We start from the raw sequence: 72,089 nt of genomic DNA, 5'->3' as shown, positions 1-72,089 counted from the left end.
CATAAGCTAGACTAATAAAAGTATGCGGGCAATTTGGTCACTACAACTTTGTTATGACTAACTTTACTTTTTTGCAGTGGGTTGACTAACTTTACTTATCTTCCAATGTTTTGAAAACATTCTCCCGAGATGCGTATTGCAGCTGCATCAATTGCAAGCTTTCATTCAACCTTATGTTTCCTTTTTCACTCTGAAGGAGCTTATCAGCCTGTATAATAACTCTTATTAGGCATCACATAATTGCAGAAGATACAAAACCTGCATATGTATTGCTAAATAGAACAAAATTTTAAAACTAGCAATAGTAGCCCAATATGCAGTCAAAACAGATATACCATTTGTTTAAGCTTGAAACTCTCTGCTAAATCTGTCTGCTTTCAGACAGGACTATGTTCAATGCCTTGGACTCTGCTAGCAAAGTTTAGTGAGCATAATGTTTCACCTAAATCTGCTGAACTTGGGCTAATATGTGCAAACATGAGTGTCTTGCAATCTCCTATTGTGAATGAAAATTATCAGTGAAGGGTAATGCGTCAAATTTTCTTCTGGCAATAAAAATAACGGTATAAACTAGCTGTTGTTTTTGAACCTTGTAATGACCCGCCTCCTACTGACTAGGTTGCGAGGCCGATCGTTACGTAATGCTGTGCTAAATTACTATTGCGGAAAATCTAGATTGATTAAAATTTTTACAAAACTAATTACTGTAAACTGAACTTAATATTCTAGGTGTACCTAGGAGTCGTACACATGCTAGGGAGGACAATCTATGCCTCTCGAATGTCCTGCTAGCTGTAATCAGGCATTTCAATCGATCCATGAATCGATTGGGCTGTCAGATCGATCGCGTGATCGATCCAGCTTGATACTGGCACAGAAGAAGGCTCTGGATCGGTCGGCTGACCGATCCACAAGCTTCATCGCTTCTGTATGCAGCTGGATCGGTCTACCGACCGATCCAGGAGTGCACTGATCGGTCGGTAGACCGATCCAGTGGCTCACTGATCGGTCGGCTGACCGATCAGTAAGTTGCTGCACCCTCTGTTCGCATTTGGATCGGTCGGCTGACCGATCCATAAACTCTCTGTTCGTGACTGGATCGGTCAGCTGACCGAACCAGTGGCACACCCCAGTTTTGATCAATCCGTGGATTGATCTGGGTTTCTAATTTCGCACTGAAACTCTGATTTCAGCACTTGTTCGTGCCAAAATCTCACATTTCACTTATACAATCCATAGAATATATTCTAATGACATCAAGCTAGCATTCTAAACTGGATATAAAGCATGGTTTACTAGTTCGTAGCATTTAACAATTAAAAGTGCATGAAAATAGAAATACTAAAGGTTCAATTGTTTAAGCTTGCTAGATCCCCTAAGGATCTTTTATTCCAGTTCCTGCCACACACACCATCTTTGCATTGAACTCCAGCTTCCTCTGCTAATCCATTTTCCCTTTACCTTTATCTGCAGTATAAGGAAAGTAGAATCTGTAAGCTTAAAGCTTAGTAAGAAACCAACTACCTCACTAAAACATGCAACGATGCAAACATGCTTTTAAAGAATGCTATTTGAAAACATGTACTGGCATGACATACTATGGTTGCAAGCATAAACTGAAATAACTGAACATGTAAGCTGAAACATGGCATAACAGGCTAATCACATAGAACAATAATAGAGAACTAAGCTAACTGAAGCTAACCTGAAGCTAAAATCAAACTCAACTAACATAACTGATTTTATGAGTTTTGAAAACTAATAACATAGTAGATCAAAATAATAATCATGTGCTGTTGGGCCCGGCAACTATACTTACTGTGCGCGCATCCCTAACTAAACCCGGGTTTGCAAGTCCCGAATCTAGTAGGGTTTACTAGGTTATCTGAACCTAGGGACGACTGTGGGAGTCCAACCCAATGGATATCTAATCCGGTACAGTGCCAACTGAAAAGTAAAATATTGAATATAGCTAAACTGTTCTAATTTGCTGTTTCTAGGTTATCTGAACCTAGAGCTAGGTTGTCTGAACTCAGAGGCGACTGTGGGAGCCCACCCATTGGACCGTAGTAGCATATAAGTTAGAATAAACTGATTTACAGATTTAGATGCTTCTAATGCATTCAACTGAGCTGTTAAAATGCCTAGTTTGCATTTTTACTTAGCTAGCTATTTTATCGAACACTTAGTGTGCCCCAACTCTCCTCTCTATTAGGGAGACCACTTCTAGGCACCTGACAACGTCTAGAAACCCCCACTGAAGAGGGATTACGTGTCCGGCCCATCTAGAAGTGTTCACTAAATCCCTAAACCTGCGAGGAGGGTCAATTTCACGCTATGCGTTGATAAAAATCTGCATATAGCTAAACTAATGCGTAGAAAACCCAAACGGAGCTACTTATACTGCAGGTGAGGGGTTTCTTACCTCGTACGCTAATTTCCTTACAATTCTATTCGCTAGAATTCCGGTGGAGACGACTTCTCGACGATCTTCTCGCGTCTAAGCGTTCCCCTCGCGAAGGAGAGCGTCCTCGTGCCGGAGTTATCGCCGGAAGATGTCCTTGGGGCCCTAGGGAGAGAACCCTAGGTCTTCCTTGTGGTTGGTGCCGAGAGAAGGAGAGAAGAAGGGTGTTCGGTGTGAGGGTTTGGAGGGGAGGAGTTTGCCGAACCAAATTCTAAAATAAACCAAACCCAACCTAACTCTTCTATTTATATTAAGTGGATAATTGAACCCAATTCTAATATAAATATAATTGATTCCTTTTTCTTTCAGCACAGCCCTTCTGGGTTCACCGGTTACTAAGGCTAACTAAAAGTTATCGGATCCGAGAGGTTCCGGGTTCGATTCCCGCCTAAGATATTTTGCGGTTCTAATTATTTTTGCTGCTTCCGCTACTCGGAAAATTCCGAAAAAATATCTAAAAATTCCAAAAAAATCATAGAATATTTATAATACAGTTTCAAGAATTTTTGGGCATTACAATCCCCCATATCTTATAAAAAGTTCATCCTCGAACTTAAAATAATTCTGGGTACTTCTGTCTCATGCTGGCTTCTGTCTCCTAAGTTGCCTCTTCTGCTGTGTGACTGTGCCAAATGACTTTGACTAATGGTACTTCCTTGTTCCGCAATTTCTTAACTGCTCGGTCTATTATCTGAATAGGCCGACTATCATAGCTGAGGTCTTCGCGGATCTGTACCGACTGGGGCTCAATCACCTCGGTGGCATCTGGGGTATGCTTCTTCAGCATAGAGACATGAAATACGTTGTGGACAGCCGACATTTCCTGGGGTAGCTCTAGCTCATATGCTACCTTGCCCACTCTTCTGCTGATAAGGTATGGTCCCACATATCTGGGACTTAGCTTGCCCTTCTTTCCAAAACGCATTACTCCCTTCATGGGAGCTACTCTGAGGAACACTGAATCCCCGACTGAAAACTCTAAGGGTCTGCGCCGTGTATCAGCATAGCTCTTCTGGCGGCTCTGAGCTGTCTCTATCCTCTGGCGGATCTGCTGTATAGCTGCTGTGGTATCTGCTACTAGATCTGTCTGAAGCTCTAGTTCTTTCTGTTCACCACTCTCATACCAGCAGATTGGAGATCTACACCTCCGCCCGTAGAGAGCCTCGTAAGGTGCCATACCGATAGTGGCCTGATAGCTGTTGTTGTATGCAAACTCTGCTAAGCTCAGATATTTGCACCAACTTCCCTTGAAGTCTAGGGCACATGCTCAGAGCATATCTTCGAGTACCTGATTTAGTCGCTCCGTCTGACCATCTGTTTGAGGATGGAAAGCTGTGCTAAATTTTAACTTCGTGCCCAAAGCTGACTGTACACACTCCCAGAAGTGTGATGTGAGCCTACTGTCTCTTTCTGAAATAATGGTTCGTGGGACTCCATGCAGCCTGACGATCTCCTTGAGGTACAACTGAGCTAACTGCTCCATGGAATAGGATATTCTGATAGCTAGGAAGTGGGCTGATTTAGCCAACCTGTCGACTATCACCCAGATGGTGTCGAAACCATTCGTGGTTCTGGGTAGTCCCACTATAAAATCCATAGAAATGTCTTCCCACTTCCATTCTGGAATCTGAATGGGCTGCAAAACTCCTCCTGGTCTCTGATGACAGGTTAGACAGGTGCTGACATATCGAGCGATGTTCCTCTTCATCCCAGGCCACCAAAAACGTTTCTTCAAGTCCTGGTACATTTTGGTGGAGCCGGGATGCATCGCATAGGGAGTCTTGTGAGCCTCATCTAGGATTTTCCTCTGTAGTTCCTCCTGATCTGGAACACATAGCCTGTCACCGAAATACAACACCCCGCTATCTGATATTCTGAACTCTCCACCTTCTGATTCTGCTATACCTTGCTTGATTCTTTGAATTTAAGGATCCTGCTCCTGAGCTGTCTGGATGCCCCCAAGCAAGGTAGACTCTAATGTCATAGTAGAGAGCTGTCCGACTATGAGTTCGAGACCGAAATCTGAGATCTCCTTCTGTAGGGGCGGTGACATGGCTGCTAAAGATAATAGGGTAACGCTGGACTTTCTGCTGAGGGCGTCTGCTACCCTATTTGCTTTTCCTGGATGGTAGAGGATATCTATGTCATAGTCTTTGACCAGTTCTAGCCATCTGCGTTGTCGCATATTCAGATCCTTCTGAGTGAAGAAATACTTCAGACTCTGATGATCTGTATACACCCTGCACTCAGCTCCATACAAGTAATGTCTCCAAATCTTGAGAGTGAACACTACTGCTGCAAGCTCAAGGTCATGGGTAGGATAATTCCTCTCATAATCCTTGAGTTGTCTGGAGGCATAGGCGATCACCTTGCCATCTTGCATCAGCACTGCTCCTAGTCCCAACTTCGAGGCATCACTATATATGTCAAAGCTATCTGCGTTCTCTGGCAGAGTCAGAATAGGTGCACTGGTCAATCTCCTTTGCTATTCTCGCAGTCCTCTGTCCACTGAAATTTTCTGTTCTTTCTGGTAAGAGCTGTCAGTGGGGAGGCTATCCTGGAGAAGTCCTCTACGAATTTCCTGTAGTAACCTGCTAATCCCAGAAAGCTTCTGATCTCACTAGCGTTCTTGGGTCTTTTCCAATTGCTCACAGCTTCTATCTTACTGGGGTCTACCATGATACCATCCTTTGAGATGATGTGACCCAGGAAGGACACCTGATCTAGCCAAAATTCACATTTCGTGAACTTGGCGTACAGCTGATTCTGCTGAAGGGTCTGCAATACTGTCCTCAGGTGCTCTGCATGTTCTTCCTGAGTTCTGGAATAGATAAGGATGTCGTCGATGAACACGATAACAAACTTATCTAAATATTCCCTGAATACCCTGTTCATGAGGTCCATGAAAGTAGCTGGAGCATTTGTCACGCCAAAGGGCATGACTACGAACTCATAATGTCCGTATCTGGTCCTGAATGCTGTCTTGGGTATATCCCCTTCTTTAACCTTCACCTGATGATAACCTGATCTGAGGTCTATTTTAGAGAACACTGCTGCTCCCTTTAGCTGATCGAACAGGTCATCTATTCTGGGAAGAGGATACCTGTTCTTGATTGTGACCTGGTTCAGTGCCCGGTAATCTATACACAGGCGCATGCTTCCGTCCTTCTTCACGAACAATACAGGCGCTCCCCATGGTGAGTGACTAGGGCGTATGAAGCCTTTGTCAAGTAGCTCCCGTAATTGCTCATGAAGTTCCTTCAGTTCGACTAGAGCCATGCGGTAGGGTGCTTTGGAAATAGGGTTGGTACCGGGAATGAGCTCTATCTCAAATTCAATCTCCCTGTCTGGTGCTAATCCTAGTAACTCTTCAGGGAAGACTGCTGGGTAGTCACTTACGACTCGGACCTCTGCTAGCTGTTGGTCCTTGTCCTGACTACATGTGCTAAAAATCCCGTACACCCTGAATCCATTAATCTCTGTGCCTTCATAGCTGAGAGAAACCTCTTGGCCTTTCTTTTGGGTTCTCCGACGAATTCGAACTGTGCTTTTGCTTCAGGTTGGAATATGACTTTCTACTTACGGCACTCGATGGAAGCACCATATCTGATCAAGAAGTCCATTCCAAAAATGACGTCGTAGTCAGTCATATTTAGCACGATCAGATCACAGAAGAGTTCTCTGTCTGCTATAATGACTGACACTGCTCTGAGCCAGTGTGTGGATGTCATAATTTCTCCTGAAGGTAATGTCGTCAGAAACTGACTACTGAGTACCTCTGGAGGTATTGCTAACTTGTTTGTGAATGTCCTGGCTATATAAGAATGGGTTGCCCCAGTATCGAATAAGACAGTTGCTATTTGCTGAAAAATACTAATCTGACCTGTAACAACTGTCGAGGCATTTGCTACGTCCTCTCTGGTGAGTGAGTAGATCCTCGCATTGGTCGTAGCTAGAGGGGCTTCTAATCTGCCTGGATGATATGTGGACCATCTAAAGCGGCCTGCATCTGATGTAACTGAGCTGGCTGGCGTCCGTACTGAATCGGCTGTGGCTGAGGAAGACTGGTCTTGTTTGGGCACTGCTTAGCCATGTGCCCTTCTTGTCCACATTCAAAGCATCCTCGTGTGCCCTTACGACAAACTCCAGGATGGAACTTCCCACAAGTAGCACACTTTGGATAACTGGGCTGCTTGCTGGCTGGTCCCCCTTTTGGGTAACTCCCTGGTTTGCTCTTGTTATTGGGGTTCCCTTTCCAGTTAGAGCCATGAGAGCTGTGGCCCTGCTGCTTCTGGGTACCTGAGCCTCCTTGACCCTTATGTTCTGAAGGGATTTGCTTCTGCTGCTTGATACTATTCTGGTAGTGCTCAGTGGTCAAGGCGCTGCTGACTAGTTCTTCGGTGGTTTGCGGCCTGTGGATGCCGCCAGCCACGTTCATTGCTATTTCCGGCCTCAGCATCTTGAGCATCAACCGGACTCGTTCTTTTTCTGTGCTGACTAGTTCTGGGCATAGACAAGCCAACCTGTTGAATTTCTTCACGGCTTCCTCCACTGAAAGGTTGCCCTGACGAAACTCTGTGAACTCGTCGTAGTGGCGGTTCGTAACCCGCATGTGAAAGAATTCCTCAAAGAACTCATTCTCGAAGTCAGCCCATAACATCTGGTTCACTGGGCGCTTCGCTCTGATTCTCTCCCACCACATGCGTGCATCCCCTCTCAGGCAGAAGGAGGCACACTTCACCTTCTCGTGTTCTAGCCAGTCCAGAAGCTCCATCGTACTCTCCAGTGTTTTGAACCAGGCTTGTTCATCCCATGGTTCACTAGTGCCTGAGAAGTTCTCTGGCTTAACTCTCTGCCACTGGATCAGATAAGCTTCTCTCCTTGCCTCTTCTGCTGGGGCTGCTAGTGCTGGTGCTGCAGGCTGGATTGGTGGAACTTCTAAGACCACTGGAGTCGTCAGATTTGGTTCCGGGGTGACTGTGGGGGTATTCTGCTGATTAGCCCTGAGGGTGGCTATCTCCTGTTGCTGTTCAGCTAGCTGCTGCTGTAACTGAGCCACTAACGCTGTAAGGACTGGGGGAGGCACGAAATTTCCTGCCTCATGCTGGGGCTCAGTAGCTGGTGTCCTTCTAGAAGGGCGTCCTCGTGCCATTTCTAAAGACATAGAGGACATAACATGTATAACTAATACAATTATAATTGTATAACTATTGCTATCATGTTATCTACTATCACATACTAACATGCATCAGTTATCTATAAACATGAACTATAACAAGAAAGCAAGGAACATAAATAAAGTAGCGGTATTCTTACTTGGAAGCTGCAGGTTCAATGCTGATGTGTGTGTAGGAAGTATGGAACACTGCTCTGATACCACTCTGTAATGACCCGCCTCCTACTGAATAGGCTGCGAGGCCGATCGTTACGTAATGCTGTGCTAAATTACTATTGCGGAAAATCTGGATTGATTAAAATTTTTACTAAACTAATTACTGTAAACTAAACTTAATATTCTAGGTGTACCTAGGAGTCGTACACATGCTAGGGAGGATAATCTATGCCTCTCAGATGTCCTGTTAGCTGTAATCAGGCATTTCAATCGATCCATGAATCGATTGGGCTGTCGGATCGATCTCGTGATCGATCCAGCTTGATACTGGCACGAAAGAAGGCTCTGGATCGGTCGGCTGACCGATCCACAAGCTTCATCGCTTCTGTATGCAGCTGGATCGGTCTACCGACCGATCCAGGAGTGCACTGATCGGTCTACCGACTGATCCAGGAGTGCACTGATCGGTCGGTAGACCGATCCAGTGGCTCACTGATCGGTCGACTGACCGATCAGTGAGTTGCTGCACCCTCTGTTCGCATTTGGACCGGTCGGCTGACCGATCCATAAACTCTCTGTTCGCGACTGGATCGGTCAGCTGACCGATCCAGTGGCACAACCCAGTTCTGATCGATCCGTGGATCGATCTGGGTTTCTGATTTCGCACTGAAACTCTGATTTCAGCACTTGTTCGTGCCAAAATCTCACATTTCACTTATACAATCCATAGAATATATTCTAATGACATCAAGCTAGCATTCTAAACTGGATATAAAGCATGGTTTACTAGTTCGTAGCATTTAACAATTAAAAGTGCGTGAAAATAGAAATACTAAAGGTTCAATTGTTTAAGCTTGCTAGATCCCTTAAGGATCTTTTATTCCAGTTCCTGCCACACACACCATCTTTGCATTGAACTCCAGCTTCCTCTGCTAATCCATTTTCCCTTTACCTTTATCTGCAGTATAAGGAAAGTAGAATCTGTAAGCTTAAAGCTTAGTAAGAAACCAACTACCTCACTAAAACATGCAACGATGCAAACATGCTTTTAAAGAATGCTATTTGAAAACATGTACTGGCATGGCATACTATGGTTGCAAGCATAAACTGAAATAACTGAACATGTAAGCTGAAACATGGCATAGCAGGCTCATCACATAGAACAATAATAGAGAACTAAGCTAACTGAAGCTAACCTGAAGCTGAAATCAAACTCAACTAACATAACTGATTTTATGAGTTTTGAAAACTAATAGCATAGTAGATCAAAATAATAATCATGTGCTGTTGGGCCCGGCAACTGTACTTACTGTGCGCGCATCCCTAACTAAACCCGGGTTTGCAAGTCCCGAATCTAGTAGGGTTTACTAGGTTATCTGAACCTAGGGACGACTGTGGGAGTCCAACCCAATGGATATCTAATCCGGTACAGTGCCAACTGAAAAGTAAAATACTGAATATAGCTAAACTGTTCTAATTTGCTGTTTCTAGGTTATCTGAACCTAGAGCTAGGTTGTCTGAACCCAGAAGCGACTGTGGGAGCCCACCCATTGGACCGTAGTAGCATATAAGTTAGAATAAACTGATTTACATATTTAGATGCTTCTAATGCATTCAACTGAGCTGTTAAAATGCCTAGTTTGCATTTTTACTTAACTAGCTATTTTATCGAACACTTAGTGTGCCCCAACTCTCCTCTCTATTAGGGAGACCACTTCTAGGCACCCGACAACATCTAGAAACCCCTACTGAAGAGGGTTTACGTGTCTGACCCATCTAGAAGTGCTCACTAAATCCCTAAACCTGCGAGGAGGGTCAATTTCACGCTATGCGTTGATAAAAATCTGCATATAGCTAAACTAATGCGTAGAAAACCCAAACGGAGCTACTTATACTGTAGGTGAGGGGTTTCTTACCTCGTACGCTAATTTCCTTACAATTCTATTCGCTAGAATTCCGGTGGAGACGACTTCTCGACGATCTTCTCGCGTCTAAGCGTTCCCCTCGCGAAGGAGAGCGTCCTCGTGCCGGAGTTATCGCCGGAAGATGTCCTTGGGGCCCTAGGGAGAAAACCCTAGGTCTTCCTTGTGGTTGGCGCCGAGAGAAGGAGAGAAGAAGGGTGTTCGGCGTGAGGGTTTGGAGGGGAGGAGTTTGCCGAACCAAATTCTAAAATAAACCAAACCCAACCTAACTCTTCTATTTATATTAAGTGGATAATTGAACCCAACTCTAATATAAATATAATTGATTCCTCTTTCTTTCAGCACGGCCCTGCTGGGTTTACCGGTTACTAAGGCTAACTAAAAGTTATTGGATCCGAGAGGTTCCGGGTTCGATTCCCGCCTAAGTTATTTTGCGGTTCTAATTATTTTTGCTGCTTCCGCTACTCGGAAAATTCCGGAAAAATATCTAAAAATTTCAGAAAAATCATAGAATATTTATAATGCAGTTTCGAGAATTTTCGGGCGTTACAAACCTAAACAACAAGATCATCATAGCTAGATGTTTACTATTCTTAAGGTTTTTTTCTCACCTAAAGAGCTTTGGAGCAAATGAACCGAAACAGTAGATGAACTAATGTGATCAAAGCTCTAATCATTATTCAGCTAGAAGCAAATGCAGAAAAGGCCCCTAGTGCTCTAAATCAGTATTATTACGTTTACAGTGATGGAGGCAATCTATCAATCTTAAAAATTGTTGGTAGTTGATATGTTTCTGCTAAGGATCAAAAAATGGTATGAGAATAAGAGTAGGAAGTAAGAATTGGTCACATATTATAGAAAGGGACATGTACAGAGATCAAAAAGCCCAACAAACATGTATAAATAATTGACTGTTTTATCATTGCAACTGGAAATCTAAGGCTAACTTACCATTGTTACGAAATCAACTCCACCAATGCAACACTGATCTTCTCTTAAGAAGGCTGACATGTGTGACATTTCCAAGTTTTCTCCTCTAGAATCTAAAATGAAGGAAAATAAAATTCTACATAACAAGATGAGGATGAGATTAAGGTTTCATACTACAAGTTGAAATCTAAGACCAACCTGATGAGAAATTAGCTGGCTCTGGAGATGAATTCCTTCTACAAGAAGTGCAGAATAACCAATCAGGGAAATCATTTACAGAGACATCAAGCAAGAAAGTGAAGAACCGAGGCACTAGAGAAATAACACTTCCAGTGGCTATCATCTCTTTTGCTTTTCTAAGGACCTCTTCACTACAATCGCAAGCATAGACTATAATATTCTTCTTTGCACTGAACAACAATATTATTATTGGTACAAGTGCATAAACTTAAACAAACAGAAAGGAGACTAAAGTCAAATGCTATAGATAATGATTACTATTCCAATGATTCAAGTCATGCGTGCAAATTAGATTATGAACTTTCATTAATGGGTCTTAACTGGGATAATGCTATCTATTAATACAGAACAAAAAACACCTGACAAAAATTTGCAAATAATTAAATATTAAAAAGTGAACATGAAATATTGATAAAATATGTAGTGCTAAGCACAGAATTTACATTCTCATAATTGAGAATAGATGGTATTTAAAGTTTGAGGACCCATTAGCATAACATGAAATGACATAATACAGCTAACTCATTCCAGAAACATGCCAAAAATAGAATAAGCTGGTTGAGCAATTTATAATATGTCATAACTTGTGTTTTGTCATCATAAAAAAGAAGGTTTCCATATTTATAACAAATCAATGAACACACAAGGAACAGTGGTGAATTTAATGACAGTGTGTGAAAGTAAATGGATGCCTAAAAATGTTGAACTCTTCCCAAACAATACACCCACTTCTTGCAATGGAGTGAAATTTCAGACTCATAAATATTTAGTTGAGTTGCTAAGATTGTCTACAAATTACTAAAATGAGTCAAGATGAAGTCATTTGAACTATGACTTAGCATAAACACTATGCATCATGTAAATTAAGGTTGAAATCATGTCATTCGGCTACCAGACCATTCCTCAGGCTAGTAATGGCTTTCCCTATTTGGGATTTGAGGTCCAAATCCGCAAAGAATGCTTACAAGTTACATCTACTATTATATTAATCAAAAAATAAAAGGGAAGAAGGAGAATGTTTTAGGTAATGTGAACAAAGAGAATCATTTTCCTAAACCAAAAGGCTCCATTCTGATTTAATATAGTTTGCACCATTTTCCTGAATCAAAGTAGTTTAGCTCAGCATGGTTCCCATCTAAGTTCAAGACCAAACTCTAGTCCAACCTGAGTTCAGGAGTCAAACATCTCAATCCTTTTTCTCATTTTGGATTTATTTCTATTTCTCTAAAAGACATAAAAGAAACCTAATTTGTAAAGAAAAATATGGTAAAGATAAAGAATCATCACCGTAAGATAGGAAGGACAGTGCTCCCATTTCCACATCCCACCTCAAGGACCTTGACGGGATCACTAATGTGAATAAGCTCCAGAAATTCTTTCAGCAAATACCTTCTTTCCTTAAATCGCAAGCAAAGAACATACAAATAATCCAAACACAAAATGTCAGTCTTGTTCGGTACCATTTATTTCCAGCAACACATGAATTTCTAAGTCATCATCATTAACAGATACAATTCAGCAATATCCCGAGATAAAGAACATTAACGTGTCTTAATCAACCCAATGGACGGGAATTTCCCTTGAGAGGAACCAAGGATACAGAACCATGAAACCCTTGGTCATTTCAGTGGTGAAACCGTCGTCGAACAAAAAAAACTTCAATTTTTTTATGCCCTAGCACAGAATTAATAATCAAGACCTTGAAGAACTTCCCGGCGGAATGGCGACGATGGAAGCTAATTTTAAGCTTTTTCAACATCATAACCAAGTAATAATTTAATAAACACCAAGACGAAATAAGTAGTAAACCCTAAATGGAAAAAGCAAGTTCTTCCTTCCGCATGTGAAAACAATAGGTCACAACCTGCAAAGCTAATGCAAGATGGATCCAAGGAGAAATTAAACTAAATGCAGGAGAGAAATCGTACAGATCTGGAAGTAGGAAAGAGAAATTACTAGACAGAGCAACAAGATCAGAAAGGCAGCTCGATCTCAGGCACCGTTGGACCAACAAGATAATGAAAAAAAAAACTCAAACACAGTAACCTTAAGCAAGAATCTGAAGATAAAAATAGCAAATCCAGAATCGTAGGTCCTTGGATCTCGACGGAAAACGCAAGAGAGGTACATTGTGGCGAAGAAATCGCCTAGATCCCGGGTCGAGGAAGGAAGTTTACCTCATTGACAGGAAGATCCGACAGTGACTGGATCTCGGGAACTCTTAGATCTGTCTCTGCAGAGAGCTTGGAGAGGAGAAGAGGGAGGTGAGGCTGAGTGAAGAGTGAAGTGTTGGAGGGAAGAGTGAAGTGTATACGGTGGACGTCACTCTAGGTTTAGGTTTGGAGGGAAGAGTGAAGTGTTGCAAATTTTGGCTAAGTATTGGTGGAAAAATTAAATTATTTTATTTTTGTTCATTAACACCGGGTTTTAAAAACCACTGTTAAAATTGGTGTCTATTAACGAAAAAAGGCGCTCATAGACATCGCCTAAAAATTTGATGTCTATGAGCGAAAATCTACGCTCATAGACACCAGTTTTTGGAAAAACCGATGTAAAATACTCAAAGACATCAGTTTTTGTTTAAAATTGTTGTTGTTCCACCGATGTTTATGAGGGTTTTTCTTGTAGTGTCGTCTGGTGCTACCATCGTATCTGGCAGGCATTCATGATGTATTCCATGTGTCCATGCTGAGGAGATACGTACCTGACCCAGCACATGTTCTATTAGATATATCAGTTCCCATTCAGCCTGATCTTACCTATGAGGAGGTTCCGGTACGGATTTTGGACCATAAAGAGCGTCAGCTGCGAAACAAGACTATCCAACTCGTTAAAGTCAGATGGTAGTATCATTCTGACGAGGAGGCTACCTATGAGCTCGAGGATACAATCCGAGCTTGATACCCCCATCTTTTTACTTGAGGTATGTGGTTTAAATTTTCATTCAGTATTTATACTATTTAGCTATTGCTAGTACATACTGATGATAAATAACAAAATTAGGGGACCAAATTTTTATTAGTGAGGGAGAATATAAAATACCGTAACCAAAATAATAATAAATAATAAGGTTATTAGATGAATAATCTTAATGTAATGTTTAGAAATTTTCTAAAAAATTTTCGGAGCACGTATGACAAGTTTAAGGGGATGAATTTATAGGCTTAGGAAAAAGCCTATTTGGAATAGCTATTTAGTGGGAGTTGATTGAGGAATAAAATTAGGTTTTGATTTCCCTAAACTTAAGTTAAAATTATATAAACTTTCCTATGAACAGTGCCCTAACCCTTTTTATTCCCACCGCCCAATTCTCCTCTTCGTCACCGACGCCGTCTCCCCACTCGCGACGCCGACCCTTTTCCTCTTGCCGATTCATTTCTTCTCCTCGATTTCTGCCCTAGCCGAATCCTTTCCTCCTCACCGCTGACCCTCCTCCCTCTCCCTCTCGCATCGACTCCTTCTCCTCTTTTGATTCACCGTGGACCTCTTTCCCCCTCCTCTTTGTCATCAATGCAGGTCCGGTCGTCGCCACATCAACCGTCCGTAAGCCACCACCCGAGGGACATCTCGTCGGTACCCTTTTCCTTATTCATCCGTCGGCTAGGAGAGAGATCACCACTGCCGAGCCGGTGTCGCAATCTCATCTCCCTCTTCCTCTCGACCTGCGGCATCGGCCAACCACTGGACATCAACAACTTCATCGATTTACCACCCCGATCGATTAGCGCAGCGCCTCCGTGAGTGACAGATTACCCAACGTAGTCGTACCCTTCTCTGATCACCAAAACTAGATCTGTTGCTAATCCTCTCCTCCCCTTCATCGTCGGCACAAAACTATGCCATTATCAACGCAAGGGTTGAGCAGTCAGCCTTCCCTCGGTTCTGATGCATCGCCTCCCCTTCATCTAGTTGACATGAGTAGCCGACCACCATCATCGTTACTCTCGCTCCGGTCACCAACAGAAGGTAGCCAGAGTGTCTTGTTGTCGACTATCACATTGGAGGTAACCCCTCATTACTAGCAGATAATTTGAGTGTAGATTTATGGTTGATTGTGATTTAGGTTTGTTGAATTGGAAGATCCACAGTTTAACCTAACTCCGACTACTGATTTGTGACAACAAACATCTCCAATCATATTTGGGTAAGTTGTGGAGGCAATTTTGTATATGTACTAGATTTGATTCTAGTTGTGGAATGGTTAGAGTGGTTTAATTTTATTTAATTGTGATATGTGGCTTGAGTGGATTTGGGGTTATGATTGATTATCATGTGGATTGATTGTTATTGGGATGAATGGTTTTGGTTGAATGGGGGATTGATTCATTACTAGAATTGGATGAGTTTTGGATTGATTGTGCTTGAAATAAATCCTATGTGGAGGTGCATAAATTATGTGGGGTTAATTCATGATGTTTAGTAGATGATATGATGGACTGTAGAAATTGATTGAGTTGTATTTGATGGATTAATGAAATATATATTATGAATGGAAAGGTTAAAGGATTCATGGATGATTCGATTAGGGTTTCCCTAATTAGTTTGGTTTGGGATTTAGCTAGTTGTTGCATATGTAATTAGCTAAATTGTAATTATGTGATTTGCAGGATATTGATTTGAGACGAGCGTCTCGACGTGGGATCTATCTAATACGATCTTCATTTTGAAGCGGGTACCTTTGACTTATCTCTTTTGATATTATCATTCTGATATGCGTAATAGGTTATAGCTAATAGTAATGGTTATGTTTATATTTGCTTGGTATGTCACTACTTGATACCCGTTGTATGCTCATATTGTTATCTGTAAAACATTTATGTTTATGCCTCTTGATTCTTGCCATGTGTACTTATGTTCATAGAAGTAGTGACATACAATGCATTATCGGGTATAGGCATAGCTACTAGATATACGTGGCATGTGTACCTAGATTTATTATCTGGCATGTATACCCAATTTTATTATCTGACATGTGTACCTAGATTTATTACTTGGCATGTATACCTAGATCCTTGTTATGGTCTCGATTTTCCTTTTGGTACATATTATATGGAGGTTGATATTTTCAGGAGTTACATGCTTTAGTGTCATGCACTATTTTGCATGATTGCATGCTGAGCGATTGTCGGCTCCTTTATAGTTGAGGACATCGCAAGTTACATGATTTGCACACACAACCAGTCATGGGTTAGTGGTACATCAGGTAGGGTGTGTGCAGTTTGCTCTATCAGGGCTCTGCTGGTTCGCTCATGAGTAGTGTGACCGCAGCATGGTAGTGGGCAAGGATCCCTCCTCTTGACTATGACACAGGGAGATGAGAGCTTAGGCTCCCCCACAATGTTTGGGGTAGGAGGATAGGTGTACTCGTACAACATCCTATCCACTCGGTCACTCAGGAGTAGTGATGGCAGAGTGCACAGTTGTCATAGCGCTGCCCACTCAGTCTCACCATCGCATGTGAGATGGCCGACTTACGTCAGAGGTGACCATGTCATTTGCATCATATGCATGGATTGCATTTATTTCTTGTGATTGCTGCATTTTTGTATGCTATATTTTGGTGGTTGCATATGATTGACATACATACAGGAAACATGATGTATTTTGTCTGATGACCCCTACACCTATTGGTATGGTTCATACCCTTATGTTTGGATAGGTGGTCCTGGTGAGTATAGCTTCTCCTGTTGTTTAGTTTTACATTACCTGTTATTGTTCAGGAGAGTGTACTGCATGATTATTACTGATAGTTATATCTTATTATGCATGTCTGATTGATACCCGTTGAGTTTTTGAACTCACTTCGTTGATTTATTCCTATTTCAGGTTGAAGTCGCTTGGAGTAGCCTGTCTGCCAGTCCTACGTCACATTCGAAGACTATTTCTGGTTTCATTTATGTTTTATCTGGTTTATGTATTTGGTGGATTTAGCATTGTATATTCCAATTTTGGTTCTAGAGTGTTGTTACGTGGTATCAGGTATTGTTTTGTTTTGTTGTGTAGGCCTAGCTGACAAGCAGTCTTTGTTGTTTTGGTTTGTATGAGTTTTTTTTCGTTTTGTTTTTCCATTGTGTGTTTTTAGTACAGCCGAGTGGACTATTTAATATATATAACTGCGTGGTTGTGATATTTTGTTCTAGCCGAGTAGGCCTAGTATATAACTACGTGGTTGTATATATTCCAGCCATGTGGGCTGATGTATTCTTGTGGATGTATGTATGATTCAGATTATCACCGGTACTGGGAAATGCAGCCGGATTTTTGTCTAGCAGGGACTCCTCTGGGGCGTGTCATAAAAAATCGTGCATGCTCACATATTCAACAAGTTATAAGATCTAATGGATTAAATTGACACTTTAAATACCATAAGGGCTAAATTATAAAAATATCACAGAAATATGTTCCTAAGAAATTTTTGATTAATACTATAGGAAGGAATCCATTTTGGGTTCCAAAATCATATTTAGATTAATTTTTTTTGCATGCCCTATCTTTTTAATTAATTATTTTTGAAAGTTAAATCTAGGGCTTTCAGAAAGGAAATTAAATATTTAATTTCTTTAAAAGACTTTGTCTAGAAGTGATTGTTGTTCCAATAATCAAGAAGGCTTAGTGTCTCGCCACAACCTGGAAGCTAATTACTGAAATGAATGCTTAATTGACTAATTGCTAAGCATTTAATTGTTATAAAAATACTTTCAAATAAATTATTTTGCATAAATTCTATTAGAAATTATTAGAAGTTAATTTTTAATATTAAAAAAATTTCTTGAAAATTTTAATCTTTGAAAATTTATTTTTTTCCTGGAAAGTTACTTGCTACAATGCATTCTTAAAAAATAGTTTAAGATTTTCCGTGATTAATAACCATTTTTTTAGAAAAATATGTCTTAATGTAGAAAGGACTTTATTGCTACTTACAATAATCTTAACTCTATATGAAAATTTTTATCTGCCTTATATATGCCTGTTAAGTTTTTTTCCAATAATTAAAAATATTTTTTAAAGTCCAGATTTTTCGACGTTTAATCTTTCAAAATTTGCTAGATAAGAGTATTTTTTTCTTAGACTTTGTTTTAGACTTTATTCTCAAAGTATTTTAAAGTACCCTATTTTTATGTGATCAAAAGGGAGAAGTGAATATTAAGTGTAGGGGAAGGGTATCATTATTTTTTGCACATTTTTATTTGTGATATTAATTACTTTATTATTATTTATTTTTTTTACCCTAACTTAACTTTGGGTTGCTCACATCAAAAGGGGAGAGATTGTAAGTACCCTATGGTAATTTTGATGTGATCAACCAAGTCAAGTTACGTCCTGTTATTGTTTAACCCTTGTGTCTAAGTGCGTAGGAACTTAGGAGCATAGGAAGTCGAGCGAAAGGCACAGCTAGTGAGAAGGATGGCACGGGAGAGAGTCGACGGGCTTGGTGCGTCCTAGGGGCGAGGTGCTGTAAAAGAGTACGCTGGCGGACGAGAAGGAAGAGTACAACATTTCTGAGAGACTAAAAGCCAGAGTGGAAGCTTACTCGAGGAGAAAAGAAGCTGAATTACCTTTTGAAAGGTGCCTTCCATGGCTTGGAAGGTGCCTTCGATGAACAGTGCGAAGGCGCCTTCAATGGCTTGAAGGCGCCTTCCCAGTGACCGTTGGTGAAGATAAAACTTTATCTTCACACGGATAAAATTGCCACGCTGGAGGTGCCTTCCGCCCTATGGAAGGCACCTTCTAGCCTCGGATTGAATTTTTCAGGAGCTATTAAAAGACCCCTAGATCTAGAAATAATTCAACAACTCTTGTATTCATTTCCTAGCACATTTCTAAGCGTTCAACGAGTGTAATAGGCTTCTCCGCCTACACGAAGGAGATCTTTTCAGTGCTTTCTTCTATCATAGATTAACAACCACCTAGGTTGTAATCAAATAACTCCTTTGTGTCTTAATTTATTAGTTGTTTAATTTCATTTTTATAAGTGTGCTACTAATCTAAGTTGAAAGATCAAGAAGGGTTTTTGTTTTATTTTTCAACAGACAATTCACCCCCTCTTGTCGGCCCATCCTATTCTACCAAGTGGTATTAGAGACCAACAACTTCAGGAGGACTTACTGCCAAATGAAGCATAAGAGATGGCCGGACCAAGCATCTATCCATCGAAGTTCGAGGGGGAATTCATGAGCTAGAAGAAAAAGAAGGAGGTATTCTTTAAGATAGATTTTGATTTACTATTGATCATTAAATTTGGTTTTGTAGCACCAGAGAGCAAAGAAGAATACGAATGGATGAAGAAGGAGCAAGCCGACTTCGTGGCAAACGGTAAATCAGAGTTTCATCTGCTTAGTGTCTTACCACCTCAAAAAGTTAACTGAATCGAAGCCTATGAGTCAACTAAGGAGTTCTAGGAGAAATTCCAAGAACTTCACGAAGGTACCTCAAAGGCAAAACTCGCGAGATGGGATCTGCTCCGAAACCAGATCAGTAACCTCTAATTAGAAGAAGGTGAAATCATTGCACACCTTCACTCTAAAATAAAGGAACTCATCACCGGACTCACGAATTTCGGAGAAAAAGTAACCAGCCGAGATTCGATAAGGTACGTGCTTAACGCATTCCTATGACTACTGAATGGGAATCATTAGTAGATGCTTATTATATCTTTAAGGATCTAGAAGTAAGTACCCTATAAGAATTGTTTTCAACTTTTAAAGTTCATAAAATGAGATGTGTAGATCTAAAGAAGGAGCCCAAGCACAATATCGCCTTAAAAGAAAAAATGGACGAACCCGATTCTGAATCTTCTCTCGATGATGAAGAAACAACATTCATGGTAAGGAAGTTTAAAAAGTGATTTAAAACTAATAAATTTAATGAAATGTAGGGTAAAAGAAGAAAAAGGAAGTTAAGATGCTACCACTGCAATAAAGAAGAGCATGTGAAAGATAACTATCCAAAATTGGAAAGCAAGGACAAAGACAAGGAAAAGAACAAGAAGACAACCTAGAATAAGTACAAAAATCTAAAGATGACATGAGATGAAACATCGTCCGAATCATAGATCGAAGCCCTTGCTAGACTTGGGCTAGTGGCAAGTAACCAAGAAGATAAGGACCAAGCAAGCTCGTCTGAAATGAGCATCGATGAAGGGAGAACAATATCAGAAGATAGCAGCACTTCATGGGGAGCTTAAGATTACGAGATCGACAAGGTAAGTTAGGTACGATCTCTACCTCCTGATAAATTATTTTAGTTTATAAAAATGTTATCAAAATTTTTTTGTAAATTAGAAAAAGAAAATGACAAATTAAAAAGAATTCTAGCAACATCTTATCGATTAGATTGTTGGATCGAAAGCGCTAGAGGGGAGGTGAATAGCGCTCGTGACTATTTCATTTGTTTCGAAAAGCTCAAAGTAAAACACGCAACGGAAAATAAAATACAACGCAAACACCAAGTTTTTTACTTGGTTTGGAGCCTGTGGTGACTCCTACTCCAAGGCCTGCACGTAAGAGTGCTTTCTATGGGCAACCACTAATCAATTCGAAAGAGTACAAAAGTATTACAATTGTAGTACAAGGAATTTTTAAATGAAAACAATACGACAACTCTGTATGAGGAAATCTTCTAGAAGAATCATCGTCGGAGATTTTGGGCGTTGTGGAAGCGATTTCTGAGCAGCTCATAGAAGCGGAAGTCGTTCGTTGTGTTGTTCTGAGCCTTCTGGTAGGAGCCTGATGTGCGTAGATTATATACTCTTTTATGCATGTTTTTACGCACATTTACATACTTTGAGCATGCTTGATCTATGCATTTTTATACTTCCAGCTTTCCTTTTAGCATGTTTACTCTTTTGGTTCGGAGATCTGCTTTTTGTGCATTTTCTGTACATAGGAGTCGATTTGGTGAAGAATCTACATCTTTGGGCAAGTCTTGGAGGAAACAAAGGGAGAAAGCACCAGGCCGTGTATCCCACACGGCCCTGCACTGGTATGGAGTTTGGCACCAACAGAAGAGGAAGATGACATGGCCGTGTGAACCTCACACGGCCGTGTCAAGATTTAAAGCCAACCATAGCAGAAGCCTTACATGGCCGTGTGGATCTACAGGTGTGAGGTTTCAAAACAGCGGTGTGGCGTGTGCACCACACGACCGTGTAGCATTTCCAGAGAGCAGAAGGGCCTGGCCGGTCACACGGCCGTGCAGCTTTGGCAGAGAAGGAACTGGACATGGCCGTGTGAATCTCACACGGCCGTGTCACGGGGCCGTGTGGCGCCCGATTCCCTCCTCTATTTAAACCCTCCTTCATGTATTGAAAGGAGATCTCTCCCCCTTTGGGAGAAGGCAAGATTTGGTGATTTCCTCCCATTCTTGGGAGGATTTCTGGGCGATTCTAAGGGAGTTCTTGACGATTTCGACTCCGGAGCGAGGATTGGATCCGAAGACGAGGCTTCTTCATAGATAAGTTTTCTCTTTCCCCCTTTTCTTGGTTTCTTGGATTGGGGATTTAAGAAATGCTTGTAATCTTCATTTCTTCGGATATTCTTCCTCGATTAATGGAGTAGATCTTGTATTCTAGGATTAAGGGAGTATTTGTATGATGGATTGATGTAATCTCTTATGGATTTGCCATTTTCTTGTTTCAATGACATTGTCTTGCTTGTATCAATTTGATCTTGAATGATTAATGGTGGTTTGTGCTTAATTCTCATTCTTGATTGATTGTTTGGATTTCTTGTGGACTTTGTAAAGATAAACTCTCACTCGATCATCCGAGGGATCCACGTGACAGGTGCAAGCCCGTGTAAGGACGTTTGAGAGATAATCTTGAAGAGGAAATAGGAATATTCAAGAGAGTAGGATGGATTTTGTGATTAGTTTCTTGTATCTTGATAGATTAATAAGTTGTGGGCTTCTATGTTGATATCCGAGGAAGGCATAGTAATAGGTGCGCTTCTGTGTAAGGACAACGTAGGTTCACGTCTAATTGATCATATTTAGATACATTTCTTAGTCCTTAGCCGGTTATCTATTGCAAGAGAGAACCGACAACTTTCTACAAGTGTTTGGCAATTGAGGGATAAGAATTGGTGAACCATTTACATTCAAGAAATATTACAAAGAAACCGAAACTCCTAGAATCTCCCTTATCATAACCCAAAACACTAAACTCTTGTTTGTTGATCTATAATATTAGATTTGTTTAACTTCACTTTGCATTTGAAACGATTGGATAGTTGTTTAGCTAATTTGCATTGAGACATTTCTAGTGCTTATTCCAGTCCCTGTGGATACGATAATCTTTTATATTACTTGCGATATTTCCGTACACTTGCGGAGCGTGACAAGTTTTTGGCGCCGTTGCCGGGAACTGCGCTATAACATTAGGAATTATCAATTGAGTTAGACTAAACATAACATTTGTTTTCCTTTCATATTGCTTATTTGTAACTAATCATTAGATTTCTGTTTTCATTTTCTTGTATAACTTTTACTTCTTGTTAATTCTTTTTGTACAAATTTAATTCTGTATTTTTGATTCTTTTATTTTTCTTTTTCTGTTGAATTGTCATTTGCTATCTTGTTCTTGTGTATGCGAAGATCTAACTTTGCAGGGGAATTCTTTCCTTTTGACCCTGAGATTGACAGAACTTTCCATAAAAGAAGAATTCTGCAAAGGCAAATTGAAGAACAGGAACATTTGAACATGGCGAATAGACCACTCAAGGATTATGCAGCACCTTATGCAAGAGGTTTTCGATCTAGTATTTCAAGACCTCCAGTGGAAGCTAATAACTTTGAGATCAAACCCGCAATTATATCTATGGTGTAGCAGAACCAATTTGGTGGAGGACCTTTTGAAGACCCCAATCAACACTTAGAGGTCTTTTATGAAATATGTGGTACCATGAAAATGAATGGAGTTCCTTCAGAAGCAGTTAGATTGTTATTATTTGGGTTTTCCTTAAGAGATAGGGCAAAGCAATGGCTGAATTCTTTGGCCCCTAGTAGCATCACCACTTGGGAGCAGTGTGAGCAACAGTTTCTTGATAAATTCTATCCACCAAGCAAAACAGCTCATATGAGGAATTTAATTGCAAAGTTCAAGCAAACTGACTCAGAATCTATTTTTGAAGCATGGGATAGATATAATACTATGCTCAGACAATGCCCACATCATGGGTTGGAAAGATGGTTAGTGTTGCACACTTTTTACAATGGTATCAACTATCATACCAAAGTGTCCCTTGATTCAGCTGCTGGAGGGGCACTTATGAATAAAAGTTTAGATGAAGCTGAAGAAATTATTGACAGTGTAGCACAAAATCATCATCAATGGGCAAATGAAAGAAGTGGTGGCTATTCTTCTGTAAACCCAACAATTAAAGCATCAGGGAAGTTTGATGTAGATGCAGTCACTCTTTTGTCTGCAAAATTGGACGCTCTTACAAAGAAATTTGAAAATATGGGGACTAGTGCTAATATGGTCAATGCTATTAGTACATCTTGTGAAGTATGTGGGAGTTCAGAGCACTCAAATGACTCATGTCCATTGGGAGCTATCACTGCACAAATCAATCAACTGGAACAATGTGATGCAATCGTGAGTTACAATCAAAGGCAGAATAACCCATACTCAAATACTTATAACCCTGGATGGAAGAGCCATCCCAATTTTTCTTACAGAAATAATCAAGATCAAGGACCATCTATGGGGGTAAGACCAAATTTTCAAGCTGGGCAACAAAATTTTCAACATCTATCTTCTCAAGGCTTACCAAAGTCAAATATTGAAAAGATGCTTGAAGAAATTATCTCAAGTCAGAATGAAATGAAGCAAGATTTAGCAAAGCTCATTCAGAGAATGGATAATTCTGATAAGCATCAAAAGATCCAGGATAGTCAAATTGCCCAACTAGCTTCCTCATCATCCAGAGCACCAGGACAACTTCCAGGAAAACCTGATGTGAATCCTATGGAGCATTGCAATAGAATTGAGCTTAGGAGCGGACGGATCTTGGGAGACTCCCAAGTGACCGCTTCAAAAGGGATACAAAAAGAAGAAGAGCTCTCTTCTCTTATACCAAATCAGATTCAAGCTAATGAGGAGAGTACCATTGAGGTTGAAGAGACTCTTCCACTGAACCATCAGAGCAAAGCTGTTCCTTTTCCTCAGAGACTTACAATGCTCAAGAAAGATGAAGAATTTGGCAAGTTTTTAGAAAAGGTTAGGAAATTTGTGTAGAGGTACCTCTTATTGATGCTATTCTTCAAATGCCTAGATTTGCCAAATTCCTGAAGGATCTCATGTCAAACAAGAGAAGAAGGGGAGAGGTTGAGACAATTGCGCTTAGTGAGGAATGTAGTGCTATTTTGGAGAAGAACACTTCCCCAAAACTAAAGGACCCAGGGAGCTTTTATATTCCTTGCAACATAGGAAAAGAATTTTTTGAAAAAGCTTTTTGTGATTTGGGGGAAAGTGTTAGCCTCATTCCCTATTCAATTTGTAATAAATTAGGTCTCAAAAACATTAAACTCACTACTATGGCACTTCAACTTGCCGATCATTCCTGCAGGTACCCTTTGGGTATTATAGAAGATGTGCCAGTAGAGGTGGATGGGAATGTTATTCCCACAGATTTTGTTGTGTTGGATATGGAAGAGGACCCCCGGATTCCTATCATATTAGGAAGACCTTTCCTTGCTACAGCTGGAGCTATAATTGATGTTAAAAATCATAAGCTTTCTTTGGTAATTGGTAAGGAAAGGTTGGAATATGATCTATCTAATATCTCTAACCATGTCTCGTCTCTTTTAAATGCTTGTAGCAGGACAAGCATTTATAAACTTGAGGAATGGAATTTCCATCCTCATGGAAGGCCACCAAACGAAGGAGACAATGTGGTGGAAGATGTTGGGAGAAGATCTCCCAACAAAAACGAAAAGTATATCTGTCCTCCAAGGGCGAGGAAAAGAAGTGAATGATCAAGTTTGGTCGAGCTAAAGACCTTAAACAAGCGCTTCTTGGGAGGCAACCCAAGGGTTCTTTTAGTTAGTTTTGATTTGTATTTTAATTTCTTTTAGTTTGATGCATTCTTTTGATTTTGTTTTCAGGTTAGGTGCAAAACAGAGCCAGACCGTGTGCTATACACGGCCAGGTAAAGGTTGCAGAGAAGGGAAGTGTTAGGGCCATGTCATCCAGACACGGCCATGTGGGATCTCCCGAGGAGAAAAAGGTATAGGCCGTGTCCCAGACACGGCCGTGTAAAGAATCCCGAGAAGAAGGATGGAGAGGCCGTGTCCCAGACACGGCCGTGCGAAGAATCCAGAGAGGGAAGAGGGGGAGGCCGTGTGGATCTGCACGGCCCGTGTAGGAGAGTTATTAAAGTCTTCTTTCTACCTTACACGGCCAGATCTTGGCCGTGTTCCGCACACACCCAACTCTCCAAAACATATCTTTCTCTCCCGATCTCTTAAAAACTCCTCTCTAATCTCTCAAGATCTCCTAACCTAAGATCTTTGTTCTTTGAGTTCCATTTTTCCAACTCTAGATAATTCTTCCCCTATCTAAACTCATCAAGATGTCCAATATTTTGAAGAAACTTCGCAAAGGAGGTGGTGGATCTAGTGGAGACAAAGAGAAGGAGCCGTCAAGGGACAAAGGAAAACAACCAGTGAAGGGTAAAGGCAAAAGGACTTCACGCAACAAAGGTAATGACAATGAATTCAATATTGTGTTTAGAAATGATGATCAAGTAACTAGATTTGCAATTCTTGTCAATAGAAAGATAATGTGTACTAGATATATGGACCCAACTGTTCTTGATATGCTTGGAATTAGGGAAGATGTAGATTTGATGATTGGGTTTTTGGATTGGAGTGATATTATGTACACACATTTGCCTACATATCCTCGTCTTATTTTGGAATTTTTAAGTTCATTGGATGTCCATTTTACTAATGAAGATGATTATTTTGGAAAAATCTCTTTTAGACTAATGAATCAAGAATTTCTATGGGCATTTAGTGACTTTAATTCTTGTTTTGGATTAACCACCGGTAGCCCTCGTAGGTTTGATCCAAGGTTTAATTGGAATCATTTTTGGAATGCAATAACTGGGTTAGATCAACCTTATGAGCCTTCAAGAGCTAAGGCCTCCCATATGCAAAACCCCATCTTTAGGTATCTACATAGAGTCATGGGTAAAACTATTTTTGGTAGGGGAGAGAGTGATGGGGTGGTTAAAAAGATAGAGTTTTATGCTTTATGGGCTATGCTTTATAAGGTTGAATTTGATTCTGGTTTTCATTTTGTTCAAACCTTATTAAGATCTGCTAGGGCATCATCGGGATCAATTGTTTTTGGTGGTTTGATTACCCGAATAACTTATAATTTAAATCTTGATGTTGATGGGTTGGAAATAATTCAAGGTAATGACATGATTGACATTGATGCATGTCTTGCTATGAAAATGATCGTTCGGGATGAGAATGGTTTCGCGTTTCCTAGGAGGAGTGGTTCTCCTTTACCCCTTCCTTTTCCTGAACGAACTACTATTCGTAACCCGGCTAATTGGGTAATTTCTGAGTTAGATTTTGAGGATAACCCTTCTATACCTGGAGACACTGAGCCACATCATGAGCCCTCGTCATATGGACACCCGCAGCCTTCTAGTTTTATGGAGCCCGCTAGGCATTCTTTTGCATATGGCACGGGATCTTCTAGGTTTGATTTTTCAGATTTTCGTACGTCTCTACAATCGCTTCATGAGAAGCAAGATTCCCAACGAAAAATGTTGGAGGGGCGCTTCTCTTTATCTGATGATCAGTTTAGGGAGGTACAAAATCATTTTCAGTTTACGAGGAATTTTCAAGGTCAAGTGGCTGAGTTTGTGCAGGATTATGATACTGATCAGGCTAGGATGAGAGATTTTATGCAGAGCATGATGCTTACTAGCCAACTAGTAGATGCTTTATATGAGTATCATAGATCTTTTGGTGAGATTCCAGGTTTTCCTAGTTTTCCTATTGGCCAACCACGTCGTAGACCTCCTTTCCCTCGTCCACCTCCACCTCCTCCACCATATTGATTTCATCAGGACGATGAAAAGTTTGAGTCTGGGGGGGTGTCATGTACTGTTTAGTTTGGTTTTCATTTTCAGTTTTTAGTTTTTGTTAGTTTTTCACGTTGGTTCTTGTTGCTTTATTTTGCTTGTTTTTGAAATAATCATGGCAAAAAAAAAAAATTTTTTTTTTGAGAACATCAATCTTCACTTATATGCTTTCTTGGATTCAAGTGAAATGTTAGCACGATTATTGTCTTGATTTATGGTGTTTGAATGATGCTAGTAGTAAACTTTGTGTAGTTCTTTTTTCTATCTTGGGAAGCATTAATAAGCTGAGAATCTTATGGTGATGAGTTTTAGTTTTGGTTCAACCTTAAGGATTTTATCTTCACTACACTTGTGCTTGATGCTTGAATAGTTGATGTCATTGAAATAGTCATGATTCATCTTGTTTGCTTAGTACTTGGTTTCCATGGTGATTTCTCAACTTTCATTTTGGTTACTGGATGAGGCTCAAATCATTAAAGCTCATTTGGAAAAATCAAAATATCCCAACATGTGTGCTAAAAGTACATTTGTGAATAAGTTTTGCACAATGCAAACACTTAAAAAAAAAATAAGGGATATAAAAAACAGTTGTCATGAGTGGAATCGAGCAAGTCACCCCTTTGAAACCGAGTTAGGTTACTGGGGAAATGACTGCTTAGCTTTCCTTGAGATTGAGCACACCTTTGAGACCTTGGGTTAGTTGAGAAATATGAACAAAGTGAATGGTGAGTAAGTGCCTATCACTGGTTACTTGTCTTTCACTGGAAACACTAGGAATTCAAATTTGATGACGACTTGACTAGGACATGGATTGAAACTTGAAGGGTGTTGAGTTACTTTTACACTGTGCACAAGATTCTTATGCTTGAACCATACTTTACTTGTTTCCATGATCATGCTTGTTAATGAAACTTTTTGATAGAGTTAGGAAAGTGCACTAGGTTTTATGAATGTGTTGTAGAACATATGAATTTAGACTGCGGCATTTTGCTTGAGGACAAGCAAAGGTTTAAGTCTGGGGGTGTGATGTGCGTAGATTATATACTCTTTTATGCATGTTTTTACGCACATTTACATACTTTGAGCATGCTTGATCTATGCATTTTTATACTTCCAGCTTTCCTTTTAGCATATTTACTCTTTTGGTTCGGAGATCTGCTTTTTGTGCATTTTCATGTACACAGGAGTCGATTTGGTGAAGAATCTACATCTTTGGGCAAGCCTTGGAGGAAACAAAGGGAGAAAGCACCAGGCCGTGTATCCCACACGGCCCTGCACTGGTATGGAGCTCGGGCCGTGTGGAGTTTGGCACCAACAGAAGAGGAAGATGACATGGCCGTGTGAACCTCACACGGCCGTGTCAAGATTTAAAGCCAACCATAGCAGAAGCCTTACATGGCCGTGTGGATCTACACGGCCGTGTGAGGTTTCCAGAAACCAAGCAGGCTGTGGCGGTGTGCACCACACGGCCGTGTAGCATTTCCAGAGAGCAGAAGGGTCCTGGCCGTGTGAGTCACACGGCCGTGCAGCTTTGGCAGAGAAGGAACTGGACATGGCCGTGTCACGGGGCCGTGTGGCGCCCGATTCCCTCCTCTATTTAAACCCTCCTTCATGAATTGAAAGGGGATCTCTCCCCCTTTGGGAGAAGGCAAGATTTGGTGGTTTCCTCCCATTCTTGGGAGGATTTCTGGGTGATTCTAAGGGAGTTCTTGACGATTTCGACTCCGGAGCGAGGATTAGATCCGAAGACGAGGTTTCTTCGTAGATAAGTTTTCTCTTTCCCCCTTTTCTTGATTTCTTGGATTGGGGATTTAAGAAATGCTTGTAATCTTCATTTATTCGGATATTCTTCCTCGATTCATGGAGTAGATCTTGTATTCTAGGATTAAGGGAGTATTTGTATGATGGATTGATGTAATCTCTTATGGATTTGCCATTTTCTTGTTTCAATGACATTATCTTGCTTGTATCAATTAGATCTTGAATGATTAATGGTGGTTTGTGCTTAATTCTCATTCTTGATTGATTGTTTGGATTTCTTGTGGAATTTGTAAAGATAAAGTCTCACTCGATCATCCGAGGGATCCACGTGACAGGTGCAAGCCCGTGTAAGGACGTTTGAGAGATAATCTTGAAGAGGAAATAGGAATATTCAAGAGAGTAGGATGAATTTTGTGATTAGTTTCTTGTATCTTGATAGATTAATAAGTTGTGGGCTTCTATGTTGATATCCGAGGAAGGCATAGTAATAGGTGCGCTTCTATGTAAGGACAACGTAGGTTCACGTCTAATTGATCATATTTAGATACATTTCTCAGTCCTTAGCCGGTTATCTATTGCAAGAGAGAACCGGCAACTTTCTACAAGTGTTTGGCAATTGAGAGATAAGAATTGGTGAACCATTTACATTCAAGAAATCTTACAAAGAAACCGAAACTCCTAGAATCTCCCTTATCATAACCCAAAACACTAAACTCTTGTTTGTTGATATTTAATATTAGATTTGTTTACCTTCACTTTGCATTTGAAACGATTGGATAGTTGTTTAGCTAATTCGCATTGAGACATTTCTAGTGCTTATTCCAGTCCCTGTGGATACGATAATCTTTTATATTACTTGCGACATTTCCGTACACTTGCGGAGTGTGACAGAGACTCCTTATATAGGCTGTTCCAGGTGCCCGGAACCCCTCCGGGCGCCTGGACCACGTGGCTCGGCCGCTCCGCGCATGCCATGTCATTTTCCCGATAACTTTCGGGTTCCGGGTGCCCGGACTGACTCCTGGCGCTCGGACCAGCTCGGGGCGCTCGGACTAGCTCGGGGCGCCCGGACTAGCTCGGGGTGCCCGGACTAGCTCGAGGCGCTCGGATTAGCTCAGGGCACTCGGACCGGCTTTCTCCAGCATCTTTATTTTCTGCAAAATAAAATTAGTCCAGGCAAAAATAATATATTTAATATAATATTTGACAGCCTCTGACTGTCGGATTTTGACTTTGGATTTCCATCCGAAAACCCTAGGTCTAACTGACGCTTACTGTTCTCTCACCGAGAAACGTGCCCTCACCTACTTCACTCAGGAGAGTTTACCTGTTGGCAGTTGATCCTCCAGACCAACTGGGCTTTTACTCAGCATCTGAAGCTTCTAGTCTTCATGTTGGACGTCCTCTCCACAACCCGTCCAGTCTTCCACCCGGTTCGTAACACCATGATTTCAACCTAGGGTTACCACCCCCTAGGATTTTGCCCGAAGCTCTCGACCCACCAAGACTGTTAGGACTTTTGCCTAAGTATACTTAGGACTTTCCTGCAAACTCATTCACCCTTGTTAGATAACAAGACAACTTAACTTTGGACCCTTTGACATAATCAAAACCCAGGTTTGATCGTCGGATGCTTCCCACACCAATAATCTCTCCCTTTTTTATTATAGTAACTCGGTACAAAGTTAAGTAAAACATAACAAAATAATAAAGGAATTTAAGCAATTTTAAGCATGAGCATACAATAATTTGTAGAAAAATTCCTTATGCTCCCCTTTTAAATTCTTACTTAACTTTGACTTTTCTCGGAAAAGTGTTTTGTGTGTAGCTTATCACATCTCGATTCTCCACCTTCTGTCCAATTGCATGGAGGTGATTGAGGAGGTCTTGAATGCATGCGTGAAGTTGACTAGACGGCTCACCTTCCTGCATTTTGATGTTATATAGTTTATTAAAAAGTAAATCACGCTTGCTTACCTTCATGTCGGGAGTGCCCTCGTGCAACTCAATTAATTTTTCCCACAGCTCTTTCGCGCTTGAAAACGGGCCGACTCGGTTCAGCTCCTCCTTTGTTAGGCCACACTGAAGGATACATGTCGCTTTGGCATTGGCCTCAACCTTCTTTATTATACTTACGTCCCAATTCTCGCATGAAACTGGTTTTTGTTGGTGCGGAAAGCATCCAACGATCGAACCTATGTTTTGATTATGTCAAAGTGATCTAAGTTAAGATGTTTTGTTTTCTGATGTGTTGAATGAGCTTTGCAGGAAAATTCCTAAGTATACATAGGCAAAAGTCCTAGCTGCGGTTAGGCAAGTGGAAAACCCTAGGGCATAGGGGGTGGTAACCCTATGCGGAAAGCCTTGGCGGGTCGGAGCTTCGAGCAAAAATCCAAGGGGCTGGTAACCCTAGGTTAAAATCCTGGTGTCGTGAACCGGGTAGAAGTCTGGAGGGTCGTGGATCGGACGTCCAGCATGAAGACCGGAAGAATCAAGCTCCGAGCAAAAGTCCAGTCGGTCTGGAGGACCAAACTGGCAAAAGGTAAAACTCTCCTGAGTGGAGTAGGTGAGGACGCGTTCCCCGGAAGATGGAATAGTAGGCGTCGGTTTGACCTAGGGTTTCCGGTGGAAAATCCAAAGTTAGAACCGGACAGTCCGATGACTGTCAGACTTTATATTTATGATATTATGTGCTAACTTTGTGTTGCAAGGTATCTCTTGGACTAACGTATCTTGCAGGTACAAAGTAGCACCTTAAGCCTCGGATGAACAGTGTCCGAGGCGCCTCCATGGAGCTTGGAGGCGCCTCGGGTGCAAAGATGAGCTGTCTGCTCAGAGGAGCTGGAGGCGCCTCCATGGAGCTTGGAGGCGCCCTCAGGCGGATAAGAGGCAGCGGCGAAGGCTTATCGTAGCGATCAACTCGGGATATATTTTTGGGTCTGAGGCGCCTCCATGGGGCATTGGCGGCGCCCTCAATGCCCAATAAAATGCAGTCTCGAGGCAGCAGCATGGACATCGATCAACAAGCAATCTTTCTGCATCCAGCTTCTAATGAGAAGTTCTGATAAAGCTACAGCAAGTCCCTGACGACCCGGCACTCTGATTTCGTCAATTTTCTTGTCGTCGGTATATTTAATTGCTGATCATTGTACTTTAAATTGTAATTCTTTTAACGATATTATAGTTGTTGCCCACCGAAAGTGATCAACGATCGCGGGCCTTGGAGTAGGAGTCGCCACAGGCTCCGAACCAAGTAAATAACTTGTGCTCGCGTTTGTTTTCATTACTTCCGCTGCTTAATTCTCTATCGCTTTACGAATTCGAAGCGCGTGAAAGCCACAAGCGCTATTTACCCCCTCTAGCGCGATCTCGATCCAATAATTGGTATCAGAGCGGGGTTGCTCTGAATTGGTACAACTACCGTTCGAGCATTTTTTTTATACGCCTTTCATTTTTTCCCTCCAAAACTGTTTTCGAAAAATTCATTTTCATCTCTTCACCGCTTATTAGTATTGATAAAATATCGCATTTAGTAAAATTTGAAATAATATTTTTTTAAATATTTTTTAATAATATTTTATTATTTTATTATTTTTTTCTCAAAATTCATGAATTTTCATTTCTATCTTTTTCCCGCACTACTAATCCAAGATTAAGTCCTGAGACATTCTTTCCATTTTTTTCTTTGTGTGCGAGATTCTGCTTTCATGGCTCTCCAAGAAGGCTACAGTACCGCCCGACCCCCGCTTTTCACCGGAGACGATTTTGGCTATTGGAAGAACTGGATGGAATGCCACCTCAAGACGCAAGTCGAGATGTGGATCATTATCCAGACTAGTCTCGAGCTTCCACGTGACGGCATCGGAGAACTAGTTTCATGCATCAACTAGGACACCAGCATAAGGAAGAAGGTTGAAGCCAATGCCAAAGCAACATGTATGCTACAATGTGGGCTAACAAAGGAGGAACTCAACAGAGTAGGATCCTTCTCAAGCGCCAAAGAGCTATGGGAAAAGCTGATCGAGCTGCACGAGGGCACTCCCGATGCTAAGGTAAGCAAACACGACTTAATTTTAAATAAATTATATAACATCAAAATGCAGGAAAGTGAGACAGCAAGCCAGCTCCATGCACGCATTCAGGAACTTCTTAACGGGCTCCACGCAATTGGTCAGAGAATAGAAAATCGCGACGTCATAAGGTATGTGCTTAACGCTTTTCCGAGGAACACTTTGTGGGCATCCATGGTTGATGCTTACAAAGTATCCAAGGACTTATCTTCAATTAAATTAGATGAACTGTTCTCTGAATTCAAATTACATGAGCAGACTAATGCACGGCCAGCTGAGAAGGGTATTGCATTAATTACAGGTACAAGCAGAACCCTAGAAACTAAACTAAAGCGTAAAACCAAACTCGAGTCTAAAGATGAATCAGACGCAGAAGACGACGACGAGGCTATTTCCGAACTGGTAAAGCTCGTACGGAAGATATGAAAATTGAAAAAGGTGACTCAAACAAACTCGAAGGACAAGACTGGAGTCACCTGCTACGGCTGTAACCAGAAGGGGCACTACAAGCCGGACTGTCCAAATAAGAAGCAACAAAGAAAGAAGGCATTAAAGGCAACTTGATCCGAGTCGTTAGATGAATCTGAGTCAGACGAAGAAGAACCGGCAAGCTTCCTCACATTACCAGTGCAAGCAAACATCGTCGAAACTGAGTCCGAGTTCGAGCCTGAAAGTGAGAGCGAGTCAGAAATCGAGTCCGAGCGAAACCACGGATCCGCATCTGTTTCCGAGGGACAAAACCCCACTGTAAGTTCTCTACTCGCCGAAACTCAATTAGATGATTTAAAGAATTTAGTTCCTTATTTATTAAGAAAGTTGGCTAAATCCAACGTCTGGGTCAAGTCACTCCAAAGGTAACAACCCTTAAGGAAGCGACTGACTCGAGTTATTTAACTGAGCCAGTTCAAATTGGAAGTTCAACTCAAGTCCAACAAATTGAGGAAGAAAATTCTAATTTGAAAACTCAAATTAAAGAACTCAAGGAAACGTTGGAATGATTCATCCTGGGTTCCAAGAATCTTGATCAGATTCTTGGAAAACAGCGAGCTGTTTTCAACAAATCCGGACTTGGATTTAAAACCAAAAGAAAATACAAAGCATATCTATCCTTAGTTAATAGAAAAAATAGAAACATAGTCCAAGCATGAGTCCCCAAGTCAAACTTGGTTAATCAAGTTGGACTTGGACTATATTGGGTCCCCAAGGATCAAATCTACTACCTTGATAGACCATATCGAGGCTATGATCCAGGGGGAGCCAATAGAAATACCACCTTTATAAATAAATAGAATTGCATGTCTACTTTTTTTTATTATACATTTTTAGTTTTGGGATAGTTTAAGGACTTAGGCGTAATTTACATTTGTTCAATTAAACCTACGGGTTTCATAAAGAAAATTAAATATATAATTTCCTTGAGCGGTTATGTCTAGGAAGTGGTGGATGATCTCATACCCAAAAAGGTCAAGTGTCTCGCCACGACCTAGGAACCAATCTTTGAAATACATATTTAATTGACTAATTGGAAAACCTAAGTTTAACTCAAATGTAAATTAATTCTTAGAAATAACCTAAATTAAAGATAATCATCTCACAAAATTATTTAAGATTACCTGATAGATAACTTAGAATCGGGTGAGATGGATCAATAATATTAATCACGTAAATTGAATTTAAAACAAATTTATTCAAATTTAATCAAATTGAAATCAACTTAATTAACCCAATAATCATTCAAAAATCTTTTAAAAACATTTTTAAATATCTTTTAAAAATTCTTTAAAAATTATTTGAAAAATTATTTAAAAACTATTTGAAAAATTATTGAAAAATCCTTTAAAAATTATTTAAAAAATTATTTAAAAATCCATTAAAAATTATTTAAAAATTTATTTAAAAAACTTTTAAAATTTTTTTTAAAAATTATTAAAAACCTTTTAAAATCTTTTAAAAATTCATTTAAAAATTCTTTCAAAAATTATTTAAAATCTATTTAAATATCTTTTAAAAATTCATTTAAAATTCTTTTAAAAATTATTTAAAATCTATTATAAAATTTTATAAAAATTCTTTTTTATTTAAAAATTCCTTAAAAATTATTTGAAAAATTATTTAAAAATTATTTGAAAAATTATTTAAAAATCATTTTAAAAATCTTTTAAAAACCCTTTTAAAAATTATTTAAAAATCATTTTAAAAATCCTTTAAAAAATCTTTTAAAAATTATTTTAAAAATTAATTAAAAATAAGTTTAAAAATCCACTAAAACCTCTTTTAAAAATTATTTGAAAATTTATTTAAAAATTATTTTAAATATACTTTAAAATCTCTTTTAAAGATTATTTGAAAAATTATATAAAAATGATTTTAAAAATCCTTTAAAAACTCTTTTAAAAATTATTTAAAAATCATTTCAAAAATTCTTTAAAAACTCTTTTAAAAATTATTTGAAAAATTATTTAAAAATCATTTTAAAAATCCCTTTAAAGCTCTTTTAAAAATTATTTGAAAAATTATTTAAAAATCCTTTAAAAACTCTTTTTCAAATTATTTTAAAAATATTTTAAAAACTCTTTTAAACATTATTTGAAAAATTATTTAAAAATCATTTTAAAAATCCTTTAAAAATCATTTTAAAAATCCTTTAAAAACTCTTTTAAAAATTATTTAAAAATCATTTTAAAAATCTTTTAAAAAGTCTTTTAAAAATTATTTGAAAAATCATTTAAAAATCATTTTAAAATCCTTTAAAAACTCTTTTAAAAATTATTTAAAAAATTATTTAAAAATCATTTTAATAATATTTTAAAAACTCTTTTAAAAATTATTTGAAAAATTATTTTAAAATGATTTTAAAAATCCTTTAAAAACTCTTTTAAAAATTATTTGAAAAATTATTTAAAAATCTTTTAAAAACTATTTTAAATTATTTTAAAATTTATTTTAAAAAGATATTTAAAACTCTTTTAAAATTTTTTGGAAAAATTATTTAAAAATCCTTTAAAAATTATTTGAAAAATTATTTAAAAATCATTTAAAAAATCTTTTAAAAATTCTTTTTAAAATAATTTTAAATTATTTGAAAAATTCTTTTAAAAATCTATTTACAATTTTTTTAAAAAAAATCTTTTTGATTATTAAAACTTAAAAAAAATTCTTAGACCTTCAAAAATCTTAATTCATTTTTAAGATAACTAAATTACATGCTTGGACTCTTTGACTTTTATTTTTGGTACTAATTAAGGGGGTGTTGTTCGAGTCAAGCAAATTTTTTTTTTGGGTTAAGTAAAAAAAAAAATTATTTTGAAAAGTTAAAGCAAATCCAATAATTTCTTTGTTTTTTTTTAATTTAAATAAAAATAATTTTAAGTGTTTTTGCTAAAGCCAAGTGTTCTTTGTCAAACTTACTTTCAAAACTTTTTTAAATTTTTGTTGAAACACTAAGTATTTGCTAAATGTTTTCTCAAAAACTAAGTGTTTTATCAAAAACTTTGTTTTTCAAAATAACAATTATTGTCAAAATCTTTTTAAATTTAGCTAAGTCTTTTTCAAATTAAAATTTTGCTAAATAGTATTCAAAATTTTCTAAATAGTTTCAAAAGAATTTAGCTAAGTGTTTTTCAAAGTAATTATTTGAAGAAGCTAAGTTTTGGTTGCAAGCACTAAGTCTTTTCAAAAGCACTTTCAAAATTAATTAAGTGTTTTTCAAACACTTTCAAAAACTCTTAAACATTTTTTTTTGTTCAAGTTTAGCTACTCTTCAGGGGAGCTCAAAATTATCTAGGATATATTGCCATTAACATCTTTTTGATTTATGTCAAAGGGGGAGAGAGGTCAAAATTAAGGGGAAATTAAGGGGGAATATAAGGAATTATTTTCTTTGCATTTCTTCTATGCTTAAAATTCTTTATTTTACTGTCATAGTTTTACTTAACTTTGAATCATGTTGCCATAATCAAAAAGGGGGAGATTGTTGGTGTGGGAAGCATCCGACTATCGAACCTATGTTTTGATTATGTCAAAGGGATCAAAGTTAAGGTGTTTTATTTTGTGATGTGTTGAATGAGCTTTGCAGGAAAAGTCCTAAGTATATTTAGGCAAAAGTCCTAGCTGCGGTTAGACAAGTAGAAAACCCTAGGGCATAGGGGTGGTAACCCTATGCGGAAAGCCTTGGCGGGTCGGAGCTTCGGGCAAAAATCCTAGGGGCATCGGAGGTGCCCTCAAGCGGATAAGAAGTAGCGGCGAAGGCTTATCACAACGATCAACTCGGGATATATTTTTGGGTCTGAGGCGCCTCCATGGTGCATTGGAGGCGCCCTCAACGCCCAATAAAAGGCAGTCTCGAGGCAGCAGCAGGGACATCGATCAACGAGCAATCTTTCTACATCTAGCTGCTAACGAGAAGTTCCGATAAAGCTACAGCAAGTCTCTGACGACCCGACACTCCGATTTCATCAATTTTCTTGTCGACGGTATATTTAATTGCTGATCATTCTACTTTATATTGTAACTCTTTTAACGATATTATAATTGTTACCCACTGAAAGCGATCAATGATCACGGGCCTTGGAGTAGGAGTCGCCACAGGCTCCAAACCAAGTAAATAACTTGTGTTCGCATTTGTTTTTATTACTTCCGCTGCTTAATTATCTATCTCTTTATGAATTCGAAGCGTGTGAAAGCCACGAGCGCTATTCACCCCCCTCTAGTGCGATCTCGATCCAACAGTTTTGCCGTGTCATCAAGTGGGAGTGTGATGCTGGTTTTGATGATCATCCACATATCGAACTGGGTCTGAAGGTAAGACTCTATTTGGCCCTTCTAGTAGCTGAAGTCTTTGTCAGAGAAGAGCGGTGGTTAGGCTATGTTATAGCCTTCTTGATGGCCCATTTTAGAGAAAAACCTCGCACACAAAAAGACAAGAAACTTTGTTCCAAGACTTGGTCTTGGATTAGTAGTGCGGGATAAAAAAAAAAAATATGCGAACTCGAGTGTTGTTACACCAGCTTCGAGCAAAAATTTCAATTGCGATTGAAACAGATCAGAAGGCAGCAATTATACCGATTCCAATCAACTCTGAAAAATAAAAAAATACCACAAAAATCTACTTGAATGGTGGTTTCACCAATTCGAAGTGACCCTGCTCTGATACCAATTATTGGATCGAAAGCACTAGAGGGGGGGGTGAATAGCGCTTGTGGCTATTTCGTTCGTTTCGAAATGCTCAAAGTAAAACACGTAGCAAAAAATAAAACACAACTCAAACACCAAGTTTTTTACTTAGTTCGGAACCTGTGGCGACTCCTACTCCAAGGCCTGCACATAAGAGTGCTTTCGATGGGCAAACACTAATCAATCCGAAAGAATATAGAAGGATTACAATTGTAGTACAAGGAAGTTTTAAATGAAAACAATACCAACATCTCTGTATGAGGAAATCTTCTAGAAGAATCGTCATCGGAGCTTTCAGGCGTCATGAAAGCGATTTCTGAGCAGCTCGTAGAAGCGGAAGTCGTTCGTTGTGTCGTTCTAAGGCTTCTGGTTAAGGCTCCTTATATAGGCTATTCCAGGCGCCCAGAACCCCTTCGGGCGCCTGGACCGCGTGGCTCCGCCACTCTGCGCACGCCATGTCAACTTCTCGATAACTTTTGGGTTCCGGGCACCCGGACCAGTTCTGGGCGCTCGGACTAGCTTTCTCCAGCACCTTTATTTTCTGCAAAATAAAGTTAGTCCAGGAAAAACAATATATTTAATATAAGATTTGACAACCTCTAACTGTCTGGTTCTGACTTTGGATTTCTATCCAGAAACCCTAGGTCGAACAGACGCTTACTGTTCCCTCACCGGAGAATGTGTCCTCACCTACTCCACTCAGGAGAGTTTACCTGTTGCCAGTTGATCCTTTAGACCAACTGGACTTTTGCTCAACGTCCGAAGCTTCCGGTCTTCATGATGGATGTCCGCTCTATGACCCTTCTAGTCTTCCACCCGGTTCACGACACCATGATTTCAACCTAGGCTTACTACCCACTAGGATTTTGCCCGAAGTTCTCGACCCGCCAAAACTTTCCGCCTAGGGTTACCACCCCTAGGGTTTTCCACCTGCCTAACCGCAGCTAGGACTTTTGCCTAAGTACACTTAGGACTTTTCTGCAAACTCATTCACCCTTGTTAGATAACAAGACAACTTAACTTTTGACCCTTTGACATAATCAAAATCCAAGTTCGATCGTCCGATGCTTCCCGCACCAACATAAAAGACTTCGACAAGATAAAAATGGAAAATGAAAAATTGAAAGCAGAAATAGAAGAGTTAAAAAATCATGCATGCTCACATATTCAACAAGTTAGAAGATCTAATGGATTAAATTGGCACTTTAAATGCCGTAAGGGCTAAATTAGAAAAATATCACAAAAATATGTTCCTAAGAAATTTTTGATTAATTCTATAGGAAGGAATCTATTTTGGGTTAATTTTTTTACATGCCCTTTCTTTTAATTTAAATTTTTGAAAGTTAGATCTAGGGATTTTATAAATAAAATTAAATATTTAATATTTTTTAAAAGGCTTTGTCTAGAAATGACTATTTTTCCAATAACCAAGAAGGCCAAGTGCTTCGCCACAACCTGGAAGCCAATTACCAAAATGAATGTTTAATTGACTAATTGTTAAACATTTAATTGTTATAAAAATACTTTCAAATAAGTTGTTTTTCATAAATTATGTTAGAAATTAATTTTTAATATTAAAAAATTTCTTGAAAGTTCAAATTTTTGATTTTTTTTTTTTTTGCAAAGTTACTTGCTATAATGCATTCTTAGAAAATGTTCAAGATTTTTCGTGATTAATAACCATTTTTTTAAAAAAAATATGTCTTAATGTAGTAAGGACTTTATTTTTGCTTACAATAATCTTAACTTTATATGAAAAGTTTTATCTGCCTTATATATGTCTATTAATTTTTTTTAACAATTAAAAATATTTTTCAAAGTTTTTTTAAAGTCCAGATTTTTCGATGTTTAGTCTTTCAAAATTTGCTAGATAAGAGTATTTGTTTCTTAGACTTTGTTTTAGACTTTATTCTCAAAGTATTTTAGAGTACCTTATTTTTATGTGATCAAAAGGGAAGAAGTGAAGATTAAGTCTAGGGAAAGGGTATCATTATTTTTTGCACATTTTTATTTGTGATATTAATTACCTTATTATTATTTGTTTTTTTTACCCTAACTTAACTTGGGGTTGCTCACATCAAAATGGGGGAGATTGTAAGTATCCTATGGTAATTTTGATGTGATCAACCAAGTCATGTTAGGTTTTGTTATTGTTTAACCCCTGTGTCTATTTGTGCAGGAACTTAGGAGCATAAGAAGTTGAGTGAAAGATGCAGCTAATAAGAAGGATAACATAGGAGAGTCGACGGGCTCGGTGCGTCCTAGGGATGAGGTGCTGCAGAAGAGTACGCTGGTAGATGAGAAGGAAGTAGGCTACGTTTCCAAGGGACTAAAAGCCGGAGAGGAAGCTTGCTCGAGGAGAAAAGAAGCTGAATTGCCTTATGGAAGGCGCCTTCCATGGCTTGGAAGGCGCCTTCGATGAACAGTGCGAAGGCACCTTCATTGGCTTGAAAGCGCCTTCCATGAACACTACGAAGGTACCTTCAATGGCTTGAAGGCGCGTTCTCAGTGACTGTTGTTGAAGATAAAACTTTATCTTCGTAGGGATAAAATTACCACGCTTGCGGCTTCTAGCCTCGGATCAAATTTTCCAAGGGCTATAAAAAGACTCCTAGAGCTAGAAATAATTCAACAACTCTTGAATTCATTTCCTAGCACATTTCTGAGCATTCAACGAGTGTAATAGGTTTCTCCCCCTACACAAAGGAGATCTTCTCAGTGCTTTCTTCTGTCTTGGATTAACAACCACCTAGGTTGTAACCGAGTAACTCCTTTGTGTCTTTAATTATTAGTTGTTTAATTTCATTTTTATAAGTGTGCTACTAATCTAAGTTTAAAGATCAGGAAGGGTTTTTTGTTTTATTTTTCAACAGGCAATTCACCCCCTTCTTGCCGGCCCAACCTGTTCCATCAAGTGGTATTAGAGCCCAACAGCTTCAGGAGGACTTACTGTCGAATGAAGCATAAGAGATGGCCGGACTAAGCATCTATCCATCGAAGTTTGAGGGGGAATTCGTGAGTTGGAAGAAAAAGGAGGTCTTCTTTAAGACAGATTTTGATTTAGTATTGATCATTAAATTTGGTTTTGTAGCACCAGAGGGTAAAGAAGAATACAAATGGACAAAGAAGGAGCAAGCCGGCTTCGTGGTAAATGGTAAATCAGAGTTCCATTAGCTTAGTGTCTTACCACCTCAAAAAGTTAACTGGATCGAAGTCTACGAGTCAACTAAGGAGCTCTGGGAGAAATTCCAGGAACTTCACGAAGGGACCTCAAAGGCAAAACTCGCGAGATGGGATATGCTCCGAAACCAGATCAGTAACCTCCAATTAGAAGAAGGTGAAACTGTTGCACACCTTCACTCTAAAATAAAGGAACTCATCACCAGACTCACGAATCTCGGAGAAAAAGTAACCAACCGAGATTCGCTAAGGTACGCGCTTAACGCATTTCCTAGGATTGCTGAATAGGCATCATTAGTAGATTCTTATTATATCTCTAAGGATCAAGAAGTAAGTACCCTAGAAGAATTGTTTTCAACTTTTGAAGTTCATAAAATGAGATGTGTAGATCTAAAGAAGGAGCCCAAGCACAACATCGCCTTAAAAGAAAAAATGGATGAACCAGATTCTGAATCTTCTCTCGATGATGATGAAGCGACATTCATGGTAAGGAAGTTTAAAAAGTTATTTAAAACTAATAAACTTAATCAAGTGCAGGGTAAAAGAAGAAAAAGAAAGGTAAGATGCTACCGCTGCAATAAAGAAGGGCACGTGAAAGATAACTATCCAAAATTGAAAAGCAAGGACAAGGACAAGGAAAAGAACAAGAAGTCAACCTAGAATAAGTACAAAAATCTAAAGATGACATGAGATGAAACGTCGTCCGAATCAGAGATCAAAGCCCTTGTCGGACTTGCGCTAGTCGTAAGTAACCAAGAAAATAAAGACGAAGCAAGCTTGTCTGAAATAAGCATTGAGAGCATCGATAAAGGGAGGAACTGTAGGGGATCTTGTGGCCGGCTAGAAGGGAGGTTGAATAGACGTTGACCCCAATTAATTGCTTCCTACGATGTTAGCATAGCGGAATACAAACAAACATAAATAGAAAGTTAATCTAAAAACAATAATGAAATGCAAACCAATACATGTCAATGTAACGTTGTTTGGAGATAACTTGCTTCTACTCCATAGTTGTCCATAAGGTGGACGATCCCTCAATCCATCGGCGGATTAGTCCTCGGAAACTCTGGCTAGGTCAAACTTCCTTATGGGTGGAGAAACCTCATCGAAACCTCACCACAACTTCAACCAAGAACACTTGGACACAAAGGAAACCTTGAGCACTAAGTGACTACTAATTAGACTTTAACCAAGTCCAATTTTGTCACCTTGGCCGATCATCCCAAGCTCCATCTTATAGAGCTTGGAAGAAAATAGCCCTGCTATTTTATCGTTACCAGTTGACTGGTCCTTGCACCAGTCGACTGGTGCCAGCCTAACTGTTCTCTACCAGTCAACTGTTATAATGCATCAGTTGACTACTACAGTATACTAGTCAACTGCTACAGTGCACCATTCGACTACTACAGTAACAGTTATAGTTCCATTAACTTGTATAGTACCCGTTGACTGCTACATTACTCCGTTGATTGCTACAGTACCCCCCCTAATTTTTCCCTTAGTACTATCTCTTATGCACTCGTACCCTCACTACTCACCTGACTCTTCTTTGTAGCCTTGACCTCTTGCCTTCAAGTCTACTTCCTTTGGCTCTCGTCCCTCAGATGCATCCAAGCCCGCGGCTCGTCCCCAATGTCATCCTTCGCGTATGCCTCGAAGTTGTTGGAGTGTATACTAAAAGCCTAGCTTTTGTATAAACATTTATAAGAATTACATTGGTCAAGTGTATACATTTATATATACCAAATGTAGATGTTTAATTAATTTATATTGTAGATAACATAGTGTGTGGTGTCACACATAGAAGATCGTGTTATCGGTTCTTTATAAATTAAAAACAGTAGCTCACGACCAAGATGGAAAGGAACAAACCATTGGAAGGTCGTAGTGTAATTAGGTATTAGTTTATCTTAACTATATAATTACACTAGTACAGTTAGAGTGTATTGAGTAGGACCATTAGAGGTCATTTCTTTTTATGATGACTTTATAAAGGAACAAAGACCTCAGTTATTATGGAAGTGTGTGCTCTTAATCCTAATATAATAACAAGCACATATATTTGATATTTATTTCTTTAATTTATCAATGGGTGAGATTTAGTTCGATAAATCAATAAGCCCGATAAGTTGGGAAATGATATCACTTATAGTGTGCGTTGTTGATTATAGAAGGAAACTATGTCCTAGTGATCTAGGTTGATAATGTCCCCAAGAGGAGCTCATAAGGATTGTCATGTCACTACAACAAAAACTGCAAACAACAATACCTCTACGACAACGGTTTTAAGAGAAAGCGTTGCGTATTTGCTTAAAGACAACGGTTTTTGCCAAAACCGTTGTCTTTTCACTCCCCATTAAATATAAAAGACAACGGTTTTGGCAAAACTGTTGTCATTGAGCAATATTTTTTTTAAAACGACAACACTTTTTACAACGGTTTTATAAACCGTTGTCTTTATCCGCGCTTTTAGCGTCTACGACAACAGTTTTGAAAAAAATCGTTGTAATTGAATTTGGTCATTTCCCCCCCTCATTGTTTTCCTTTCCCTCGCTGTTTTCTTTTCGGTGCCGTGTTTTTCCTTCGCGCTCCCGAACCTAGGGCAATTTTCTTTCCCTCTCCTCATACAATCTCTTCACGCCATCCCGTCGACCACTGGATCTTCCTCCACAACGGTGTGCTCTCCTCTCTCTCTCATTCTCACCCTCACTCTTGATTTGTCTACCTTTGCCTCCTAAAGGTTCGAGATCAGCCATGTCCTTGGTGCGCTCCTTGCATCTTCCCCTCTTCTGGCACAAGCCTAGACCCGCTGCCTGCGTGCCAATGCTGGTAGCGCCAACTTCGTCATTGACAGGAGCGACGATGCGGTCTTCATCACCTTCTCCGGGACGCAAGCCGTCGCTTCGTCGTCTGGCCTTGGCAGAGGGTTCTTCGAACCTGTTTCCCTATATAGCAACACACACGACATCTTCGCACCGCTGGGAAGAGGCGAGGAGGATGACGACGGGAAGCCGCAGCCCATGCTCCTCCAGGCCAGTGCCCTCCGCTTATTTATGAGCTTGTACCACACCTCCGAGTTCCAGGTCTACGCTCGATCTTTTTTTCCTTCGATTAGGGTTTCCTCTGCTTCAGATTCAATCGAATTAGGGTCATTTTTAAAAAAAAATAATTCACCAAATCATCTTAATCGTATCATTAATTGATTATGGTGTTCATTTTCCACGAGATTTGTTCCTCTAGTTTTTCTTAATGACTTCTTAGATCAAAGAAGAACATGAAAACATACGTCTGTTTCGCATGTAAGCAAGCTTCTTCTACAGGGTCTATAGCAGACTGCAAAGGCATCAGGATTTTAGCCATGACATCCTTGTTTATTGCTGTTTCTGTTCATGTCTATAGAACTACAGCAGAGTCGGAGATGCATATTTCTACATTATATGCTCCAAGAACACTACCCATTTTCTAACAAAGAGAGTCAACAAGTTTCAGTCAAAATAGGCTAATTTTTCCATGCCTGGAGAAGGTAGCAGAATCTTTGATGTCCAAGTAAGTTTGATCTGCTTTCCATCATAAAATTAGCATGTGACCTCTTCTATACTCCTTTTGTTGTTTAGTGAGTATTAAGATAAGAAGTTCTGATTTTAAATCATTAATTAGTATTAGGATGGTGCCGAAGTCGCTGGACTACGAGTTGCTGAATGAAAATGTGAAGAAAGTTGCATATGCTGTCAAAGGGGAGCTTTACCTGCGGGCTTCAGAGTTGCAGAAGGAGGGGAAGAAGGTTATGATGCTTTCTCATACACAATTTTCGTTGATTGTGCCACAACATGATTTGAGTTAAATAGAATAAATTTTATTGAAAGAGACTCTTATTTCGATTCCTGAAAGATCTGACTTTGATTGTTTTTTTTCCATTCTTGTTATCTGGTTGAAGATATCTTCTTGGGTTATTTAGCACTGTATATGTTTGCTTTATTGCTTATATCAAGATATGAAGTGCACATATGCCTTTGATTCTTTTTATTGTTAGCTTGTTGGGATGCCACTTGTGAGATTAAAATTTGAGGTTATAATACTGCACTCCCCTTGCAATTTATTCTTAAGAAACAAGATACAAGTTGGACTTACTTTCCATGAGATTGGTTTTTTTTGTTGTTTGCAGATTATTTTCACAAATGTCGGGAACCCTCATGCTCTCGGATAGAAGCCATTAACATTTCCTCGTCAGGTTTCCATTTTCTCTTTATTCTTTCTTAAAAACTACTTGTATCAAAGTGTTGATCATTCTTCTCTATTGCTTGACTTAAGGAACTCAGTGAGAAAAAATCATCTTCACAAGTCAAAAATTCCTTGTACATGGAGCAATTTCTCCATCTCTGTGCTCCCTGAGATAAAGAGACATTTTCCATTAGATTTCTCTTTTTAATGGTGTAATTTTTTACCTATACTATTCTCCAGGTGGTAGCATTGTGCCAAGCTCCATTTCTATTGGATGACCCTAATGTCAGACTTTTATTCCTAGCAGATGTCATTGCAAGAGCTAAACATTATCTTTCATTGAATTCGGGTGGTTTGGGTATTCACATATTCCGACAATTTTCAACTCGCAGTCTACTTAAACCTTTTCCTTTTTGATGCAGTCTGTTTCTCAAGCTAAACTTCTTTGCAACTTGTTTCCTCTTGTTAACAGTGATCTGGAAAATGTCGGATCGAGATCGTGCTAGGGGGGGTGAATAGCGCTCGCGGAAGTTTCGTTCGTATCGGAATAAAAACAAACAAAACGCAGCGGAATAGATAAAGAAAACAACACAAAAGACACAGATCCATTTTACTTCATTCAGAGCCTAAGGCGACTCCTACTCGAAGGCCTGCGATCCTTGATCGCTTCCGGTGGGCACCAACTATAAGTTCGAAAGTATACAAAGATGATTTACAAGTAATGCAATAAATAATCTTATACTGACAATGGAAAATACTAAATTGAAGCTTCGGGTTGTCGGTGTCGAGTTGCAACACTTCGGGACGAGTTCGTTAGCAGCTAAATGCAGAAGGAAGACTTGAATGTTGTGTTTTCAAGCTGCTGGTCGAATCCCCTTTATAAACAGTGTTCAAGGCGCCTTAAACCCCTCCAAGGCGCCTCCAGGCTGGTCGCATCACCCGCGTGGATCAGAACCGACCTGGTCGAATTCTATCCTGTTCAAGGCGCCTCCAACCTCTCCAAGGCGCCTTCATCAACTTGTTCAAGGCGCCTTAAGCCTATCCAAGGCGCCTTGAAGCTTGCTTCGCAGCCAGCTTAGGTTTTGCACCCGAGGAGCCTCCAAGCTCCATGGAGGCGCCTCGGACATTGTTCATCCGAGGTTAATCTTTGCACTTTGGTCCCTGTAAGATACATTAATCCCAAATATACCCTGCAGCACAAAGTTAGCACATAAAACATAATAGAAGTGATAATGATAGTCTCTGGACTGTCCGAGTCTGACATCGGGTTTCCGCCCGGAAACCCTAGGTCGACCCGACGCCTACTGTTCCCTCTACAGGGAACGCGTCCTCACCTACTCCACTTAGGAGATTTACCTGTTGCCAGTGCGATCCTCCAGATCGACTGGACTTTTGCTCAGCATTCGACGCTTCCGGACTTTCTGCTGGACATCTGCTTCCCAGCTAGTCCAGTCTTTCACCTGGTTCGCGACACTAGGACTTTCCACCTAGGGTTACCACCCCCTAGGACTTTGCCTGAAGACATCGACCTACCAAGACTTTCCGCATAGGGTTACCACCCCCTATGACCTAGGGTTACCACCCCATAGGGTTTTCCCTTTGCCTAACCGCAGCTAGGACTTTTCTCCACCTAGGGTTACCGCCCCCTAGGACCTAGGGTTACCACCCCCTAGGGTTTTCACCTGCCTAACCGCAGTTAGGACTTTCCTGAAACACTCATTCAACATGTTAGATAACAACAAGAATTAACTTTGAACCCTTTGTCATTATCAAAACTTGGGTTCGATCGTCGGATGCTTCCCGCACCAACAATCTCCCCCTTTTTGATTATGGCAACCCAAATTCAAAGCTAAGTAAAACAAATGCATAAGTATATTAAAAGGTTTTAAGTGAGCAAGCTTAAGTATATAAATTCAAATGAACGCCTAACTTAAGCTAACACTTAAACTTTTGTGAAGCTCCCCCTTAATACAGGGTTTCCTTTTTGAATTTAAATAAAGTTTTACTTTTGAATTACCTACTCTCCCCCTTAATTAAACACTTTTTCCATTTGATTTTTAATTTTGATTTTGAATGATTTTGAATTAATGATTTTGAATTTCTTACTCTCCCCCTTTGCCATATATAAAAAAATAAGCCAGTTGGAAAGCAAAAATAGTTTTAGTCTTTTGAAAAATGCTTGTGAAACACTTAGCTAGTAACTGAAACATTTGTTAGTTATTTTTCTCCTAAGTTAAAATGGCTAATTTATGGATGACTTGAAGGATGGCTTTAGCCTCTTTGTAAACTTAGTTGGTTTTAGAGGAAAAGAGAAAAAAAAAATGTAACTAAGTTTAGAAAAACTTAGCTAGATTTTAAAGAATTTTGGAGGCAAATTATTTTGAAGGCTCTTTTTACTTGGCAAAAATTTTTTTGAAAGTCATGAGTTAAATTTTGCAAGTAAAGGAATATGCTTTTAATACTTTTAGCTAAGTATAGAATGAATCTAATAGGTAACTCAGCAAAAATTCATAAAGATGGCTAAGTTTGAAAGTTGCTATATGAGTCACTTAGCTGAGCCTTTTGCAAACATTAAATTTTGAAAATATAGCTTAAGTGAAAAAAGGGACTTAGCTTAATTTTGAATAAAATAATACTTATTTTTGAAAAAGAACTTGTTAATTTGTAGGTTGAAGAGAGAGAGTAGCTAAAATTTAGGTTATTTATTCAGTTGGTCCCTAAGTCCAAGCATAAGTCAAGTTAAATAGCAATCAAATTATTTAATTGGTGTTGATCAGGTATCAGAGCCCTAAAGTTTAAAGAATTTAAAAATGATTTTGAAAGATTTTTCAAATAATTTTGTAATGAAAAAAAATTTTAAAATGATTTTGAAAGATTTTTCAAATAATTTTGAAATGAAGTTTAAAAAGATTTTTTAAAAATTATTTTGAAAGATTTTTCAAATGATTTTGAAATGAAGTTTTGAAAAGATTTTGAAAAGATTTTAAAATGATTTTGAAAGATTTTTCAAATAATTTTGAAATGAAGTTTAAAAAGATTTTTAAAAATTATTTTGAAAGATTTTTCAAATGATTTTGAAATTAAGTTTAAAAAGATTTTTAAAATAATTTTGAAAGATTTTTCAAATAATTTTTAAAAGATTTTGAAATTAAGTTTTAAAAGATTTTTGAAATTATTTTTAAAAGATTTTGAAATTAAGTTTTAAAATATTTTTGAAATGATTTTTAAAAGATTTTGAAATTAAGTTTTAAAAGATTTTTGAAATGATTTTCAAAAGATTTTTGAAATGATTTTTAAAAGATTTTTGAAATGATTTTTAAAAGATTTTTGAAATGATTTTTAAAAGATTTTGAAATTAAGTTTTAAAATATTTTTGAAATGATTTTTAAAAGATTTTGAAATTAAGTTTTAAAAGTTTTTTGAAATGATTTTTAAAAGATTTTGAAATTAAGTTTTAAAAGATTTTTGAAATGATTTTCAAAAGATTTTGAAATTAAGTTTTAAAAGATTTTTGAAATGATTTTCAAAAGATTTTTGAAATGATTTTTAAAAGATTTTGAAATTAAGTTTTAAAAGATTTTTGAAATGATTTTCAAAAGATTTTGAAATTAAGTTTTAAAAGATTTTTGAAATGATTTTCAAAAGATTTTTTAAATGATTTTTAAATATTTTGAAATTAAGTTTTAAAAGATTTTTGAAATGATTTTCAAAAGATTTTTGAAATGATTTTTAAAAGATTTTGAAATTAAGTTTTAAAAGATTTTTGAAATGATTTTCAAAAGATTTTGAAATTAAGTTTTAAAAGATTTTTGAAATGATTTTCAAAAGATTTTGAAATGATTTTTAAAAGATTTTTAGTCATCTCACCTAATCTAAGTTTTCAATCAGGTAATCCTATAATTGTTGTGAGATGAATTGAGGTTCAATTTAAGGGTTTGGTTTAACTTTATGTTAGATTCAGGTTTAGCTTTGGGTTCAACAAGTAAGCATTCTTTGTATAAACTTCTGGGCTATGGTGAGTCACAAGGAACTCATTAAAGTAACCATGCCTTCGAGATTTTCCAAATAGTCCTACCCATTGAACTTAATACTAAACCTTGGTGTAACTAGTTAGGATCCATTTAAGGGTAGCTTCGGTCAGTTCCACTTGGCCAAATGCACCAGGTCGAAGCCATATCTTCCTAGACATGCGATGCCCAAGCTTCCCTAACGTACTATCATCCAAAAATTTCACCAGTACCGTGGGTCAAGTTAAACCTAGCCCATTTTATCTAACCTTAATTACCCTACCGGGTAGTCTACTCTTGTTTACCCATTTCGGGTAGATTAAGTTCAGAGGTGCCAGCTATTCTGGAGCATTCCTTTGGATTTTAATTTAATTTGAATTCGAATTATTAATTTGATTTTGTTTTTTTTATTTTAAATTTATAATTTAATTTTGAATTTTTAATGAATTTTAAATTTTTAATTGAATTTTGAATTTTGAATTAAATTTTAAATTTAATTTGAATATTAATTTGAATTATGTTCTTAATATTATTTTTCTATTAGCTCCCCCTGGATCATAGCCTAGATATGGTCTATCAAGGTAATAGACTTGATCCTTGGGGACCCAATAGTGACCAGTTCCAACTTGATTAACCAAGTTGGATTTTGGCACCCATGCTTGGACAATTTTTCTATTATTTCTATTAACTAGCGATAAATATGATTTTTATTTTATTTTAGTTTTAAATCCAAGTCCAGCTTTGTTGTAAATGGCTCGCTGTTTTCCAAGAATCAGATCCAGATTCTTGGAGCCCAAGGTGAACCGTTCCAACGTGTCCTTGAGTTCTTTAATTTGAGCTTTCAAATTGGAATTTTCTTCCTCAAGTTGTTGGACTTGAGTTAAACTTCCAATTTGAACTGACTCAGTTAAAGAGCTCGAGTCAGTCGCTTCCTTAAGGGCTGTTACCTCCTTTTGGAGCGACTTAACCCGGATGTTGGATTTAGCTAACTTTTTTACTAAGGTAATAATTCATGCAAGTTATCTAATTGAAATTCTGTGAGTAGTGAACTTACAGTGAGTTTTGGTCCTTCGGAAACGAATGCGGATTCGTGGCTTCGATCAGACTCAGTCTCGGATTTGCTCTCGGTTTTTGACTCATACTCGGACTCAATTTCCGCCACGGTTGCTAGTACTGGTAGAGCGAGGAAGCTCGTCGGTTCTTCTTCGTTGGACCCGGATTCATCTGAAGACTCGGACCATATCTGTTCCTTTGTCTTACTTGTACCTGCAACCATCGTAATACCTTCCTCGGCCGAAGTAGTATTATTCTGCTCATCTAATTCAAATAAATCATTTATTAAATTATGCTTACTTACTTGAGCGTCGGAAGTGCCCTCGTGTAGTTCCATTAACTTTTGCCACAACTCTTTTGCACTTGCGAAGGGGCCGATGCGGTTCAGTTCTTCATTGGTTAGGCCACATTGTAGCATGCAGGTTGCTTTGGCATCGACTTCATCTTTTTTCATTGTGCTAGAATCCCAGTTGATGCATGAGATAAGTTCTCCGGTGTCGTCACGTGGAAGTTCGAGTCCGGTCTGGATGATGATCCACATCTCGACTTGCGTCTTGAGGTGGTATTCCATCCGGTTCTTCCAGTATCCAAAGTCCTCGCCAAAAAAGAGCGGCGGTCGGACGGTGCAGAATCCTTCTTGGAATGTCATTTTGAAAGAACCTTGCACACAAAAAATAGCAAAAAAAAATGTACCAAGACTTGATCCTGGATTAGCAGTACGGTATGGAAGGATAGAAATAGAAGTTCACCAGTTTCGAGAAAAAATAATAAAATATTATTAAAATATTATTAAAATAATATTAAAAAAATATTACCACAAATTTTTGAAAACACAATATTTCGTTAATTCCAACCAATGGTGAAAAGATGAAAATTAATTTTTCAAAAATAGTTTTGGAGGGAAAAAATGAAACGCAATATTTCGTTTTATTTTTAACCTATACAAACGACAAAGCCACGAAAAATGCTTGAATGGTGGTTGCACCAGTTCAAAGCGACCCCGCTCTGATACCAACTGTTGGATCGAGATCGCGCTAGAGGGGGGGGTGAATAGCGCTCGCGGAAGTTTCGTTCGTATCGGAATAAAAACAAACAAAACGAAGCGGAATAGATAAAGAAAACAACACAAAAGACACAGATCGATTTTACTTCGTTCGGAGCCTAAGGCGACTCCTACTCGAAGGCCCGCGATCCTTGATCGCTTCCGGTGGGCAACAACTATAAGTTTGAAAGTATACAAAGATGATTTACAAGTAATGCAGTAAATAATCTTATACCGACAATGGAAAATACTAAATTGAAGCTTCGGGTTGTCGGTGTCGAGTTGCAGCACTTCGGGACGAGTTCGTTAGCAGCTAAATGCAGAAGGAAGACTTGAATGTTGTGTTTTCAAGCTGCTGGTCGAATCCCCTTTATAAACAGTGTTCAAGGCGCCTTAAACCCCTCCAAGGCGCCTCCAGGCTGGCCGCATCACCCGCGTGGATCAGAACCGACCTGGTCGAATTCTATCCTGTTCAAGGCGCCTCCAACCTCTCCAAGGCGCCTTCATCAACTTGTTCAAGGCGCCTTAAGCCTATCCAAGGCGCCTTGAAGCTTGCTTCGCAGCCAGCTTAGGTTTTGCACCCGAGGTGCCTCCAATCTCCATGGAGGCGTCTCGGACACTGTTCATCCGAGGTTAATCTTTGCACTTTGGTCCCTGCAAGATACATTAATCCCAAATATACCCTGCAGCACAAAGTTAGCACATAAAATATAATAGAAGTGATAATGACAGTCTCTGGACTGTCCGAGTCTGACTTCGGGTTTCAATCCGGAAACCCTAGGTCGACCCGACGCCTACTGTTCCCTCTACGGGGAACGCGCCCTCACCTACTCCACCTAGGAGATTTACCTGTTGCCAGTGCGATCCTCCAGATCGACTGGACTTTTACTCAGCATTCGACGCTTCCGGACTTTCTGCTGGATATCCGCTTCCCGGCTAGTCCAGTCTTTCACCTGGTTCGCGACACCAGGACTTTCCACCTAAGGTTACCACCCCCTAGGACTTTTGCCTGAAGACATCGACCTACCAAGACTTTCCGCATAGGGTTACCAGCCCCTATGACCTAGGGTTATCACCCCCTAGGGTTTTCCCTTTGCCTAACCGCAGCTAGGACTTTTCTCCACCTAGGTCTACCGCCCCCTAGGACCTAGGGTTACCACCCCCTAGAGTTTTCACCTGCCGAACCGCAGTTAGGACTTTCCTGAAACACTCATTCAACATGTTAGATAACAACAAGACTTAACTTTGAACCCTTTGCCATTATCAAAACTTGGGTTCGATCGTCGGATGCTTCCCGCACCAACAGAAAAGAAATGTATTCTGTACTTGTTTGTGCATTTGTAACCCAAGCAATTTTTATGTTGACCTTTTCATAACATTTGTGTCATATTCCAGTTTTTAGTTGTATCTTTATATGTAACAAACCCAAAACATCATCTGCAGGCCTTGTTATTTTTTTCATGTTGATGAGTAAATATTGTTTTAGTCATTTTGATAAGAATCTCAACTTTCTTTCGAGCAATCAGGTGCATATAGTGATTCTCGAGGACTTCCTGGAATTAGGAAAGAATTTGCAGAGTTCATTGAAAAATCTATACATGAGTTGGACTTTTTTTATTTCTTCTTCTAACTCTTGACATTTTGTATGGCCGATAAGTCATTTGCAAGGGATGTTCAATCGAACTATCAGATTATTAGAAGCAGGTATCGAGCCAGTGTAAGTCCATTTGCATGTCTAAATATCATTTTGTTTATCATTCAACCACCATATTTTATTATCATCTTTTTTATGCCAAATATGTATTTGACGGTCAACCTCCAGAGTTGAAGAAACAAGAACTTGCCAAAAGGCTAGTCTTTACAGTTTTGTCATTGTCCCCCTCCTTTTTTTTTGTTGCAAGATAATGATAATCTTTAAGCTTATTTTATTCTTTAGATATTTAAAGAGGAAAGATGCAACTAACGATCTGAACACAACAATTGAGGTCATTGCTTGTGCATAACAAGTACCTTTATTGGGACTCCTTAGTGTGCTAGAATTTCTTTTGCTGTCTTGGTTACACTTGTTGTTTGCAGACTGGTGATTTGGAGGGAATTGAAAAGTACAGCAAAAGGACTGTCAAGGTAATCTTTGATATTGCTATTTTATTGGAAATTACCATGAGGATCTTATTGATTATGATGCAATCAACATAAAGTTAGCATGCTGATTATCTGTTTTCTTCATATGTAACATAGAGTTTCTTTAAATATATTTTGAACTTTCAAATTACTTTCTTGAAGAATTTGATTCCAGTAGATGACTGTAGAGTTTTTTCACAGGTAACCAAGCAACATAATGAAGATTGTAAACGTCTCTTAAGACTAATGGGTGCGCCTACTATTGAGGTAAACTAGTCCACTTTCACTTATTGAATTCTTTATCCTTGCTACAAGAATTTGAACTAACAATGACACAATTTTACTTTCTCTTGCAAACATTTCCTAAAGCTGTATGCAATTGCTTAATATACAATTATTGTATCTCTAGTTTTAGAAGCTAAACTCATCTTTCTGATCTAAAGGCACCCTGTGAAGCAGAAGCTCAATGCGCAGCTCTTTGCTAAAGTGACAAGGTAAAATGATGCAATGTAACACATTCTATTTTATTTTTTTAACTTTAATATCCTAAACGTATTTGTTTGTTATCAATCTCTAGGTGTTTGCGGTTGCCTCAGAAAACATGGATACTTTAACTTTTGGGGTACCAAGGTTTCTCCATCATTTAATGGATCCTAGTTCCAAAAAAATCTCTGTGATGTAATTTGACGTTTCAAAGGTATATTTATTCTGCTTATTGCTAATTGAATTACTGTATTTATTCTCATCCTTATTTTTCAGGTTCTTGAAGAGCTAAGACTCACTATGGATCAGTTCATTGATTTATGTATTCTCTCTGGATGTGATTATTGTGATAACATTAAAGGTAAACTTTCTTATGAGATATTGTACATTCAACAAGTTTAACATACAAGGCTAGTACTCTACTGCTTACTGTTTACGAAATTTGATAACTAATGTTCATTCAAATCTCTAGTATGATAATGCTTGTGTGGTTGAATATGGTGTCAGTGCTACAACTGTTCCATGTCTATGTTACTTGGACTTGATATAGTTCAACATGAGTATGATCGCAATCTCTGACATGGCTATTTTTACAAATTGTACATGTGTTCAAATTGTACATGATTATAGTTCAACATGATTAGTGAGTGTTCACTCTTAGTGTCACTGTTTGAGTGTCATTATCCAAGTATCTATATCCAACGTAGATTTGGGCAGTTATGTCATGCTTTGGAAATTTCCATTTTTTTTAAATGTTTGGTTGAAGGAAAAAAAACTCTGTTTCTACATTTGATGTTCCATGAAATAAATTATACACATACCTTTGCCCAATACCTCATTCTAACATTTGATGTTACATGACGCTTATTTAGTTGTTTCTGCATTATGCAAGGACTGACGGTTAAATTATATTTTGTGAATACCAGAGTTCTTTTCCTTTCAGACACAGCCTTGATATTCCTCTTCCAATGTGTTACTCATGAATGCAGCTGATTGAGAGAGGATTTATTATTATTATTATTAGAACCATATTTCGATAAGGCTCCTTGAGTCACATGGAGTACATTAGTTGGAAGAGTTTCTCCATTTCTTCTAGCAGTGGCTAACAGTTCTGCAACATGTACAAATAGATACTCAAAGATTATGTTCAAGGGTAGTCATAAGTTTGAGTCAATGTAAAACTTGATGAAGTTGCAAAAAATCCTCTTTAAACCTGTCATTAGTTGAAAACGTAAGAGAAGGAGGAAAATTTGCAATTGTCTATTTTTTTCCCTAACTGGATAAAAGTAGTTTTTTAGTTGCTCTTATTCTTTGGTAATCATATTTATAGTAATTTTGACTATAACCACCTCAAACATGCAACTTCGAGTATAAAATGGCCTGTTTCCTTGTATTGCTTATTTTCTAAGAATTCATGTTGTCATGTAGACTATAATATGGAATTATGGAATTTTATAAGTTTTGTTGAATTTTTCTTTTGCAGGTCGGGCAATTCGTGAGGCTTGAGTTTTTTTAATGCAAGAAGTGAGCTTTGTTAGGATGTAGCTTGCCTTGCTAATTTGTAAATTAAAAGCGCGCCATATGGAGAACAACAAATGGAAAACATGTGATTTAATGTATATGGAGAACAGTAATGGAAAACATGTGTATTTTGATGAGTAACAACTCATTTTGTATATTTTTGTATATGTGTGGCTACAAGATGAATTATATATGGATGTTTATTTTGGATTTAATGTAGTAAATATTTAGTTTTGTATTGGTGGTTTGCTTATAGTAAAATAAGATTGGTTGTTTGGTATTAATGACCATTAAAGACAACAGTTAAAAATGTTGTAAAAACTATATAAACCACAACGATTTTTTTTTGAAAAAAGTGATAAAATACAACGATTTTATCCGTTGTAAAATATATTAAAACTGTTGTAAAAAAAAGCAAAACGAGTAAATATTATCTACCACAATAGTTTATATCTGTTGTAAAAAGAGTCTACTACAACGGTTTATTTCTGTTGTTGAAATTAGCTACCACAACGGTTTTAAACCGTTGTCGTATCCTTTGTAGCTAATTTTGAGCATATATATAACAACGGATAAAAACCGTTGTCAAATGTCTACAAAGACAACGAATTCAAAACTATTGTCGTAGGGCAATACATTCTGCAACGCCCTCAGTTACAACGGTTTTTTGATCCTACGACAACGGATAATATCCGTTGTCGTTTGCAGTTTTTGTTGTAGTGTGTTAAACCCTGCAGGTGGACTTAGTCCGACATGACGATAAGGTTGAGTGGTACTACTCTTGGAACTAAGATATTAATTAAGTGAGTTGTCAGTAACTCATTTAATTAGTGAACATTCGACATCTTAAACACAGGGAGATTAACACATTAATAATAAGAAAGAGCCCAAAATGTAATTTGGGATTGGTGCGGTAGTTCAATAATAAATTTTTAGTGGTATGAATTATTATTGATGAAGTTAAGTTGTGTGTTCGGGGCGAACACGGGAAGCTTAATTTCATCGGGAGACCAAAACCAATTCCTCCTCTCGGTCCCTATCGTAGCCTCTTATATATAGAGATTTATATCCACCATATACCCACCTTTTTACCCATCCTAATGGGGTCGGCCAAGCTAGCTTGGAACCTAAGCTAGGCCCGGCCAAGACCAAGTGGATGAGCCATGTTGGTGGCCGGCCAAAGCTTGGGTCCCAAGCTTAGGTGGCCGGCCACTAGAAAATTAAAAGAAATTTTTATTAAAAAGTATTTCTTATGTGGATATCATGGTTTTAAAAGAGAGTTTAAAATTTAAATCTTTTCTTTTATAACTTTCTACAAAAGATTAAGAAAAGATTTGAAATCTTTCCTTATTTGTAGATTGAAAGGAGATTTTAATTTTGAGAAAACTTTGCTTTTTAACCATGTTCATTATTTAAAAGAAAGTTTAAAAATTAAATATTCTCTTTTATTAGTTTCTACAAAAGATTAAGAAAAGATTTGATATCTTTCCTTATTTGTAGATTGAAAAGAAATTTAATTTTTAGAGATAACTTTCCTTTTTGGAAATTATCCACATGTTTAAAAGAAAGATTTTAATTTATAAAATTTCCTTTTTACTAAGCAATCGTGAAGGGATTAAAATTATTGAAATTTTTTATAAATTTCTGGAAACAAATTAGGAAGTTTTAATTCTTGTTTTAATTAAAACTTTCCTTGTTTTGAGGAGAAAGTGGCCGACCAAGAAATTTGGAAAAAGAAAATTAATTTTTAATTAAATAAAATTTTCCTTTTCATGGAAAAAGAATTAAGGAAGTTTTTAATTAAATTTCGTTATTTGCCAAGACCAAGGAATATAAAAGAGGAGGTAGAGGTGCCTTCATGGTGAACGACTCTATTCTTTTTCTTCCTCTCTTTTCCTCCTTGGTGTGGCCGACCCTAGGGTCTCTTCCACTTCTCTTCTCTTCCTCCTTTGTGGCCGGCGGCATCAACACAAGAGAAGTCCATGGTGGCCGGTTCTAGCTAGGAGAAGAAGGAGAGAAAGGAGGCTTTGTTTCTAGCATCTCTTGGAGCTTGGTGGTGGTGGCCGAACCTCACATCTCTTGGAGTTTATGTGGTGGCCGAATCTTGATTGGAGAAGAAGGTGGCTTAGGTGGATTCTCATCTCGGTAGATCGTTGCTCGCACAACGTCCGGGATAAGAAGAGGAATACGGTAGAAGATCAAGAGGTTATTTGCTTACATAGAAAGGTATAACTAGTAATTATTTTTCGCATCATACTAGTTTTCTTTGTATAGTTATTTTTGGAAATACCAAACACAAGAGGCATATGATTCTAGAGTTTTCGAATTTGTTTCGAAGTTGTGTTTCTTTTCTTTTATTTTTCAAATTTGTTATTCGATTGTTCTTTTTGGTTAAACCTAGAGTTATTTAAGGAAATTAAATATTAGCTTTCCTTAAAAGGCTTTGTCTAGGCGGTGGTGGTTGCTCCCATATCCAAGAAGGCCATGTGCCTCGCCATGCAGTCCTGGAAGCCAATTTTGGAAATTAATATTTAATGGAATTAATAACATAGGTGGATTTGGATCAATAGTGTTAAGTTCAGCTTGCGATCCAAATCTAAACCATCAAGAACAGATAAGTTAAATTTGGAATCGATGATGTTAAGTTCCGTCTGCGATTCCTAATTTAACTTCTAAAGAACACAATATGTTATTTAAGGAAAGGTTCGACACTTGTACAAAAAATTTTTGTACAGTGGAATCAGTACGTTTTCCTAGGACTAACCAACAATTGGTATCAGAGCTATGGTTTGCCTCTGTGTGTTTAGAATTCAAATAGGTTATGCACATGTCATACATAATTTAGGCAGGATAATAGTAGGATGTACTAACTCTTTGGTTGCAGGCTTCAACTATTATGGCTTATAGATGTTGTGTGTGATTGGACCCTTGGACATGTCAAGGGCATTATTTTGTGTGTGCATGATTGTATGTAACTAATACAGCAGGAGCTGTATTAGCCTTAGGATTTTAGAATTTTATTTTTGATCTAGATTACATGTACATTCCCTCGTGGAATATAGGATTGATATATGTAAAATTCTATTTTTGTCACAGATCGGATTCTTGCGAAGCGTGATACTTTTGGAGCACCAGAGGTGCAGCGGAATAAGAAGCAAGATGGATGCGACGACTCGACCCGATGGCGGTGGCTAAAGATGGCAGCAGCTAGGGTTGGAGCACACGGAGGACAGTGATGGAAAAAGGCCATAATAGTTGGAAAATAATTTCCATATTTATTGCTTTTATTTACTGTGATGTGTGTGTATGCATGTGATGTATGCTAGGATAGTTTAAAATTCCTCACTTTAAATAACTAAGTGGGAGAGGGATTAGTATATTAATCCCACGGTCTCCATTACTGGTTTGTAAATGATACAACAAGCTTGCGTGTTGGCTCTGAGTACCTCCCTCCACAACGGATGAGTTTGTTTACGGATCACTAGATCAAACTTCCTTAATGGATGGTTATAGGAAGTTATTTAGGATGTGTGTGATCTTCTCCAACTGAAGGGGCACAATTCTATTTAATGGACTTAGTACCAAGTAATGGTATACACTTAGACACATTTAATAGTATCCTCCCCAACGGAGTCACTGCTATCACTTGTGTGACCAAAGGGAAACCAACTATTAATTTATCATAAAACTAGGGTGACAAGATAATAAAATTAATGGGTTAAAACCCCTCTTACAAATGATTGATTTTGTATATGTCCACACTAACGTGGCATACAAAATTAACGGTGTTTGAGATAATTTTATTTGTCATAAAGTTAGGTTGACAAGATAGTTAATGGGTAAAACCCTCCTTTTACAAATGATGATTTTGTATACGTCCACACTAACGTGGCATGCAAAATTTATGGTGTTTTGAGGTGTTGGTAAATTTAAATAGTATTGTTAGAGGAATCAATATTATTTTAAATTTACAGTCTTGACCAAATATTTGATTAAAGACAGACCAACTATTAATTTTATTTGTCATAAGTTGACAAGATAATAAAATTAATGGATAAAATCTCCTTTTAGAATTTGTATACGTCCACACTATCGTGGCATACAAAATTCACAGGGATTTTTAGATGTTGGTCTTGACCAAATATTTTTGTGATTTTTAAGATTTCAAATGTTAATCAATCCCCTAGTTGTTATACTATAGAATACACTTAGTAGTCCCAATTGTAATGATTGGAAAACTTGGACATTAAGGTAGACTGTCCTTTCAGAACGGAGAACAATAACGGTGTATTTTATTAGTTATTGAAACATATTTAGTGGTGTTATCTACCGATATCTGATGTGTAGATACATGAACCACTGATCATGTCTGTAATTCATTGCAGGGGTTCCAGGAAACCCGATAACTATATAAATCACCATCCACATGGGCACTACTGTAAAAGTAGCTGCTGTTGAAGTGGGAGATGTTTATCCTCTGATAGGAATAAAATATGGATTTTCAGAAATTGTCTTTACGTACTAAGTTTAGAAAGAACCTGATTTTAGTTTCTAAACTATTAAAGAATAGATATTGTGTCTATTTTGATAATAAAGTTGTTATCGAGAAAATAGGAAAGATATCTGTTCTGGTACGTTGATTGGCAATTTATAAATCCAATAACTCTCACGATGCAATAAATGGAAATTAATAACACATCTTCTAACTTTAAGAGAAAGCAACCTTCGGAAATGAACCAATCATATTTTTGGCATCTAAGGCTAGGTTATATTAACTTAAGTAGGATTCAAAGGATAATAACCAATGAATTATTGGGTTCATTAGTAGTGGAAAACTTTCCAACCTGTGAGTCTTACTTGGAAGTTAAAATAACCAAGAAACTTTTAAGTCTAAGGGGTTTAGAGCCAAAGATATGATGAAATTGGTTCATTCTGATTTGTGTAGACCTTTGACTATCCAGGCAAGAGGTTGTTTCGAATATTTCATCTCTTTTATAGACGACTATTCGAGATAAGGATACATTTACTTGACGCACCACAAGTCTAAGTGCTTTGATTAGTTCAAAGAGTACTAGGCTGATGAGGAGTAACGTCAAAGTAAAAGTATCAAGACACTACGGTGAAATTGTAGTAACGAGTACCTCTTAGGAGGGTTTAGGAGTCACTTATCAGAAATCAGGATTTAATCCCAACTAACTGCACCTAGTACACCCCAACAGAATGGTGTAGTAGAAAGAAAGTATAAGGCTCTTATGGAATAATTAGATCGATGATGAGTTATTCAGAAAATTACCACATTCGTTTTAAGGATATACAGTGGAAATGAAAGTGAACATAGTACCTTCCAAGTCAGAACTCTCTACTCATATAGAATTGCTGAATAGGTGTAAGCCTATTTTGAAACATATTTGGATTCGAGTAGTCCAGCACATATATTGAAGAGAGACAATGATAAGTTGGACAGGAGTTCACTTGTTTGTGGGTTATCCTAGATAAACGAAAGTAGGTTTATAGTCTTAAAACTCAGAAGGTCATTGTTAGCATCAATGACCATTTTTTAGAAGAGGACTATATAATGAACCACAAGCCCATAAGTAAATTTGTTCTTAAGAAAATAATAAAGGACACGTCTAATCTAGTACCAACTGTACAAGATGAAATATCACAAGAAACTGCAACACGTATCACAAATGATACACAATTGCAGAAAGTGTCTCGTCATAGTGGGAGGGTTGTTAGGCAACCTAAAAGATTCATGTTTTGGGAGAGTCTTTGAACTTGATCCCTGGTGGACATGAACCTGATCCCCAGACATATGACAAAGCACTCCAAGATAAAGATGCAGCATCTTTACAAAGAGCAATGAATACAGAATTAGAATATATGTATTCTAATAGAGTCTGGGAGCTTGTAGAACCACCAAATGGTGTAAAAGCCATTGGGTGAAAATAAGTCTACAATAGGAAAAGAGGGATAGACAGGAAGGTGGAAACTTTCAAAGCAAGGCTTGTTGAAAAAGGAAACTTTTTCACCGGTAGCCATGCTTAAATCTATCCGGATTCTTTTATCTATTTAGCAAGTGGATGTCAAGATAGCTTTCCTTAATGGAAGTCTTGAAGAAAATATCCATATATAGCAACCAGAAGGGTTCATTGCAAAGAGCAAAGAGTATCTTGTGTGTAAGCTCAATCAGTCTATGGACTGAAGTAAAGCTTCTAGGTCTTGGAACATTCATTTTAATAAAGTAATCCAGACCTATGGATTTATTTAATAACCGAATGAGTCTTGTGTATACAAGAAGTGTGATGGAAACGTGGTGGTATTTCTTGTACTATACGTAGATAACATTTTTGGTAGTTGGAAACAATATCAAAGTGTTGTCAGAAGTAAGGGTATGGTTGTCCAAACAATTCAATATGAAGAACTTAGGAGAATGTGCACACATTCTTGGGATCAAAGACATAAGGGATCGCAAGAAAAGAATGTTGTGTTTATCCCGAGCTTCATACAATCCTTACTCGTTTAGCATGTAGAACTCCAAGAAAGGTTTCTTACCTTTTAGACATGGAGTAGCTTTATCTAAAGAGATGTCTCCAAAGACATCAAAGGAGATAAAGGACATAAAAGGCAGTTCCTTATGCTTCGGTTGTGGGAAGCCTAATGTATGCAATGTTGTGTACGAGACTGGATATCTATTTTGCCGTGGGCATGGTTAGCAGATATCAAAGTAACCCTGGACAAGGACATTGGTCTGTGGTAAAGCATATATTGAAGTACCTTAGAGGCACTAGAGATTATATGCTAGCTTACAAGGCAGATGATTTGATCTCTGTGGGTAACAAGGATTTTGACTTCTAATCAGATAGGGACAGTAGTAAGTCAACCTCAGGGTTTTGTGTTTACTTTAGGAGGTAAAACCATAACTATGGAGGAGTGTTAAGCATAGGTGCTTTTCATATTCCATTATGGAAGTTAAGTATATAGCAGCCTCAGAGGCAGCTATAGAAGCTGAGTGACTCAGTAACCTCAAGATGGACTTAGATATGATTTCTGGTTTGTCCAAAGATTATTATAATTTATTGTAATAATAATGGTGCAGTAGCAAACTCGAAGAAACCATGAGTCCATAAGGCAAGTGAACACAATAGAGCCCAAGCACCACCCAATACGAGACATCATATAACGAGGAGAAGTTGTTGCCGCCTATATTGCATCAAGTGATAACATGTAGATCTTTTCACTAAGGTCCTTAAGGTAAGAGCTTTTGATGGACATGCTGAATGGATGGGAATCAGATGTATGGCAGCATTTATGGCAGCATTGTCTTTTAGTATAAGTGGGAGATTGTTGGAGTGTATACTAAAAACCTAGCTTTTGTATAAACATTTATAAGAATCACATTGGTCAAGTGTCTACATTTATATATACCAAATGTAGATGTTCAATTAATTTATATTGTAGATAACATAGTGTGTGGTGTCACACACAGAAGATCGTGTTATCGGTTCTTTATAAATTAAAAACAGTAGCTCACGACCAAGATGGAAAGGAACAAACCATTGGAAGGTCGTAGTGTAATTAGGTATTAGTTTATCTTAACTATATAATTACACTAGTACACTTAGAGTGTATTGAGTAGAACCATTAGAGGTCGTTTCATTTTATACTGACTTTATAAAGGAACAAAGACCTCAATTATTATGGAAGTGTGTGCTCTTAATCCTAATATAATAACAAGCACATATATTTGATATTTATTTCTTTAATTTATCAATGGGTGAGATTTAGTTCGATAAATCAATAAGCCCGATAAGTTGGGAAATGATATCACTTATAGTGTGTGTTGTTGATTATAGAAGGAAACTGTGTCCTAGTGATCTAGGTTGATAATGTCCCCAAGAGGAGCTCATAAGGATTGTCATGTGAAACCCTGCAGGTGGACTTAGTCTGACATGACGATAAGGTTGAGTGGTACTACTCTTGGAACTAAGATATTAATTAAGTGAGTTGTCAGTAACTCATTTAATTAGTGGACATTCGAAATCTTAAACACTGGGAGATTAACACACTCATAATAAGAAAGAGCCCAAAATATAATTTGGGATTGGTGCGGTAGTTCAATAATAATTCTGTAGTGGTATGAATTATTATTGATGAAGTTAAGTTGTGTGTTCGGGGCGAACACGGGAAGCTTAATTTCATCGGGAGACCAAAACCAATTCCTCCTCTCGGTCCCTATCGTAGCCTCTTATATATAGAGATTTATACCCACCATATACCCACCTTCTTACCCATCCTAATGGGGCCGACCAAGCTAGCTTGGAACCTAAGCTAGGGCCGGCCAAGACCAAGTGGATGAGCCAAGTTGGTGGCCGGCCAAAGCTTGGGTCCCAAGCTTAGGTGGCCGACCACTAGAAAATTAAAAGGAATTTTTATTAAAAAGTATTTCTTATGTGGATATCATGGTTTTAGAAGAGAGTTTAAAATTTAAATCTTTCCTTTTATAGCTTTCTACAAAAGATTAAGAAAAGATTTGAAATCTTTCCTTATTTGTAGATTGAAAGGAGATTTTAATTTTGAGAAAACTTTTCTTTTTAACCATGTTCATGATTTAAAAGAAAGTTAAAAAATTAAATATTCTCTTTTATTAGTTTCTACAAAAGATTAAGAAAAGATTTGATATCTTTCCTTATTTGTAGATTGAAAAGAGATTTTAATTTTTAGAGATAACTTTCCTTTTTGGAAATTATCCATATGTTTAAAAGAAAGATTTTAATTTATAAAATTTCCTTTTTACTAAGCAATCATGAAGGGATTAAAATTATTGAAATTTTTTATAAATTTCTGGAAACAAATTAGTAAGTTTTAATTCTTGTTTTAATTAAAACTTTCCTTGTTTTGGGGAGAAAGTGGCCGGCCAAGAAATTTGGAAAAAGAAAATTAATTTTTAATTAAATAAAATTTTCCTTTTCATGGCAAAAGAATTAAGGAAGCTTTTAATTAAATTTCCTTATTTGCCAAGACCAAGGAATATAAAAGAGGAGGTAGAGGTGCCTTCATGGTGAACGACTCTATTCTTTTTCTTCCTCTCTTTTCCTCCTTGGTGTGGCCGGCCCTAGGGTCTCTTCCACTTCTCTTCTCTTCCTCCTTTGTGGCCGGCGGCATCAACACAAGAGAAGTCCATGGTGGCCGGTTCTAGTTAGGAGAATAAGGAGAGAAAGGAGGCTTTGTTTCTAGCATCCCTTGGAGCTTGGTGGTGGTGGCCGAACCTCACATCTCTTGGAGATTATGTGGTGGCCGAATCTTGATTGGAGAAGAAGGTGGCTTAGGTGGATTCTCATCTCGGTAGATCGTTGCTCGCACAATGTCCGGGATAAGAAGAGGAATACGGTAGAAGATCAAGAGGTTATTTGCTTACAAAGAAAGGTATAACTAGTAATTATTTTTCGCATCATACTAGTTTTCTTTGTATAGTTATTTTTGGAAATACCAAACACAAGAGGCATATGATTCTAGAGTTTTCGAATTTGTTTCGAAGTTGTGTTTCTTTTCTTTTATTTTTTGAATTTGTTATTCGATTGTTCTTTTTGGTTAAACCTAGAGTTATTTAAGGAAATTAAATATTAGCTTTCCTTAAAAGGCTTTGTCTAGGCGGTGGTGGTTGCTCCCATATCCAAGAAGGCCATGTGCCTCGCCATGCAGTCCTGAAAGTCAATTGTGGAAATTAATATTTAATGGAATTAATAACATAGGTGGATTTGGATCAATAGTGTTAAGTTCCGCTTGCGATCCAAATCTAAACCATCAAGAACAGATAAGTTAAATTTGGAATCGATGATGTTAACTTCCGTCTGCGATTCCTAATTTAACTTCTAAAGAACACAATATGTTATTTAAGGAAAGGTTTGATACTTGTACAAAAAAAATTTGTACAATGGAATCGGTACGTTTTCCTAGGACTAACCAACAGAAGTCGCTTCCCTCTGCCTTTGTCCTTGCTGCCTTGTCCACGGTCCCTCGGATGATCCATCCTTCACCGGACCCAAAGCAATCAAGCTGAGTCATATATGTATCCTGCAAACCTGCATACTCACATACACATATCAAATATCGAGGGTAATCCTAACTTAAACTCTTTGCCCAAACACCAAAACACATGGTCAGACGGACCATTGAGATTGCTCTAACAATCTCCCCCTTTTTGATGTTTGGCAATATGTTTAAGTTAGGGAAAACAAATAGAAAATAACAATGCTAATAACAAACTTATGTTGCCAAGGCTACACACTTGGACTTACACCGCCGAATGGACTTACATTGCCAAGGTTACACACTTGAACTTACACTACCGAATTTAAATGCAAACATGCATTGGAATCTATCACAAGGCTCCCCCTACACCTAAGTTCCCCATTGAGATAGGAATTTCTCACAGGGATATTTAAGAACCTATCACAAAGCTCCCCTTACACAAAAGCACTAAAGGTTTTCCCAACTAAACCTTACTTCTCCACCTTTACCTATCATTCAAAAAGCTCTAAAAATAATATCCCAATTGTTGAAAACTTATCATCCAAATTGACCCTAAACTCATGTATTTATCCCCCATGGATCTAATACATCTAAACGAGTTGACACGATCAAATTCAACGCTGAAAAACACTTTCAGGCTGGTATAACTTGACTAACCCCAAGTACCAGTACCTTCGACACAACCTTACAGAAGCATTCTGTGATCGAAAACACTGTTACCAGTCGACTAGTATCGGCACCAGTTGACTGCCCTCATAAAAATGAGCTTACAGAGACATTCTGTCTCAAAAATACTGTTACCAGTCGACTGGTATCTGCATCAGTCGACTGGTATCCTATTTATGTAAAAATCAACCTTTTTGACCCAACTTTAGAAATGCACCAGAAATTCCAAAACTAGTTAAATGGTTCAATTGAACCTTGACCTAAAGTCCTAGTTTGGCTTTCTCTTGATGTATTTGCTCATACTAACCCACAATGCATCCCTAGCATTGGTTTATGTGTCATCTATATATCCAAAACTAATTATCATGCAATATGACCCCCAATGTCATATTCCTAAGCATGAAACACAATCCAATTGTGCCAATTTCTTAAGGTTGAGACTTAAATCTGTCTCCAATCCACTTGGCACACTCCATGGCTCATTTAGAGTCCCAAGTAAAACCCACTTGAGATCCATTTGCCATAGGTCCCAACTTGACTCCTAGATCTCCCCCTAGAGCTCTTAATCTTAGTCACCTCCCTAGGTGACTCATCCACAATTGCTAGGTCACATCGGTGCACCTCTGGTGACACTTAGCCTACAAACCTAACTTTCTTAACGTTGGACACCTTGTTCTTGGTTAATTTCTTCTTACCATTAAATGTCTTTCCCTTGCTATTTATTGGCTTCTCCTTACTACAGTCATATGCAATCCTAGCATAAGACTTTCCCTTAGCCTTGGAGACATTAGATCTGTATCCTAAACTTGATCTATCATTGTTGGGTCTTTGGCTAACCAACACCATACCTAAACCCTTAGATCCAACATTTAATCTATCTAGGGTTTTCTCCAAATGATCAAGCTTTGCCTTTAAAGCTTGATTCTCCCTTTCTAGGTTCCTAAACCTAGAGTCAACATGTCCACAATGGACATTCCTAGACCTACCATTCCTAGGCATGTGTCTCCCCTTTTTGGGATTAATGTCTTGGTTTTCCTTAGGTCTACCGTCTCTAGGTTTATCATGCATAAATTTCCTAGGATTTTGATCTACATTAACCCTATTCCTATCATGATATTTAAAGTCAAAATTTATCATTGCTATATAATGATAATCATTATTTATCCTAGCAGGCATGGAGAAATTTAAATTTGACTTCAAATTTAAACTAAGGTTTACCTTACCCTTTACCTTAGGAGCTCCCCCTTGACATGAGCTGTAACGACCCGCCTTCTACTGACTAGGCTGTGAGTTCGATCGCTACATTATGCTGTGCTAAATTACTATTGCGGAAATCTGGATTGATTAAAATTTTACTAAACTGATTACTGTAAAATCTGAACTTAATATTCTAGGTGTACCTAGGAGTTGTACACATGCTAGGGAAGATAATCTATGCCTCTCGGATGTCCTGCTAGCTGTAATCAGGCATTTCAATCGATCCATTAATCGATTGGGCTGTCGGATCGATCCAGTGATCGATCCCGCTTGACACCGGCACGGAGAAAAGCTCTGGATCGGTCGGCTGACCGATCCACAAGCTACCTTGCTTCTGTATGCGGCTGGATCGGTCTATCGACCGATCCAGGAGTACACTGATCGGTCGGTAGACCGATCCAGTGGCTCACTGATCGGTCGGCTGACCGATCAGTGAGCTTCTGTACTCTCTGCTAACTCTCTGTTCGCGACTGGATCGGTCAGCTGACCGATCCAGTGGCACAACCCAATTCTGATCGATCTGGGTTTCTGATTTCGAATCAGAAGCCCGGATTTCAGCACTTGTTCGTGCCAAAATCTCACACAACAATTATATAATGCATGGAAAACGTTCAAATATCTATCAACTAGCATTCTAACATGATATAGTGCGAGGTTTATTAATTTATAGCATTTAAGCCACTAGAAATGCATAAAGGTATCTTAAGAAAAGAAACTAAGTTCTTAATTTGCTAAACTCCCTAAGGATCTTCATTCCAGGTTCCTGCCACACACACCATCTCTGCATTGACCTCCAGCTTCCTCTGCTAGTCCATCTTCCCTTTACCTTTATCTGCAGTATAAGGGAAAATAGTATCTGTAAGCTTTAAGCTTAGTAAGAAACCAACTACCTCACTAAAACATGCAACGATGCAAACATGTTTTTAAAGAATGCTATTTAAAAACATGCACTGAATTTGTTAAAGCATGGCATACTGAAGTTACATGGCATAAATACTGAAACATGGCATGCATAATAAAATCTAAGCATGGAGCTATTTCATGGTATCAACTAGGAGAACTAAATTGAAACTGCAACTAAAACTGAGCTAACACTATATTCACATAACTAGATTACGAGTTTGAAAGCTATTATCATAATAAGTAAAAATAGTAATCATGCTGTTGTTTGGGCCCGGCAACTGTACTTGTTGTACGCGTATCCCTAGCTAGACCCGGGTTTGCAAGTCCCGCATTTAGTAGGGTTTACTAGGTTATCTAAACTTAGGGACCGACTATGGGAGCCCAGCCCAATGGATATCTAATCCTGTACAGTGCTCCTACTGAAAATAAAATACTGAATCATAGCTAATTAATTTATCTTACTTTTACTAGGTTATCTGAACCTAGAGGCGACTGTGGGTGCCCACCCATTGGACCGTAGCCCCATATAAGCTGTAGCAAGACTAACTAAACTATTTAAATGCTTCTATTGCATTTACTAAGCTATTAGAAATGTCTACTGTAGCATTTTACTGAGCTAAGCATTTTATCGAACACTTGGTGTGCTCCAACTCTCCTCTCTATTAGGGAGACCACCTCTAGGCACCCGACAACTTCTAGAATCTCCAACTGAAAGGAGAAAACGTGTCTGGCCCATCTAGAGGTGCTCAACTAGATCCCTAAACCTGAAAAGGAGGGTTAAATACACCCTATGCGTTGAAAAGTCTACATATACCTAATTTAAAAACATTCAATCGTACGAAAAGCTACTTATACTGCAGGTGAGAGGTTTCTTACCTCCTTTTTGGATTTTCTTACGATTCTAATCGCTGGATTTCCAGAGGAGACGATCCTTTCGACGATCTTCTCGCGTCTATGCGTTCCTCTCGCGGAGGGGAGCGTCCACGTGTCGAAGTCGTCGTCGGAATTTGCCCTTGGAACCCTTGGGACAGAACCCTTGCTTGTTCTTGTGGTTGGCGCCGAGAGAAGGAGAGGAGAAGGGAGAGGGGTCGGCGGCAACTAGGGTGAGGAGAGGAAGTTCTTGGTGGAAAGAAAAGAAATAACCCTCACTTATTTATTTTCCCATATTTATATTAAGTGGGTAATTCAGCCCAACTCAAATATAAATTTAATTGTTCCCCTTTCCTTTCAGCACGGCCCTGCTGGGTTCAATTGGTTACTAAAGCTATCTATAAGTCGTAGGACCCAATAGGTCTCGGGTTCAATTCCCACTTAGGCCGTTTTCGTTTTCTATTTGTTTTTGCTACTTCCGCTACTCTAAAAATTCTGTAAAAATATCCTAAAATTTCAGAGAAATCATAGAATATTTCTAAAATAGTTTTGAAAATTTTTGGGTGTTACAATCCCCCATACCTTATAAAAAGTTCATCCTCGAACTTAGAATAATTCTGGGTACTTCTGTCTCACGCTGGCTTCTGTCTCCCTAGTTGCCTCTTCTGCTGTGTGACTGTGCCAAATAACCTTGATTAATGGTACTTCCTTGTTCCGCAATTTCTTAACTGCTCGGTCTATTATCTGAATAGGCTGACTGTCATAGCTGAGGTCTTCGCGGATCTGTACCGACTGGGGCTCAATCACCTGGGTGGCATCTGGGATATGCTTCTTCAGCATAGAGACATGAAATACATTGTGGACAGCTGACATTTCCTGGGGTAGCTCTAGCTCATATGCTACCTTGCCCACCTTCTGCTGATAAGGTATGGTCCCACATATCTGGGACTTAGTTTGCCCTTCTTCCCAAAACGCATTACTCCCTTCATGGGAGCTACTCTGAGGAACACTAAATCCCCAACTGAGAACTCTAAAGGTCTGCGCCGTATATCAGCATAGCTTTTCTGGCGGCTCTGAGTTGTCTCTATCCTCTGGCGGATCTACTGTATAGCTGCTATGGTATCTGCCACTAGATCTGTCTGAAGTTCTAGTTCTTTCTGTTCACCACTCTCATACCAGCTGATTGGAGATCTACACCTCCGCCCATAGAGAGCCTCATAAGGTGCAATACCGATAGTGGCCTGATAGTTGTTGTTGTATGCAAATTCTGCTAGACTCAGATATTTGTACCAACTTCCTTTGAAATCTAGGGCACATGCTCGGAGCATATCCTCGAGTACCTGATTTACTCGCTCAATCCATCCATCATGCGGATGGAAGGTGGGCTAAACTTTAACCGTGCCCAAAGTCATACACACTCCCGGTGTGGCGTGAACCTCTTGTCTCAAAATAATGGTTCGTGGGACTCCATGTAATCTAACGATCTCCTTGAGATACAACCGAGCTAGTTGTTCCATGGAGTAGGATATCCCGATAGCTAAGAAGTGGGCTGATTTAGTCAATCATCGACTATTACCCGGATGGTATCAAAACCATTCGTGGTTCAGGTAATCCCACTATAAAATCCATAGAAATGTCTTCCCACTTCCATTACGGTATCATGTGCAAAACTCCCCGTCTCGATGTTCGCCTTAACCCTCGGCGGTTAGGCGGTCTTGTATATCGAGCGATGTCTCTCTTCATCCCAGGCCACCAAAAACGTTTCTTCATGTCCTGGTACATTTTGGTGGAGTCAGGATGCATCGCATAGGGAGTCTTGTGAGCCTCGTCTAGGATTTTCCTCTGTAGTTCCTCCTGATCCGGAACACATAGCCTGTCACCAAAATACAACACCCCGCTATCTGATATTCTGAACTCTCCACCTTCTGATTCTGCTAAACCTTACTTGATTCTCTGAATTTCAGGATCCTGCTCCTGAGCTGTCTGGATGTCACCGAGCAAGGTAGACTCTAATGTCATAGTAGAGAGCTGTCAGACTATGAGCTCGAGATCGAAATCTGAGATCTCCTTCTGTAAGGGCGGTGACATGGCTGCTAGAGATAATAGGGTAGCGCTGGACTTCCTGCTGAGGGCGTCTGCTACCCTATTCGCTTTTCCTGGGTGGTAGAGGATATCTATGTCGTAGTCTTTGACCAGTTCTAGCCATCTGCGCTGTCGCATATTCAGATCCTTCTGAGTGAAGAAGTACTTCAAACTCTAATGATCTGTATACACTCTGCACTGAGCTCCATACAAGTAATGTCTCCAAATCTTGAGAGCGAACACCACTGCTGCAAGCTCAAGGTCATGAGTAGGATAGTTCTTCTCATAATCCTTAAGTTGTCTGGAGGCATAGGCGATCACCTTGCCATCTTGCATCAGCACTGCTCCTAGTCCCAACTTCGAGGCATCACTATATATGTCAAAGCTATCTGCGTTCTCTGGTAGAGTCAAAATAGGTGCACTGGTCAATCTCCTTTTCAGCTCGTTGAAACTGTTCTCATAGTCCTCTGTCCACTGAAATTTTCTGCTCTTTCTGGTAAGAGCTGTCAGTGGGGAGGCTATCCTATAGAAGTCCTCTACGAATTTCCTGTAGTAACCTGCTAATCCCAGAAAGCTTCTGATCTCACTGGCGTTCTTGGGTCTTTTCCAGTTGCTCATAGCTTCTATCTTACTAGGGTCTACCATGATACCATCCTT

The sequence above is a fragment of the Zingiber officinale genome, chromosome 3B (genome assembly GCF_018446385.1).
Source record: "Zingiber officinale cultivar Zhangliang chromosome 3B, Zo_v1.1, whole genome shotgun sequence".
In the NCBI taxonomy this organism is placed as follows: domain Eukaryota; kingdom Viridiplantae; phylum Streptophyta; class Magnoliopsida; order Zingiberales; family Zingiberaceae; genus Zingiber; species Zingiber officinale.
This window is presented reverse-complemented; position numbering follows the sequence as displayed.